Raw genomic sequence first — 72,089 nt, forward strand, 5'->3', positions numbered from 1 at the left:
TAAAAACCCAATAAACTACAATGTGATATCCTGAGTTGTAATAATGATAACTTTCTATAGTAGGCAGATGTACACAATTATATGTAAAGGTATTTGAAATACATCATTATTTGCCTCTTTTTTAGTTCAGACCCTGAACATCCTCAGGGTCTCCGACTTTGTAGAGACAGCTATTTTTAAATGATCCAGTGTGTGCCAGATAAAATAGGTTTGGAGGACAGTCTGATTTTTATTGTAAAATTTGGAAGATGGGGAACTGAAAGTATGCTCATGTCTTTGAAATGCTACATGGCATCTCTTAACACTTGAACAAAGTTCAACAACCACTCCGTAAGCAAACAAAAACTTGTTTTAACTAATCTAAATTAAAAAACTAAAGTATTCCTCTTCTGCAGATGTACAAAGCATTATATTTAGTTTCACAAGGATTTTTTACAATGACTCAATTATGTAATTATATGTTATAGCTGATTACATGCATTTATACTAATTATGTAATAAAGTGTAATTACACTAATTACATAAACAGATGATCAACTAAAAATCAATTTTATCCTAGAACCCAAGGATATTCTCAGATAACAAAGGTAAGAGATTATTGTGAAACTACCAATTCAAAATAGTCTCTAATATGCTTTGGCCATTAACATGATAGTGTACAACATTTTCCTGTCCTTTCCAAACCTATCCATCCTGTTCTAACTTTTGAAATTCCAAGCCTTTCAGTAATAGCCAAGAAGGTGCTGTGTACTCAGATGTGGGTTCAAAGTAAAATGAGCAGAGAATTTGCATTAAATCTTGCTGTGAAAAGTAGATACATCTGTCAGGAGAAGAACTCCAGATGTCCTCAAGCCTTATGAAATAGCCATGTTCCTTGAAAGTTACATTGAAATCTATTTTCCTCAAGGACAAAATAGCTTTGGAATAATATTGCTGCTTGATTTTCACTTGGCCAAGCTGCCCATACTCTATTCCCTGGGAGGAAGTTACAGAGGGTACGACAGTTAGGTAGACTTTTCGGCTTAAGATTTCTTTATGAAGAAGTAGGTAAGTCATCTGAACAGTACTTGATATTTAAGAAAATTGGCAGCCACGTTTTTCATAATGTTATTAATCCCTCAATGACGGCAGCCTTTCTTACTGCGAAGGACACGTGTAAAAGGTTAAAATCAGAAGTTCATGTTCCTGTGACAGAAATAACAAGTGGTAAAGTCCTTGCCAGATTAGGCCCCTTTTCCAGCATGACCACTGGAGCCTGAAGAGGAAAAACATTTTCAAGCTTCACATTCATCAATCACACTATCGAGATTGCCAGATTTGTCATAGGTCTTTTATTAAGGATAAAACTCCCCCCCACACCCCTAGATTTAATATCATCTCTGTAGGATAGATTCCCTGAAGTAGAATTATAGGGTCAAAGACAGTTTAAGGCTCTTGATCCATACTGCAAAATTGTTCTCCAAAGAAACTGTATCAGTGTGCTCGGTCATTAGCAGTGAGACCATCAGCAGGTACCAATCCAACTACCGACACTTCTCCAAACACTTCTCGCTCCCTTTTGCTCTTTAGTCTTTCAGGAACCAAATGACCACTCTGTTCAGGACTTAACCTGGCTCCACCTGGTTCATGATGCCCTTCCCTTTTAGTCCACATTATGTGGATTTTTAAAAGCCATTCTGAGCAGAGGGATTAGGCACTTTGGACTTGCCAATAATTCTTTCTTCATTAACTCATCTTGCCGCTCAGGGTTAACCATACTCAAAGGGCCCAGTAGGACTGGTGGAGTCCTCTTTAAAAAGCAAAGAAGGGCATCTGGGTGGCTCAGTCGGTTAAACATCCAACTCTTGGTTTTGGCTCAGGTCATGATTTCAGGGTCATGAGATCAAGCCCTGTGTCAGGCTCCTCACTGAGCATGGAGCCCGATTAAGAGTCTCTTTCTCCCTTTCCCTTTGCCCCTCCCACTCCCCACTCATGCTCTCTCTCTCTCACAAAAAAAAAAAAAAAAAAAAAAAAGACAAAGGAAAAAGAAGCTTTATTGGCTAAGTCAGTAGCCTCTGGACTATTCCTCAAATTGATCTCGTGGAGATAACTGATTTAGAATCCTGCTCTGCCATCTGATTTTAGGCTTATAATTTGGACTGTAGCTTAGTTGATTTTGATACATGTGGATGAAACCAGTGGCCATTTCCCCAGACTGACAATTGGTTATACCCCTGTTTGATTTTCTCTATCCTACTTCCATGCCCACATTCAGATTTTTTTCTAACGTTCCATGTTGCATAAAGTGTGAAGTAGTGTGATTTACTAGGAAAGTATCAAGATCAAACTTGGTTTTGTACAAATTCACTGTATAGTTTTAGGTGACTTATTACTTCACATTTCTTTATCTGAAAATAGATGCAATACTACTTGTCTTGTTTTTGTAAAGATAAAGGGACAGAGACCACGTGATCATGAAAATAACACAATAATGATAATATTAAGACCTATGTGCTGTGTACTCACTATAACACGCTTTACTCCTATTATTGCATTTGCATTTCCCATAAGAAGCTCAAAGAAGTTAAGTGACTTTCCCAAGTTTACAAAGCTAGTAAGTGGCAAAGAAATTGTAACTTCAGAGCCCATGTTAATAATTATATAAAAATAACGAAAACATAAAATGGAACATACCATGATTGAGTCCAGAGAGTCAATATATGGTAAGTGTGGAAAATCTCGAAGGAATCTCTGTATGTGGGGGCAGTGTGGTGTTCCTTAAAGTGGACCCTCAAACCTATAAAAACTCGGAGTGATGGAAGGGAGTTGCGCCAATGGAGCACAAGAAAGACAAATGGCTTATGGTGATAGGGAGGCTAGTGGTGAGCTCTGGGAATGAAAGCAGGGAGCCAGATGAGCTAGAAATAGCGTATGCTTACCTCCCAGGATGGTAATGAGGATAAAGTGAAAAAGAAAATCCTGTTAACAATGACTTCTGATTAATGAATACTTAACTAGGAAGCAGACACTGTGCAGAATGTTTAGCATATGGGACTCTTTTTTAACCTGAACATTCTAATTCACTAAGTGTGGGGTGGGGCCCGAGATTCTGTCCTAACATCCTCTCAGGCATGCCGGGGCTGTTGGGGCTGTGGCTGACACTTAGAATAGCAAGGACATACATTACCTCATTTATTTTCTTTAAAAGATTTTATTTATTTATTTGACAGAGAGATCACAAGCAGGCAGAGAGGCTGGCAGAGAGAGAGGGGGAAGCAGGCTCCCTGCTGAGCAGAGAGCCCGATGTGGGGCTCGATCCCAGGACGCTGATACATGACCTGAGCCGAAGGCAGAGGCTTTAACCCACTGAGCCACGCAGGTGCCCCCATACATTACCTCATTGAACCTCAAATCAAACACATTGTACACAGCATGAAATTGAGCTAAGGAAAGGTCAATGTCCCATTGTCGTGCAGTGGCACGAAGGAAGATTCAAACCCTATTTCCTGCTCATAACCAGAATGCTCTGCAGCTTCTCAGTTATACTTGGAAGGAAAGGATGACTTTACACTTGTATGATAGTTTTTCGCTAAAGTTTCTGAAGAGTCAGTTCTATAAATACATTTCTCACTAAACCCACCGAGTGATCTCCTTAGAGTGGTGATTGCTGAGAAAGTCTGGGAAGGGTTTGGTGGGTCTGTCTGTTGGCCGGTTGTGGGCATACATTGCAGAAAATTTCAACTATAATTAACAATCCACACTGAGAAGCCAGGGAAATGCTGAAGGTAGATTTTTCCTCTAAACTCAGCTATCGCCCTTTGGAACCTTCAGCTTAGAACTGTGGCCCTAGGGAAAGTCCAGGGGGGCTGATTCTCTTTCAGGAGAAGTAAAGCACATTGGGTTCAGCCATGATTGCTGCCTAGCGAAAACCTGGCCGGCTCTAGTTATCCACCTTAAATTTGCCTTCAACCTAAAGGAATTATGGCATCTTCCAAACTGGGGGGAAAGGGGTGCCTGGGTGGCTCAGTGGGTTAAAGCCTCTGCCTTCGGCTTGGGTCATGATCCCAGGGTCCTGGGATGGAGCCCTGCATCGGGCTCTCTGCTCGGCAGGGAGCTTGCTTTCCCCCTTCTCTCTGCCTGCCTCTCTGCCTACTTGTGATCTCTATGTGTCAAATAAAAAAAAATAAAATAAATAGGAGGAAAATTTTTAAGAGATTTTGAAGAAGAAAAAATCATCTATATTGGCCAAATGTTTCATAAGAGAAGCAGAAAAAAAAAGTGTTAGTACTACAAAAGAACTTTTGACAATCGACTATTACAAATCCTTTGTTTGGGACCCATGGAAATGGGTACAAATGGAATATCTAAAGTCTCACACATAGAGCTAGCTAAGTTAAGGTATAGCCTATGTTATAACTCAGGATTCCTGATATCGAATCCAGTCTTCTTTGTAGAACACCATCCAAACCTGGATAACACGTGCTACTTTTAAATCAGCTGACTGTATTATCTTTCAGATATTTTGACCTATTTCCTCAGTTTTTGAATTGTGTGAGCATGTCTCACTTTGTTCACTAGACATATTTTCATTTATACTTTAGATAATTCAGTATTTTCCCATTTTTAATGTCTTTCCTAGTCCCAGAAAGGATTTGAGATGATTTGTAACAATATAATAAAAAAATACAGATAATAAGCATGATGTATTATAATAGAGTCAAAATGAGCCCAGGTTTATTTGCTTTCTCATTACACAAAAAATATGGTCCAAGGAACATCAGCGTCAGTCTCTCATGAGAGCTTGTTAGAAATGCAGAATCTTGGGCCCTACCCTAGAACTCCTGTATCAGAATTTGGGTTTTGACAGTTTCCCCCAGGTGACGTGCAGGCTTATAAAAGTTTGAGATGCACTACTTTATAGCATGTCATAGTTTGTTGCTTAACGTGTCTCTAAATTTCCCCATGGCACATATGTGCCACTATTTCTATATTTCCAATTATGTAAGCTATTCTGAAATGTAATATAAATGCATAGGTAAGGGATCATTTTGTATAGAGCATATCTTAACTGCTTTTGCAATCCTGAGCTAAGAAGAATAAAACTGCTGCTACAACTAGAGCTAAGTGCAAATGAGGTTTATTGACCCATTTTTATTTCTGTTTCATTATTAAGCCAAAGAAGATGCAGCCCCCCCTGCCACGATTGCAAGATTGAAAAGCAATTTAGTTAAGGGGACTCTACTTGTAAATATCTAATTACAAAAGCAATTTTCCCTCCTGTCTATAAGAAACTAGAATAATATGCCAGTTTATTCCTTTAAGTGGTATCTGTCAAATGAATGATCTTCCAAAATGTATGTAGCTTCTTAATGTTAGTTCTCAATTTTCCAAGAGCCAATTAGTTGTTAAGTGGGTTTTCTTCTCTCTTTGTTAGCTCTTTTATCAGAAGATAACCATGTGAAAAAAAGCTAAGAATTTTGTCACGTTTGTTAGGGGAGGCTGAAACCCTTCTCCAAATGAAGATTGTGGGTTTTTTTCCTCTTTTATCCATGCTTCATTTTTGCAGGAATAGTGGAGTTCATTCTAATATCAAAGTTAGTGTTGGACTGGGACCACCATGCAAAGGAGGCCAAAGTTTTGGGTTCTCTTCTCATTAGGTCAACTAAGTTTATCCCTTTTCCTGACAGCTATGTTTTATTTATCACAAAAGGCCTGGATATGGAATTGTGGATCAATCGGTGTAGGTCTGTCACCGTTACTATATTAACAAATTTTACTGGTGTTCTATCAGTAGTACTGTTTTGGTATACAGAGGATAATATTTAGTAGATGTGTGTGTGAAAGAGAAAGATCTTTCACAGGGCTGTCCATTAGTAACTATACTAACATTCTATATTTAATACTTTAGTTACATTAATATCTTCTCTTTTTAATCAGGTGTGAGGACAAAATATAAGACTTTTCTTTTTCTTTTTTTTTATTTATTTATTTGACAGACAGAGATCACAAGTAGGCAGAGAGAGAGGAGGAAGCATGTTCCCACTGAGCAGAGAGCCCGACACGGGGCTCGATCCCAGGACCCAGGACCCATGATGGGATCATGACCTGAGCCGGAGGCAGAGGCTTTAACCCACTGAGCCACCCAGGCATCCCCAAAATATAAAGCTTATTACCAGGGTTTAGAAGAGTCAGGTCACACGAGAGCACTGAATAATAACTGCCACAAACATAAGCCATTGTAGAACTTCTGGATGGTGGAGGAAAGATCTCTGTAAATGGTACCCCTCCATAAAAACAACAAAAGCACTGGCGAAATTGTCAAAATTAACTTTTTTAGAACTCTGGAAATTAATCAGACTTGCAACAATCTGACAATGATTTATTTTAAGAAAAAATGCTGACTGTTGGTAAGAAAAGCAGGATTTGTGTTCTTGTAGCTTAACTTACTCCCCATCTTCCTCTTTGCATCTCTGCAATAGCCTCAAAAATTGGAAAACTCACAAACATTGGCCACTGTGAAAATCAGCAAGTTTGCAGCTACAGGATCAGGCAGACTGGGTATATAGAGCAACTCAAAAAGTCCCATTCTCAGATCATTCTCATTTCTAGAGTTTTGCCACTGTTTGACCAGTCTGGTAGCTCCCTGGAAAAGTACCACTCCCAGGGTGTTGGCATTATTAGGACCTGACTCAGTGCTCACTTTGCATAATAACCCTGTTCCCTCCGGTTTGTCAAAAACAATCAGTGGCAATTGTTCAACATCACAATTGCTTAAGTCAGCAAGAACTGTTGGGGTCAAGAAAAAGCTGACCAAAAATCTTATAAAAACAGTGCAGGGTACAGTCGCCAAACTGTGGAAAGAACCAAGATGCCCTTCAACGGATGAATGGATAAGGAAGATGTGGTCCATATACACTATAGAGTATTATGCCTCCATCAGAAAGGATGAATACCCAACTTTTGTAGCAGCATGGACAGGACTGGAAGAGATTATGCTGAGTGAAATAAGTCAAGCAGAGAGAGTCAATTATCATATGGTTTCACTGATTTGTGGAGCATAATAAATAGCATGGAGGACAAGGGGAGTTAGGAGAAGGGAGTTGAGGGAAATTGGAAGGGGAGGTGAACCATGAGAGACTACGGACTCTGAAAAACAATCTGAGGGTTTTGAAGGGGCAGGGGGTGGGAGGTTGGGGGAACCAGGTGGTGGGTATTGGAGAGGGCACGGATTGCATGGAGCACTGGGTGTGGTGCAAAAACAATGAATACTGTTACTCTGAAAATAAATTTAAAAAATTAAAACAAATACAACAACAAAAAAAAAACAGTGCAGGGTAAAAAGATGTTTATGGAGGAATTGGAAAAGCTCTGAAATATTTCCAGGCAATGAGGAAGGCCAATGCACATGCAGAGTTGTGTGCGTGCTCAAAAAACACCTGAGAGGAAGCCAGTCTCTCATCCCTGGCTGACCTTGAGGCCTTGCAAAAGCAGGATGTGCAGACTTGTAAACTAGCTGGCTGAGTATTAAAGGTGTGTTCCAATTCATACTGAGTCCCTTGGCAAAGACTAGGAGACTTACCTGATTTAAACGTTTAATGAACTCTTAGCTCAACCATTAGCTGATCAGAAATAAACAGAACTTACAACACATACCACAAACTCACATACAGCAAAGAATACACACATTACAAGGTTAGCCCCCAAAAGTCATTTGAACAAAGAGTAGCAAAAACAACAAAGAAAAAATAATAACAAATCACAAAAAGTGAGTGAGCTCTGGTTTCAAGAGTTACCACATTATCAGAAAGGTACAGTGTTCAACAAAAACAAAAAAGTTATGGTACACACATAGAAACAGGAAAGTAGGTACCATACACAGGAAAAACAAACAAAAAAACAGTTAACAGAAACTGTCCCAGATGCTGGCCTTTCTATACAAAGACTTTAAATTATTTGTTATGAATATATCCAAAGAACTAAAATGAGTCATGTCTAAATAATTAAAGGAAGTAAAGCAATGATTTCTTTTTTCTTCTCTTTTTTATTATTTTTTTAATCATTTTTTAAATTTATTTTCAGCATAACAGTATTCATTGTTTTTGTACCACACCCAGTGCTCCATGCAATCCGTGCCCTCTCTAATACCCACCACCTGGTTCCCCCAACCTCCAACCCCCTCACCTCTTCAAACCCTTCAGATTGTTTTTCAGAGTCCATTCTTAAAGAACGTATAATATTAACAAAAAGAGAAAATATTAAATAAAGAAAGCAGATTTAAATTCTAGAGTTGAAAAGTGCAATAACTTAAGAAATTCACTAGAGGAACTATACTCTCATCAGTACTTTTGTTTTTGGGGGGTGCCTGGGTGGCTCAGTGGGTTAAGCCTCTGCCTTCAGCTCAGTTCATGATCTCAGGGTCCTGGGATCGAGCCTCGCATCGGGCTCTCTGCTCAGTGGGAACATGCTTCCTGCTCTCTCTCTGCCTGCTGCTCTGCCTACTCGTGATCTCTCTCTCTGTCAAATGAATAAATAAAATATTTTTTTAAACTTTTGTTTTTTTGATAATAGACATCCTAACATGTATGAGGTGATAATCTCATTGTGATATTGAGTTGTATGAATTTGTTATATATTTTGGATATTAGCTCCTTATCAGATCTATGAGTTACCCTGTACCAAATCCAGATAAAAACATCATAAGAAAAATATAGCCCAATATTTCCTGTCAATATGGATGTACATATCTTTAACAAAATACAAACAAACTGAATTCAACAGCATATTAAGTGGGTTATACAGCATGAAATAATGAGATTTTATATTCAGGCATCTAAGGGTGGTTCCATACAAAAAAAATAAATTAATGTAATACATTGCATTAACATAGTGAAGGAAACAATCACGTGATCTCAATTGATGCAGAAGTAGTGTTTGAAAAATCCAACAGTCTTTCATGATAGAAATACTCAACAAATTAGGAATACAAGGGAACCTTTTCAGTGTGATACAGGATATTTATGAAAAAAACCCACAGCTAAGACCATATTCAATGCTGAAAACTGAAAGCTTTAACTTTAATTTCAGGAACAAAAAAAATATCCCTTTTCAAAACCATTTCTATTCAACATACTAGAGGATATTCAACATAGTACTAAAATGCTTGCTAGAGCAATTAGACACTCAAAAGAAATGAAAGGCATCAAAATTAGAAAGGAAGAATTAGAATTATCTTTATTTGCAGATGAATGATCTTATGACAGATACTAAAAATCCTCCCACCACACAAACACACACACCAAAAAACCTGCTTATGGTTACTATAAAATATTGCTGAAAGAAATTCAAGAATCTAAACAAATAAAAATTTGTTCCTTCTATTTTAATTTATTCAAAGATTTACTATAGTTATGATGGCAACACTGCCCAAGATGATCTATGAATTCAATACAATCCATATCAAAATCCCAATAATAATTTTTGCAGAAATGGAGAGGCTGATCATAAAATTCATAAGGAATTGCAAGGAACCCAGAATAGACAAAACAATCTTGAAAAAGAAAAGCAAATTTGAAGGACTCCCATTTCCTGGTTTCAAAAGTTAGTCAAAAAGCTACAGTAATCAAAAAATCGTGGTACTGGCATAACAATAAACACATAGATACAATGGAATGGAATCAAGAGTCCAGAAATAAACCCATACATCTATTGTCAATTGATTTTCAGCAAAGGTACCAAAACCACTGAATGGAAAAAAAATCATCTTTTCAACACATACTCTTGGGGTGCCTCAATATCCACACGCAAAGAGTGAAGTTGACCTCTACTTCACACTATATACAAAAAATAACTCAATATGGATCAATGATCTAAATACAAAAGCAAAAACTATAAAACTCTTCAAATAGGGGATATATCTCCATATCCTTCTATTTCACAATGGATTCTTAGCTATGACAACAAAATACATGCAATAACAACAAAAAATAAATTGGACTTCTGAGCTAAAAATTTGTACATCAAAGAGTAGTATCATAAAAGTAAAAAGACAACCTACAGAATGGGAGAAAAATATTTGCAAATCATATTCCTGGTAAGGGCCTATTATCCAGAATATAAGGACTTCTTACAACAACAAAAGACAAACCAAACCAATTTAAAAATGACTGGAATACTTAAACAGACATTTCTCCAAGGAACATCTATAAATGGCCAAAAATCACATGAAAATACACTCAACATCATTAGTCCTTAGAGAAATGCAAATCCAAACCCCTATGAGATACCACTTTATATTTTGTAGGTTGGCTATAATAAACAGCAACCAAAAAATTGAGTATAACAAGTGTTGGTGAAGATGTGGAGAAATTGGAACACTTACACATTGCTTGTGGAAATGTAAAATGGGCAGCTATTATATAAAACCAATCAGCAATTCCTCAAAAGTTGATAATAGAATTACCATGTGACTCAGCAATTCCACTGTTAGGCAAATACCCCAAATAATTGAAATCAGGTATTCAAACAAACACTTGTATGTGAATGTTCATAGCAGTACTATTCACCATAGCCAAAAAGTGGAGCTAACCCAGATTTCCCTTACTGACCAATGAACAGAATGCATATAGGCATACAATGGAATATTATTCAGCCACAAAAAATGCTATGCTATAATAAAAATAGACAACATGCTAAGATTACATGCTACAATACGAATAGACCTCAAAAAATATTAGGCTAAAAAAGAAGCCAGATACAAAAGGTCACATATTGTATGATTACACTTCCATAAAATGCCCAGGATCGGTAGCTCCGTAGAGACAGAAAGTAGATGGAAATTTTCCAGGGGTTCTGACAGCTTACAGGTGCAGGATTTTCTATAGAAGTGGTGAACTGTTTTGGAGGTAGATGGAGGTTACGGTCGCACAACATTTTGAATGTACAAAGCGCCACTGGACTGTATGCTTTAGAATGATTAATTTTATGTGATGTAAGTGTTACCACACTCACACAAAATGATGAAACCAACCACCCTTGCGGTATGCCCCATAGGTGAAAGGCAAACTCGTTCTGCTTCCTGCTTGTTGTTTGGCTTGGGCTTGTTATCCTGGTCAGCTGCCTGAAGTGGTTGCCATATTGTTTTGCTTACTCTTAGCAATGCACCCTTTCAGGATTTACCCATGACATAGGTATAAAGGCTTTGAAACTATCAGTGCCTGGTGGGGCAAGCAGCCTTATCTTCTCACTCTTCAACAGTTTTATTTCAGCAGGTCAGTGGATGAAGGAGTCAGGAGAGGCAGAGGTGGCCTTAGCAGAGGCCTGGGAGACAATGCTCAAATGCAGAGGCACCAAGGACATCATGGGTGCTTTCTTCATAAGTGTTCACTTAAAATCTGGTGTATAAATTTTTATAAGTTATATTACTGTAAATTAAACCATTGTAAACTATTTAAAACATATCTCCTCTGAACCCTCTAGGAAAACAAAACCTACCCTTTTCATTGTTTTTATAAGTTATAGTTATAGAAAATAAACTAGACGGATACTTTGGGGGTGTGGTTGTAATAGGAAAAAGGTGCATTGCAGAAATTGGTATAAAACTGGAAGGAATTCCAAAAGCTAAGTTTGGGAATATTTTCATTTTTTTTTTAAGATTTTATTTTTTTATGGAATTTTCTTTTTTTTAAAGATTTTATTTATTTGTTTGAGAGAGAGAGAGCATGAGGAGAGGGAGAGGCAGAGGGAGAAGCAGGCTCCCCGCTGCACAGAGAGCCTGATGTGGGGTTTGATCCCAGGGTCCTGGGATCATGACCTTCCCTGAAGGCAGACGCTTAACCGACTGAGCCACCTCAAAGATTTTGTTTTTATTTTTTATTTTTTTTAAGATTTTATTTATTTATTCGACAGACAGAGATCACAGGTAGGCAGAGAGGCAGGCAGAGAGAGAGGGGGAAGAAGGCTCCCCGCCGAGCAGAGAGCCCGATGTGGGCAGAGGCTTAAACCACCGAGCACCCAGGTGCCCCAAAGATTTTATTTTTAGGTGATCCCTATAACCAACATGTGGGTCGAACCCACAATCCCGAGATTAAGCGTTGCCAGCTCCACTGACTGAGCCAGCCAGGTTTGGGAATTTTAGATTTAGACTCTACAACTCAGACTTCTCAATTTCTTTATATTTTTAACAAAACCAAGTTAAAAATGTTCTCCCTATTTTATACTTGGGAGAAGATTCTCTATAGTCCCTAAGACTAACATTTTGTGATTTTATAAGTTTAGCCTAGCAAGTATCTGAGTTCACCTTGCAAGTCAAACCTAAAATTTGAAATTTAACTTTAAGAGAAAACAGGTGGTAATGAAAAGGACATTTAATTCTTCCCTGGAGGCTGACTTCAGATGATTCATTTCACCACTCTGGATTTAGTTTCCCCATGTATAAGGTAAAAGAGTTGGAATAATGATCCCCAAGGACTCTTATTTTTTTCAAAAATATTTTTTAAGATTTTATTTATTTATTCATCAGAGAGAGAAAAAGCACAAGCAGGGGGAGCTCAGGAAGAGGGAGAAGCAGGCTCCCCGCTGAGCAAGGAGCCTGATGTGGGGCTCCATCTCACAACCTTGAGATCATGACCTGAGCCAAAGGCGGACGCTTAACTGACAGAGCCACCCGGGCATCCCTTTTTTCAAATTTCTATTTAAATTCTAGTTAGTTAACATACAGTGCCATCTTAGGTTCGGGAGTAGAATTCAGTGACTCCTCACTCCCATACAACACCCAGCGCTCATCACAAGTGCCCTCCTTAACCCACATCGCCCATCTAGCCCATCCCCCACCCATCTCCCTCCATCAACCCTCAGTTCGTTCTCGGTCCTTGATCTTTCATGTTTTATTCCATCACGTAGCATTTCGAAAGATGCTGTTTCCGTAATTGCAACCACCTTCCTCATGCTTCTGAAGTAGCCAGTGGAAACAATCCTTGTCTAAAAAATGCTTCTCCCCTCACCCCCTTAAGTTTATCCCAATTAAAGTTAAGATAACAAGACACTAAATATGCGTTTAGTAACAGAACTGTCATATAAAATTCAATCCAGGAAATGGCAGCATCTGGATACTCATTTTGCTCTGGCTGCCAAATCCAACCACTGCTACTCAAACAGCTTTAAAGGAAATTATGGCTTAATTGAGGAATTAGTGATTTAAAAAAAAAAAACTTATTTTAAAATACTACATTTTTTTTCTGATTCTTTTTGGATACTTTTTGAAATTTAAACATTCTGTTTTGAAAATATTTTCAGAATGATTGCCTGTGTCTTCAATACTATTTTAATCTGCTTAAAACTTCATGGGAGAAATCATTTTCTTGGGTACAAACATTCAGAAGATAAATTTGGAAGTATGACAGTCAATTCAGAATATGTATAATGTTATTTAAAGTTTAGCCTTCTAAACATCGCATTTTAAAACCCAATCTGTTCCCTGAATTTGTTATATATAATTTTTAGCGGGGCGATCCTCATTTATACTCCAGTTGCAATTTTTAATATTAAAAAATTCTAATTTAATTGAGTTTTAATTTCAATTTTAAAAAGATTAAGTGCTATAAAATCTTTTCAAAAGGGGCGCCTGGGTGTCTCAGTGGTTTAAAGCCTCTGCCTTCCGCTCAGGTCATGATCCCAGGGTCTTGGGATTGAGCCCCATATCGGGCTCTCTGCTCCGTGGGGAGCCTGCTTCCTCCTCTCTCTCTGCCTGCCTCTCTGCCTACTTATGATCTCTGTCTGTCAAATAAATAAATAAAATCTTAAAAAAAAATCTTTAAAAAAAAAGATTAAGTGTTAACCAAATTCTGTTTGTGTATGTGTCTGTGTGTGTATGGCACAAAAGCACATGTGCTGGAGATAATCTTGTAAGTGTTAATAGGCAAAGTCTGATTTTTAATGATACATATTCAGACACAATTTGATGTCTATTTCTTTTTTCAGGTCTCTTGATGACCATTTACAATATGATGATGATGATGATAGTAATGATGGTACAATGACAGGCTTGACCATAAAAATATAATTTTATTTGACACAATATTTTTTCCTTTCAAATACAGCATCAACTTAAAACAACATGTGCAATGCTGCTACTCACATGAACTTGGCATTTGAGTTGGTTTCACTCACACTAATACAAAAATATTGCTTGACATTGCCGGTCTTACGGCCTCTGAAGGAATTATTACAGTGCCTTAAATCAGTAGCATCCACAGCCACTAAAATCCTTGGATGGTCTACTTTGTCATTGATCTGAGCCAGAAAATTTCTTCAAGTAGTTCTCACATCACAGACTTTCCACTGTGGTAAAGATTGGAATCTTTTTCACACATTGGAATTTGGAACTATTAAGAGGAACCAGTCAGACAAAGAATTTGTACCATTTTCCCAACATAAATCCTTCTTGCAGAGCTGTTTGGTGTCTGCATGTATGAAGAAAATGTCCCAAATTTCTGAGGCCAGTTCCTTCCAGTTGAAGAGTTAGTGGTGAGGTGACTAACCACATTGGACTTCTACCCTTGCGCTGCACATAGAAAATTCACAAAGTGCCCTGTGGCACCTCAGGTCAGGAGGTGAGAATGGATGTTGGTGGCTTAACCCAGTGTCAATGGATCTTTGATTGATTTCCCCAACACTTAAACAATATGTTTGGTTTTGAGAGGATGGCAAAGACTTGCTTTTAGCCCTCAGGGAGTTTAGAATCTAATTAAGGAAAAAGGGTAAGTATTGCTTGGTATGATTATTTGCTTTTTCATATGGAGAGATTGGAGCCAAAGGAGGGGATGGGAAGAATCTACTGTGGCAGGAGAAGGGGAAAATTGTGACATACATCTTGACTGTGAGATGCAGGTGTGCTCTATTAGGAAATAGGGAATCATTAGAAATCTTTGAGTTGGGGGGCACCTGGGCGGTGACTCCATAGGTTAAGCATCTGCCTTTGGCTCGGGTCATGATCTCTGGGTCCTGGGATCAAGCCCCACATCAGGCTCCCTGCTCAGCTGGGAGCCTGCTTCTCCCTCGCCCTTCCCCCCGACTTGTGTTTTCTCTCTCTCTCTCTCTCTCTCTCACAAATGAAAATAAAATCTTAAAAAAATACAAAAGAATAAAGTTAAGATAAAACATAGCGGAAAACCCAGACGACCTTGGGTGTGGTGATGAGTCTTTAGATACAACAGCAAAGGACAATCCATGAAAGAAAAAACTGATACTCTACATCTTTAAAAAAACTTCTGCCCTGTAAAAGACAATGTCGAGGGGCATCCCGGGGGCTCATTTGTTAAACATATGCCTTCAGCTCAGGTCCTGATCAGGTCCTTGCACAGGGTGGGGAGAGGGAGTCTGCTTCTCTCTCTCCCTCTGTCTCTCCTTCTGTGGGTGCAAGTGCTCTCTCTCTCTCTCAAAAAAATAAATAAAATTTTTTAAAATTAAAAAAAAATAGAACTCTTTGTGCAGATTTGGGTTTTAGCACATTTGTCTGCTGGCAATGTGTAAGAATGGCAGTGAAGAATAAGATAATGAGGGGGGCGGCGGTTAGGCAGTCAGGGTAATAATCTAGTCCTCAAATGATGGACATCAAAACTATGGTCTTTAGAAGTAAAGCTGAAAAGAAAGACATGTGAAAGAAATATTTTAAAAATAAAGAGGGGCACCTGGGTGGCTCAGGGGGTTAAAGCCTCTGCCTTCAGCTCAGGTCTTGATCCCAGGGTCCTGGAGCCGAGCCCAGCATTGGGCTCTTTGCTCCGTGGGGAGCCTGCTTCCTCCTCTCTCTCTGCTTGCCTCTCTGCCTACTTGTGATCTCTGTCTGTCAAATGGATAGATAAAATCTTTAAAAATAAATAAATAAAGTAAGGAAGGGGTGCCTGGGTGGCTCAGTGGGTTAATCCTCTGCCTTCAGCTCAGATCATGATCTCAGGGTCCTGGGATGGAGCCCCGAGATGGGTTCTCTGCTCAGCGAGGAGCCTGCTTCCCCCTCTGTCTCTCTGCCTGCCTGCCGGCCTACTTGGGATCTCTCTCTCTCTCTCTCTCTCTCTCTTTGTCAAATAAATAAATAAAATTTTTTTAAAAATAAATAAAGTAAGGAAGATTTTTTTTCTGGCTCTTGAATATGAGAGCTAAGGACTTAAAGAAAAATAAGATGTTTAAGATTTTCAGCTTCAGTGTTTCAGCTTCAAGTTTTTTTCTACCAGCTAAAAATTGCTAAGCCCAATTAAAAGCACGAGGACGTCATGCTTTAGGGGACATTTAATTAGAGAGCAGACCTCTTCCAAACCCTTCAGTCCCCGTGGTTACTTTCACATTTTCCCAAGAGTAGCTCGGGGTTCTATTCCACCAGCAAACTGCTCTGTCTGGGAGACGTTTTTTGTGTTTTTTTTTTGTTTTTTTTTTCTGAACTATAGCTGCTTTTGAATCCTTGGGGGTACCCTGAGTGAGTGCATTTATGAGAAAGGTTTTGGATTCCTTTGGTAAAATAGAGCAGATAAGAAGGGAATCTCAAGACCAAACTGGGATCCCGATTTCACTTGAATGAGGTAGCGTTTAGGTTGTTCTCGGCAGTGGTTCTCATAATACAGGTGGGCCTTTAATCATCCAGTATCCACAGGCCTTACCCCGGAGGCTCTGGATCATAGTGATCTAGAGTATCAGTAATATTGTTATCAGTATGCAGATATCAGAACTTATATCTCTTTGGACAAGCACCCGCTGGATATTCTAATGCAAGTGGTCTAAGGACTTCACTGAGAAACAGTCTTAGACTGAATATATATTCCTTAGCTTAATCTTGTCCCTAGGGTTGGATATTGAAAATTTTCTACAGGCACAGGGTTTGAGTTTGTAGTCCACTGGGGATATGTGTGTGGGGGGGGGTGAGTGCGTGCGTGCGTGCATGTGCACAGGTGCGTGCGTGAGCGCATGTGCACTACTCCATGTAATAAGTAAACACCAGAAGATTTGCTATCAATTCAGGGGACTTGAAATGAAAAGTCCAATGTTAGAGAAGAAATCTTCTCATTTTCATTTTGTCTTAAAAACCATTTTCCATATCTTTGATATCTTGGCCAAAGCCTCAAACAATTCTACTTGCAGGATCCGTAAGCACTGAGCTTTGTTATACAGAGTGGAATTCAAAAAATATGAAACCCAGAAAGAAAACTTTTACCTTCAAACATCCCAGATGATAGAATTAGCAACTGTCTATTATTTAAAAAAAAAAAAAAAAAGGAGGTGGGGGAGTCATTTGTTAACCTTGAAAGATACCTTAGGCTATCCTTTAAAAATAAATGCCATATGGTCCTTGTTTCCAATCTGGAGCAAATGGCTGATTTCTTCACCACTGCGAAAAGGTATATGACATGCCTTTCAGTGATGACAGCACCCTGGCTGGAACCCCCTTGTTATGGTGACACTTGCCAGGGAACCCCACATCAGGCAAACATCTGGGAGTTCTCAGATGTAAGGCAGACTGTGATTGTTTCCAGACCTGCTTGGTTTGCTCTCTCACTGAGCATGGTTCCAAGATGATTAGCATATGTCTAGAATGGATAACTGAGTCTCTGTCTTTCAGAATATTGAACTCTGTCAGGGTATTGCCAACTCATTTTGGCCTAGTTTGAAGGTAGGCATACCTAGGTCGCCACAATTTTAATATATAAAGCACTCTTAAAAAAAAAAAAAACTCACCTACTGATTTCTTCTATCTCCTTTGTTCTGATCCAGATGTATGAGGCTAACCTTATCTGCCATCGGGGGAAGGGGAGGAGTCAGGCACTGATTAGGCTGTTATGGTTGACATGATACCAAAACTGCTTCAGGCGGAGTTTTCTACTGTACAGATGGTTTTGAGACATGAATACTGCCTTAGTTGAGCTAGAGATCACTGATGCCTTTGGAGGGCACTGTAGGGGAGTGTCCATCAAACTACCTCGCCTTGGGGCTCTTGGGTGGCTCAGTCAGTTGGGCATTTGCCTCGGGCTCAAATCAGGATCTGGGGTCCTGGTATAGAGTCCTGCCAGGAGCTCCCTGCTCAGCAGGGAGTCTGCTTCTCCCTCTCCCTCTGCTTTTTCCCCCTGCTTGTGCGCATGATCTCTTTCAAGTAAATAAATAAAATCTTTACAAAAGTAAATAAAGCACCTCACCTCTGCTCAAAACTTCCTCATTGGGCTCACTGCGCACACAACCCTCTTAAGTGATGGCTTTCTGAGATAGCACATGCAGCTGGCAAAAATACGACAAATCCGCTGTGCTCGTGTTTTATGGAGGACGCTGGTGAGAGAGACTCCGTTTTGACAAGTGAATACAGCCTCTGAAGTCTGCAATGCTGAAGAAGTTGCGTGCTCTCTAGAAACTACGAGATGAAGAGCGTGTGCAGTAAGACAGACAGCTGCCCTTTCGTACCGCCTCTGTTGCATTCTTTCCTTAAGCCTCAAAATTATCCCGTGGTGTGCTCCATCACAACCGGGGAAATGAGTGACAAGAGATGTCTTTCTCCAGACACAGAAATGGCCAGATGTTATTTTCTAAGAGGAAAAAAAAATGACCAAAGCTGAGCGGTTCTGTGAGATTTTTCCTGTTTTGTCAAACCTCCCGCAACTTTCCCCGCTTCTGCTTGTTACTCCTCCGCCGCGACCTTGTTAGGTGCCATATTTTCAAAATACGAAGGAATCATTTCTCAGAGACTCTGGGAGTCTACATGGAACCATGAGACAAATATCAGGTAATGGTTAAACGTATCTTGGTATATTGAGGGCAGAAGTAGCCAACAGTTTCTGATGAAAATGAAACACATCAGTTAGATAAATTTGTAGAGAAAGGTAACATGCAGTAGTGCGACAGAATTAAGTACACGGGCCTGAGAAGAGCGATTTCTCAAATGGGAATATTATTACTTTGGTCAAAACATGGTGTTTTCCTTTATTGTAAATGCTAACAGTTAATAGGCAACTGACTAATTGAATACTTGCACACAGATTACACATATGATGAATGTGCATGTGTAACGTGGTATGACATATTGAAAGAGTATATGGTTGATGTAATTGTCTATGCACATTTACAAAGAGGACTTTGATACCAGGAGTCCTTTCTGTGTTACCTATAGATCTTAAAATTAAGAGCAAGGAGACACTGCCTTGACTTATTCAGACAACAACAAAGAAGGCTCTTACATAGAAATTGGGAGACCTTTCCAAGTAGTAAATCAATAACCTTAAGTGTTTGATGGAAATAACAATTTTAAATAAAATTAGGCCTTAAGGACAGAACCAGTGAGTCTTCTAGCAAAAATTATGATTGGAATGTGCAATCATGGGGGCAAATTTGCATTTGTGATGTTTCTTTTGCTGTTGGTGTTTATTTGTTTAAAAAAAGGTGGGGGAGACAGAAAGAAACCCATCTCTGGCTTGCAGAGGGAGTGTATTTTTTAACGAGAGATCTTCGGCTTGGGGTGAGAGCAGCGTTAGAACCTGAAGAGCTGGGGCGGGGGACTTGGGAATCCGTATATGTTTGCTGAGGATCACAGTCTCTAACTATCTGAAGCAATGTCAGTGAAGGGTTCAGGGTTTCTCTTTATAAAAGGAAGCCATGGAGGGGCGTCTGGGAGGCTCAGTCAGTTGAGTATCTGCCTTTTAGCTCGGTTGTGATCTTGGGTTCCTGGGATCGAACCCCACATCAAGCTCCCTGTTCAGCTAGGAGTCTGCTTTTCCCTCTCCCTCTGCCCCTCCGCCTGCTTCTGCTCCCTGGTAAGCTCTCTCAAATAAATTTTTTAAAAATCTTAAAAAAAAAAAAAAAGAAAAGAAAAGAAAACAGTGGTACCCTGCTATGGAGTGCGCTATGGACCAAATGTGTCCATTCCATGCCCACCCCCTCAACTCCCTACCAACTCATATCTTGAAACCCAACCCCTCAATGTGATGACATCTGGAGATGGGCCTCTGGGAGATGATGTCATGAGGTCGGGGTCCTTTTGATGAAATATGTGCCCTTATAACAAGAGAGTGGAGTGCCCATCCATTCTGCATGAGGATACCGCAAGAAGGCTGCTCTCTACAAACCAGGAGGAGAGCTCTGGCTAGGAACAGAATCAGCCAGCCCCTTGACCTTGGACTTTCCAGACTCCTGAACTATGAGAAATAAGTTTCTGTTTTTTACGTCACCCAGTCTATGGTATTTTATTATAGCAACCCAAGGTGACTAAGACAGTGAGGTTAGATGAAACAGAACAAACACTGTAGGCTGGGTAAGGAAATGGATTTTGCCTCAAGGCCTATTTCTATTAGCCCATCTCTAAATTTTATGATTCTTAAAATAGGTAGTATGATTAAAACAGTGCTTGATTTACAAAACTGACTTACAGGGAGAAACATTACATGGATACATGTTTTATTTCATTTTCCATGCTTGGAGGGAATCCCAGTTTTGACCATATGGACATGACCTGTTTCACCTTCTGGCCTTTGAGAATCTCAAACAATGAGGTCAGGAAGAAACAAAACACTATTAAAAGTCAAATCTCACAAACTCAGATCTAAGCAGTGACTACAAACACCATGGGACTACAGATTGCCTTAGGAATTCGTTTAGTTTTCCTAACCAGCTTGAAAAAAGCTACCATCTGCCCTGTGACTTTTTACATTTCCTTTACCTCGAAGCTTCAGCCAACATATAAAAGGATGCTGTGATCTAGCGGTATAATTATGCTGTTGCATATAACTTATTATTGTTTTAAACTTAAAAATCGCAAAGAATAAAGATTTTAAAGTCTCTAGTAGCAGTTGCACCAAGGAAATAAAAGTCTACACGAACTCACTTGTGAGGCGCTCTGAGACGTTTGATGTGGGGGGGAGGGGAATTTATTTGGGGGGGGCTGCTGATCATAATCTAAGAGGAAGAAGGAGAATAAGCCGGTAGGTGTAGATATCTGTTCCTGTAACTAAGTGAGGTTGGGTTAAGCAGACACCACTAGAACATAATATTTCTCAGTTTTTGCAAGCACCTACTCATCCAGGTTAAGACACAGAACTGATTCCTTTTAAGGATTCCAGGGCACTGATTGTAGTTGATCAGAACATAGTCGAGGCTGGGCAGGAAGACAAGGACTGTTTTCATTAGTTATATTTTTTTAGCAATAGTAAACATCAATCAGGTACTTACGACGTGAGAATAAACATGTATGTCGGGGAAGGGGAACGCAAATGTGAACACAGGGAATGGGAACGACGACAGTGTAGTCTAAATGCATATGATTCTAGAAGAGTCACTGAGCACATGGACCATTGTCCTTGGCTTCTTCCAGTGGCTTGCATACTCCATGTCAGCCCAGCTTAGGCTCCTCTGGTTCCCACAGTTAGCCTGTCCGTGACCATCTCTGGCTACAGAGACTAGCTCTCATAATTCTGGCTATACTACCCAGAGGCAGCCTTGGCTCTTTGACCCTGGGTGGTTTCCCTCACCCTGTGGGTGGGTAGTGTCTTACCATACAGCCTGGGTTGTGTGTTGATGGCCTCATGGAGGGTCTCCATCTCCTTCTTCCACTTCCCTGCAAGGGTATAGTTTCTCATCTGGTGGAGCATGGACCATGGATGTCGCAGTATTTTGCAGAAACTCCGGCTTTCATGGTCCTTGCATGACAGAGCCTTATGTGGCTGCCCTATGCTCCAAAGCCTGGGCCATTTTTGGTGCTTCCTCCCTCCTCTCCTCCACAGTGCTTTCTTGCCATGTGTCACCAGCACCCTTCTTCCTGACTCTGGGTAATCTGAGAGTTGGAAGCATAAGACTTGACCCAAAGTTGCCAAAGCCTCTTGTGCCTCCGTCCCAGGCTCTGCCTCCTCCCAACGGCAAAGAGCCGTTGCTGTCTCTAACCTCCCCCTGCTCCCCTGGGAGGCTATCAGCGCTGTAATCTTTCTTATTATCTACCATATGCTTAATATATCAGAGGCATCTCAGCCCCATTCATGAACGACCTGGCCACTGAAGACTATGACAGCTAAACTCAAGAGTGTATAGTTTGAATGAGATAAGAGAAAGAAACTGAAATGAAATGAATATAATTGCCGGGTCTCAGATATGCATTTCGTTAGCGCAGGAGGTATTCATCTCCCAAAGCTCTCGCTATGGTTATACAAAAGATTATTAAAAATTATTTAAAACAGTGGGGGGCCTGGGTGACTCAGTGAGTAGAGCATGCAGATCTTGATTCTCGGGCTCATGAGTTCAGACCCCATATGGGGAGTAGAGATTACTTAAAAAAAAAAATGTTTCTTAGTGCCTACTGGCGATGGTTAAAAGTTGAATCAGGGGTTTTGTTTTTTTTTTTTCTTTTTTGAAGTCATTTAGAAAATGAATGAGCAAGTTGAGGAAGTCGTGGTACTTTTCAACTTCACCTTTTAGTTCTAAAGGGTCTAAACTGTATTAAGTATCTGCTAGGAAAAGAGAGGAAATTAACACCCTAACACTCTCAGCCCGCCTTGACATTTTCATTGTTTTTACTTTTTCAAGGTTTACAATATTGTGTTCTAACACCATAATCCCTACATTTGTTTGGTCTCAGATCTGTATTCAAATGGCTTCAGTCCTTCCCACTGGCACTTTTTTGTTTGTTTGTTTTCTTAAAGATCTTTATTTATTTATTTGACAGAGAGAGAGAGAGAGATCACAGGTAGGCAGGGAGGCAGGCCAAGGGAAAGGGGGAAGCAGGCTCCCTGCTGAGCAGAGAGCCCGATGTGGGGCTGGATCCCAGGACCCTGAGATCATGACCTGAGCTGAAGGCAGAGCCTTAACGCAGTGAGCCACCCAGGCACTTTTTTAAAGAGCCTTCTGAGTTGTTTTTTAAAGCTCACCGCCTGATGTCTGGTGTGCCCCCAAGGGGCAGAACTGCTGCTGCTTTAGGGTCGGTGGATGAGGACTGATTGAGGACTTCAAGAAGGGAACCAAACCAAACCAGGAGACCGCTAAATGCCAGACTTCTGAAAACTGCTGGGGGGCTGTGTGATTTCTTTAGGACTCTGCATTTTATATGGAAAGAGGAAGCCTGGCCATCTGGAGTTCTGGGTGAGAGAGACAAGTCGGGAGAGAAGTATTTCATCTAGGGGTTCCTGGGTGGCTCAGTTGGTGAGGCGTCTGCCTTCCGCTCAGGTCATCATCCCGGGGTTCTGGGATCAAGTTAGGGGCCCTATCTCACCCCCTCCCCATACCTACAGAATCAGAAACGTTGGGGGGGGTGAAGTCTAGCAATCTGTGTTTTAATAAGCCCTCGGAATTCTTTTTTTTTTTTAAGATTTTATTTATCCACTTGACAGAGACAGAAAGATCACAAGTAGGCAGAGAGGGAGGGGAGAAGCAGGCTCCCTGCTGAGCACAGAACCTGGGGGGGCTCGATCCCAGGACCCCAGGATTATGACCAGAGCCGAAGGCAGAGGCTTTAACCCACTGAGCCACCCAGGCGCCCCCTTCTGGGGAATTCTGAGGCACCCTCAAGCCTGAGAACCACCAGGCTCCAGAACCTAAGCATGGCGGCCGAACCAGCAGGACCAGACCTCACTGGGGAGCTCAAATGCAAATTTACGGGCCCCACCCCAGACCCCCTGCAGCCAAATCTGCATTTTAACAAGATGCCGGATGTTACAGATGCATATTCGTCTGTGTGAAGCCACCCTTCTGGATTAAACACTGCTCTGTCTACGCCCGTGGTTCTCAACGTCCCCTGTAGTTACAGAATTACCTAGGCAGCCCTAAAAACTCCCCGTGTCCAGGCGTCACCCTGGACGAATTAAAGTAGACGCTCTGGGGGTAGGGGGTGGACATTAGTAGTTGTGAAAGCTCGCCATGTGATTCCAAGCAAGGTGAAGGTTGAAAACACCTCTCCAGGCCCAGGTTTATTTAATCCTGCTTTATTAAATTACCACTCCTCCCTCTTTTTCCAGCAACTTATGGTAGTGCTTATTTGCTGATGATGCTGATTCATTCACCAGTAAGTATTCTGTTAACTGGTCTGTGTGTATACACTGTTTTTTTTTTTTTATTGTTTGTCATTTTAATGGGGTCCTTGGAGGTAGGGGAGATGAAGGGTATAGTCAGCTTGCCTATCAAGTCAGAACACCTGATCTTGCACAAAAAAAAAGTTATTAACTATTTTCTTACAAAAACTTGAGGGGAAAAAGAACACAAAAATATCACTCTTAATCTCTCAACCCAGAGATAACCTCTGTTGGCCTTGCTTTGGTATTTCCCCTTCCAGGCCTTTTCTCTCTGTACCAGTCTAAAGCAAAGTTAGGATCATGTGTATATAGAGTTTAGGATTCTAATTTTGCTTATCAGTTTTCCTAAACCTAAATTCCAGTGAAAACACACATCAAAAAAAAAAAAAATCTGTGCGTACTCTTCAATAGTGTAGCTGTAATATATTGTATTTGGTTATTGCACAATTAGTAGTCAGCTAGGCTGTTCCTAATTTGTTGATACAAAAATATAAGGCTGTTAGTCTAATTTTGTTTTGCAATTTTTGTGTGCTTCTATGATTATTTCTTAGAATGGATACTAAAGTATAGAATTACTAGCTCAAAAATATGAATAATTCATAGGCCATTAGTACATATATATTTGTATTTCCATAACTCTTAATGATAGTTAATTTTATGTGTCAATTTGGCTAGGCCCTGGTACCCAGATATTTGGTTACACACCAATCTAGATGTCTCTGTGATAGTATTTTTTAGCTGAGATTCACATTAAAATCAGTAGACTTTTCTTTTTTTTTTTTTTTAAGATTTTATTTATTTATCTGACAGAGATCACAGGTAGGCAGAGAGGCAGGCAGAGAGAGAGGAGGAAGCAGGCTCCCTGCTGAGCAGAGAGCCCGATGCGGGGCTCCATTCCAGGACCCTGGGATCATGACCAAAATCAGTAGACTTTTCGTAAAGCAGATTACCCTCCTTAAGGTGGATAGGCCTCATCCATCAGTTGAAGGCCTTAAGAGGAAAAAAAAAAAGTCTAAGGTCCCCCAGGGAGAGGAAATTCTGCCTGCACACAGCCTTCAGACTTGAGCAGCAGTATCAACGCTTAGCTGGGTCTCTAGCCTTCTGGCTTGCTGTGCAGATCCTGAACCTGCCAGGTCTACAGTCGTATGAACCAATTCCCTAAAATATAGATCTCTCTCTTCACCTCCCAGCTCACCCACACACCCTACTGATTGTTTCTCTGGAGAACCTTTACTAATACATTGTCCTTCCCTAGTATCTAGCACAATGTTTTCTCCAGAGAAGTTGTATCAATGTTTACTGAACTCTAGTATCAGTTCTTTAAGGTATTCAAGAGTATAAGGAAATGTTTTTCTCCAAGACTCCTGGGTGGCTCAGTTGTTTAAGTGCCCGCCTTCAGCTCAGGTCATGATCCCAGGGTCCTGGGATGGAGTCCCTCCTTGGTCTCTTTGTTCAGCAGGGAGCCTGCTTCTCCCTCCTGCTGCTCGTGCTCACTATCTTACAAATAGATGAATAAAATCTTTAAAAAAAAATTTAAAAAGAAAGTGTTTTTCTCTGGGGCACCCGAGTGGCTCAGCGGATTAAGCCTCTGCCTTCGGCTCAGGTCATGATCTTAGGGTCCTGGGATCGAGCCCCGCATCGGGCTCTCTGTTCAGCAGGGAGCCTGCTTCCCCCTCTCTCTGCCTTCCTCTCTGCCTACTTGTGATCTCTCTCTCTGTCAAATAAATAAAAAAGTGTTTTTCTCATTGCCTTAAGGTTATTTATTTATGTTTACATAGGAAACTTTTTGTTACATAAAGTTCAATGTGAAAAAGGAAGCTTTCATGGTTATTTTACTTGATTTATCCATGTCCAATGCATGTGGCAAAAGAGCAAATAAAATGAAGGGTCTCTTTTGCGGAGCTTTGCTTGAGTTTCCCCAAACAAAAATATACCAAACAAAAACAATAATAAAAATTGTGTATGTCCTTTATTCAATCACTATTTGTTGAGCAACTACTGTGTCCCCAACATTGTCCAAAACTGTCCAGAAACCGCAAAAGCTACTTTATTTAGTGGGTCCCTCTTAAAAATATAATGAAGTTACTGGTTACTGGAGATAAGTAGTTTCTTTGTTCTTTGTGTGTGTGTTTCCATTTCTGCAGGTGGGTTAAAAAAAAAAGGACACGTGGATGGCGTAAAGACTGTCTTAGTGTGTCATAATAGCATAAGGTATGATAGCTATGGTTTATAACTTACTTTTATTAAAAAAATCTGTTTTTGACTTAATAGCAAGCTTTTACGTGATGACATCATCAATGGCATCTAGTATAGAAAATAAAATATTTTCCTGTGAAACTAAAGTTTAGACTACTTTCAGATAAATCAGGATATAACTATAAAGTACAATATTGTCCAGCTTGCCATTAAATATTCTTTATTATATTAAACTCCATTAAAACAAATGATAGGACATTTCCTATTATAGTGAATGAGCTATGGTAATAGGAATGCCAGCTTCTTATTGACAAAGGAATATTGAACTGCTTTCTTGCCAGAAAATATGAGTGGAGATATTTGACAATATAGTACAGCAATCCAACAAAGACGGGCTAAATTCAGACTGGAAGCATGATTCACTCTCAGCTTGGGCAGGAAAAGAATTAAAATTGCTCTGAAGAAAGTGTAAGTAAGTCTTTCATCTAGCTGATTGCATTTATCCAAGATGGCAATGGCAAAAATTTGAGCATGTACCTTACAATAACCATTGTTACTCCCTGGAGTCTTTTAAGGTCAGTGTTCCCAAGGCCTAACATTAGATTTACCCAGAATGCTTGTTACAGACTCCTGATCCCACCCAGATACCTAAATCGGAATCTCTTGGGGAATGGTGTAGGTATATGTATTTTTAACAAGTCTCCCCTGGAGATTGTTATGCTCAAATTTGGAAAATGCTATCTCAGGCTATCAATATTCATACCCAGGGTGCTAGACTAGGGGACCAGGGGTGGCCATACAGATAAGTCTATAATGAACTGGTTTGGTTGTAGCTGGCATGTGGGGTTGGAGGAGTGGGGATGATTATATAAGATTATCTTCCCTCTCTTATGTCTATAATCTTGCCATTCAAGATTAATGTTTTACTCTCTTCATAGTCCGTTTCCATATGTTACGCATCCTAGAAATATTTACATTATGAGATGTTAAGAATGTTACCACCTTACAGGAAGAACTGGGCATAATGGAAGCTCTGGGCTTATATGGGGGATGACAGCAATATAGACACATATATAAAGGGGATTTGTAGAACACCATAGATTTACTGTGCCTATTCCCAGACATCCCCAAGAAGCCAGCTGCATAGCAGATAGAGTTCCAAAGAACATTCTATATTTTATCAAGGAATCAATTTTCTTACTGAAATATTGGGCCTCTGTTTATTTTCCCCTTAATAGAAGTGTCAAATGGGATAATATATGAAAAAATAGATCAAATGTTATTTGATTAGACCATAATCTAGTGAAATAATTTAGTAACCTATGATTTGGGGCATATAATTACATACCCATGCACTATGTGTATAAGTGTATATATACTAGATATATATACACTCACACACACATTCCAAATACACACATATACACATATGTATGTGTATGTTCATACACATTTAGGAAAAAAAAGGTATACCCCAAATCAATTTGTTTCCAAGAATTGTCAGTTGCCTTCCAGTGCTCTAAAAACCTTTGTCATATAGAACAGCTCCCATACAAAGGAAAGATTCTCTCTTGCAATTGGGATCTTTGTTCATGTCTTTAGTTTGATGTATGACAATGATGTATGAGTAATTAAGGTAATTATTATAAGTGTTCACTGAGCGTTTAAGAACTATCTGTCCAGGGAGCACTCAGCATGCATTCCAGTGCTGGCCTCCTTCTGAATTGGTAATTCCATCTAGTGACAAAGAATAGGAGCTTTGCTATTAGGTTAGATTAGGGTTTGGGTACAGCATGTATTACTTACAGGTTAATATAAGTAACTATTGTTCAGTCTCAGTTTTTACATCTGTAAAACAGTACTAATAACATTCATTATAGTGGAAATAACTCTTGGAATTAGTATAAGGGTGGAATAAGGTTTTACATGTAAAAAGAATATTTAACGTTTATTATAAATATTGAGACAAGCATCCTAGGATGCTACCATCTCTTAGCAAAAAGGATGAATGGCCTGACATATAATCCATTACTGTCATTTCCACAGAGACAAGGCGAATTCTGGTTCTAACAAAGTGGAGAAGAATGAATTCGGCTGGTTCTAGAGATGATTCTATGTCTGCCTTCAAAGAGCGGGGGGGGGCTCTTGGAGTAGACTTATTTGGTAACAGTGGTCCCGTATTACAAAATGAGGATGAGAACCCCTCATTTTGGCTCTGATGGTTGCCCAGGAGTTAGAGAAGTAGAGAGTGAGATTAAGAGTGAAAGTGTGCAAGTACACCAACATGGCATGACCAAAGAGGGCAGACTTCAATAAAATGATAGGTTAGCATCTGAAAAGATGAGGGTAAAGCCAGGCTCAAAACTCTGAGATCAGAGAGGCTGGATTAAGTTAGAAAATCAAAATTATGTATTTTGAATGGCATTGGAATGGAGTATGGATCTCATCGAACGAGGTGGAAATATTAAGTTATGTGGTAGAGATTTTTTATCATGGTCCATTTTCATGGAAGTCATTTTTAGCCCATTCTAAATTCTGTGTGTTAAAAGGATGCATGAATTCATTAAATTATTTTTAACCCAGCTCATTATTACAGTCAGCTTGACATCTCAGACAGTTGCTAATTTTTAACCAATTTAACAAAATGTCTTTTGTTAAGACTTAAGGAGCAATGCTTCCAACTTTTTATAGTTGAAGCAAAAGAAAGTCTTTTACAGAAGAAATAAATGTTTTGAAGGTATACTGAATATAGAATCATGGTGAATCAGAGCCAGAAAGACCCTACAAATGATTTGGTTCAGTCTTCCCTTGGACAGATGAGGTAACAAAATCATGCCTTGATACCCACATTAGGGCAATAAACTGTAAATAAGCAATGAACCTGTCTGATATATTAGAGACTGTCTAATATATTCATGGCATTGTGCTACAGGGTGAAACATAAAGGAACCATATAAGACATGTTCTCTGCTCTTTCTCTGTTGAGCGGAGACTAGTTCATGATCTAGTCAAAGGATCAGACGTGCTTGTGTTTGTTATAAGTGACACAGAATGTTACCTGAATTATGAAGCTGGAGGGGTGCCTGGGTGGTTCAGTGGGTTGGGCCTCTGCCTTCAGCTCAGGTTGTGATCTTGGGGTCCTGGGATGGAGCCCCACGTTGGGCTCTCTGCTCGGCGGGGAGCCTGCTTCCCCCTCTTTCTCTGCCTACCTCTCTGCCTACTTGTGATCTCTGTCAAATAAATAAATAAAATCTTTAAAAAAAAAAAGAAGCTGGAAAGATCTCTTTGGAGAGTCTTTTAAAGTTTACCCATCATTTTTAAATAATAGAGATTTACATTTAGTGATGAGAAAAGATGCTCTGGTACAATTCTGAGTGAAAAATATTAGCTTATAAAACTCTATGGTGTAATCTATTGATTTTTTTTTGTGACTAGTTCTATGAACTTTAATGCATGTGTAGATTGATTTAACCTTGACCATAATACAGAAAAATTCCATAATCCCCCAAAAAATTCTTTCATGCTTTCTCCCCATGATCTAAATCCTAAACCCTAACAACCATTGATTCGTACTCCATCACTACAGTTTCTCTGTGACTTTTTATGACTTTTTATGACTATCTTCTTTCACTCAGCCTAATGTCTTTGAGATTCATTCAAGTTATGTGGATCAGAAGTTCATTCCTTTTTACTGATGAGTAATACCCCATCGTATAGACGTGGCATACTTTATTTATCCATTCACCCACTGAAGGACATTTGAGTTGTCTTGGAAAGTCATAAGAGAAATGTCTTGAGCATGGTGTTTTTATTTTATTTTATTTTATAGATTTTATTTATGTATTTGACAGAGACCCAGCGAGAGAGGGAACACAAGCAGGGGAACAGCTGAGGGAGAGGGAGAAGCAGGCTTCCCACCGAGCAGGGAGCCCAATGTGGGGCTGGATCCCAGAACCCTGGGATCATGACCTGAGCTGAAGGCTGACCCTTAACCTACTGAGCCACCCAGGTGCCCTGAGCAGGGTAGTATTTTAACTCACTCTCCGATTTTTGCTCCTACTGTGCTTGTATATCAGTTCATTTATTCATAATGCTTATGCAAATAACAAAAAATGCATGGGTAAAATGATTCATAGGGACTAAGAGGTTTTTCTTAAATAGCCTTGATGCACATACTGTTATGCTTATAAATGTTGATATTCGTTCATTCCTTGAACCAATATTTAGTAAATACCAACCATGTGCTAGCCACTATGGATAAAATAATGACACAAAGTGCCTTAAAATCGTTAAAGTGCCTTAAAAGCGTTAAAATCTAGTCAAGGAAGAAAGACAACAAACAAACATACAAACAGTCCTTGAATAACTCAGATTGTCGTGAACACTACAAAGAAGCAGAGTAAGGAACTAGAGAAGAGGGATGGGTGATATGAAGTCCTGTTCTTTTTTTTTTTTTTTCAGTGTTCCAGAATTCATTGTTTATGTACCACACCCAGTGCTCCATAATACCCTCCACCAACCTCCCATCCCCCTCCCCTCCCAAACCCTCAGGTTGTTTCTCAGAGTCCACAGTCTCTCCCTCCGATTTCCCCAACTCACTTCTCTCCATCTCCCCAAGTCCTCCGTGTTATTCCTTATGCTCCACAAATAAGTGAAACCATATGATAATTGACTCTCTCTGCTTGACTTATTTCACTCAGCATAATCTCTGCCAGCCCCGTCCATGTTGATACAAAAGTTGGGTATTCATCCTTTCTGATGGAGGCATAATACTCCATAGTATATATGGACCGTATCTTCTTTATCCATTCATCTGTTGAAGGGCATCTTGGTTCTTTCCACAGTTTGGCGACTGTGGCCATTGCTGCTATGAACACTGGGGTACAGATGGCCCTTCTTTTCACTACATCTGTATCTTTGGGGTAAATACCCAATAGTGCAATTGCAGGGTGATAGGGAAGCTCTATTTCTTTAATACAGATTGGTAAGGGAAGGTTTCTCTGTTGAGCGGAGACTTGAAGAAAGTGGTGGGGGAGGGGGAGCTGAGCCACGCAAATATCTGGGGGAAGAGCATTCAAAGCAGGACAAACAGGTAAATTTTTAAAATATTGTTTATTGAAATAGCGCAGAAGACATTTATTAGTAAATCCTGCCTTTCTTCCCAGTTACAGGTCAGAGTAAAGGGCTTTCACTTGATGATGGAAAGGAGTTCGTGAACTTATCACCTGATCACTACCAATGCAGACCTTCTATGGAAGGTAAGAGGAAAAAGAAAGAGGTGGGAAGGAGAGAAAGAAGGAAAGGGTAGGACGGAGCTGAGTGAGGAAAATGAAGGAGTGGAGACAGAGGAAAGGAAAAGAAAGGAAGACAGATGAAACACAGGAGAATAATGGATTCCAATCCCAGCATCAGCCTGTCCAGACAAAAGCCAGGGACTTATCTCCTGCATCGTAAGCAGCATCTGCTACATATTTGTCTCTGAAATGGCTTGCACCAAAAATACCCTGTTGTAGGGCTCTAGGTTCTCATTTTTTAAAAAAAGATTTTATTTATTCATTTGAGATAGAGAGATACAGAGAGAGCATGAGCAGGGGGAGAGGCAGAGGGAGAGGGAAAGGGAGAAGCAGACTCCCTGCTGAGTCGGGAGCCCAACATGGAGCTCGATCTCAGGACCCAGAGACCATGAACTGAGCAGAAGGCAGACGTCCAACCATATGAGCCACCCTGGCACCCCTATGTTAGTTTATTTTTTAAAGATTTTATTTTTAAGTAATCTCCATACCCAACATGGAGCTTTGAACCCACAACCCAGAGATCAAGTGTCACCTACTGTCCCGACTGAGCCAGCCAGGTGCCCCAGTTCTCTCTCTCTCTTTTTTTTTAAAGATTTTATTTATTTATTTGACAGAGAGAGATCACAAGTAGGCAGAGAGGCAGGCAGAGAGAGAGGGGGGGAAGCAGGCTCCCCGCTGAGCAGAGAGCCTGATGCAGGGCTCAATCCCAGGACCCTGAGATAATGACCTGAGCCGAAGGCAGAGGCTTTAACTCACTGAGCCACCCAGGTGCCCCCCGCCCAGTTCTCATTTTTAAGGCAATCTATTTAATAATAAGGTCTTTCTGGATACCTGGTGTATGATGAGGCCTGAGATAGAGAAGAGAGAGAACGACAAGGCACAGCCTTATAGGCAGAAATGAATGTTTATATGTTCATAATATCTTTGTTTTACAGTGTGTATGTCCTTGGATTTCTCTTATATGCCCCCCCACACACAGATTATGGTAAGTTGCTATCACGCTTGTATCCAGCCCAACACATGACATGTTTGAGGGATATAATAAACCCCCAAGAGTACTGGTGACTCACTACAGAAATGATTATCATAGTGTCCGAGCATGACTGTAATTCTGATCTGATCCCAGGGGCATAGAAAAAGTCTAACTAAGCTTTTTCACCTCACAGCATATATAGAAAAAGAGAATAAAATTATGGCACACCGAAGTGATGAGAATGTCCCAGATCCCAGTCAGCCAACCCCCGGGGTTGAGGAGAACAATCTCCAGGCACATTAGCAGCCCATTCGCAGGGTATCGGTGGTTGGAAACTCTGGTTTAAGGATGAAACACAAGATTTTCATTTGTGTACTTTCCTCTGCTCTGACTCCCACGCCCCCACCCCCAGCCCCCATCAAGGTACCTTTTGTAGGCTAAAGCAATTTGAAGATGCTGAAATATTGTGAACCCCCACACACATACATACAAGGTCCTTCCATTAATATTGTGAATTTTTTTTAATCACTTGAGATCCATGTTAACTTAAAGATCACCATCCAAGGTCTATACATAATAGCTAATAGCAAATGCAGGAATGAGGCTCCTGGTGTATTTATGATGGCTCATGATTATTTATCTGCTTAAGACTTGGGGGGCACCTGGGGAGATCAGTAGGTTAAGCGTCTGCCTTCAGCTCAGGCCACGTTGCCAGGTTCCTGGGATGGAACTCTGCTTCTCCCTCTCCCTCCGCCTGCTGCTCCCCCTGCTTGTACTCTCTGTCTCTGTAAAATAAATAAAGTCTTTAAAAAAAAAAAAGGACTTGGGCCTTTTTGAGAACCAAAGCCTGTGGCTGGGGAGGGCGTGGGGGGATGGGGGAATGAGGGGCTGGGGATTAAGGAGGGCACTTGTCATCATGAGCACAGGGTGATGTACGGAAGTGTTGAATCACTGTATTGTGCACCTGAAGCTAACACTGTATGTTAGCTAACTGGCATTGAAATACAAACTTTGACAATACTAATACTAATTAATACTAATACTAATACTGCACGTGAACAAAGCAGGAGAGATGTTCCCGAGGAAATGCGGAATATGCAATTCACAACTTGTCAAATTTAAGCTTATTATTAAACATTATCTCCGCTCAGATACAAAAATCACTCCCATTGAAACAAAAGATTACAGTTCATGACAAGTGTAGATAGGATGCTAATTAACAAAAGTGCTTACAATTGTGCCATTTGGAGCTGACTCTAGCCTTAGTTTGCTGTGAAAGGTTTCAGTGTGCAATTGTAGTCCTGTCTTTTTTTCAACCCATTTTGGAAAATAAGACCATTTCTGTTATTTATATGGCAAAACATCATACTGAGGCCAATATTTATGCTGTATGGGATGGCTTCCCCCCCGCCAAAAAAAAAGCCCTGTCTTTTTTTTTTTTAAAGATTATTTATTTATTTGACAGACAGAAATCTCAAGTAGGCAGAGAGGCAGACAGAGAGAGAGGAGGAAGCAGGCTCCCTGCCAAGCAGAGAGCCCGATGCGGGACTCGATCCCAGGACCCTGAGATCATGACCTGAGCCAAAGGCAGAGGCTCAACCCCCTGAGCCACCCAGGCACCCCAAAAAAGCCCTGTCTTTTAAAGACTAAACTTCTTTTCTTCTTGCTGGCAGTCATACGATTTATTACATGTATAAAGATGGTGATTAATTAATAGGAAGGAGTTTGGGAGCAGTGATCTTCAGCTATAATGGAGGAACTTGCCAGCAAAACGGAATTCTGAACATAATGAAGACTTGAAAATGAAATCTACCTTATCTGGAGCAAAGCTCTTCCAGCCGCTGAAGATATAAATAGGGAAAAATCAATTAGCACAGACCAGAATGGAAAATCATGTGGTTTATTAGATAATGAAATTGTTTTTGGTGAAGGAAATGCAAACGAATCTGTGACCAAGGATGATAACACTAATATCCTTCTCTGGAGGGACAGTGTAATAATGAATGCTGGCAAACTGACACCCATCTTTCCTCATTAATTGAACTTCCTCCTAGGCTGGGGGCAAATATGTAATTTTCACGCCCAGATGATAATAGGAGGATTAGATTAAAACCTATTCTGGAATGGAGGAGGGAAACGCACAATCTAACTATTTAGCTCAAGGCAGTAGTTTTACAGTAGTAGGAAGCTAACAAAGAAGGAAGGAGGGGAAAGCCTTTCTTCAGCATTCTTTCAGATCACAAATGCCCTGAGATCTTCATGAGCCCAATATGTCTTCCCGCATTGTCGTTTCGAGGGCGCTCTGTGGTGTGTAGAATGGCTTTGCACCTATCACAATGACAGTCATTGACAAAATGATGAGTATAGCCCAATACTGAATAGAGACAGTCCTGTATGCTAGATCCTCAGTGGGAGGTTAGCTATCAAGTACATAGGCTCTCAAGCATGCCCAGGGAGTGGAGGAGATGGACCCCCTTTTCAAGGGTGATGAAACACCAGACTCTTAAAGATGGAAGGGTGCTGACAAATCACCTACTTTAAGTTTCTCATTTCACAAAGGGGGAAACTGAGGCCAAGTGAAAGAAGAGACTCTTCTAGGGTCATTTACTCAGTTAGTTAAAGCTTATCATCTTCCTTGACTCTCAACCTTTCTCTTAAACCATGCTACTTCTTGCTAAAGGTGAAATTCGGGTGGGGATAAATGAGAGACACCTCTTCTTTCATTCTGTTACCCATTCAACTAGGTTTCCCAGGTTTGGCCAATTAAAAAAAAAACAAAACCAATGTTTAAATATAAGTATATCCCAGATATCACATGGGACATACTTATGCTAAAATCTATTTGTTGTTTATCAGAAATTCAAACTTTACTGGGTACCCTAGATTTTATGTGGCTGTCCTACAGTCAACACATAGCTTTTATTCCTTCCCTGTGATTTCATCCTTTTCCATGCCAATGAAAGGGAGGATGGACAAAATAATTTGCGGCACAGGTTCAAGTCAATGGGGCTTCAGAATCAGGGGGTATAACTGTTCTGCTTGCTGTAGCCCCACTAAACCACAAATGCTTCATGCAGTCAAGGGACTCTTCTGCATGAGGTCACTTCTTTGGAGCTTCTCTGTCTTGCTTCTAACAGGGAGGTTGTGAAGCTGGGCAAGAATCAAAGATGGATGGAAAGAGTTATTCATGCACTGAAGACCGCTGTATAAACACCAGCTGTGTTGGTGCTCGTGCAGATGGTTCAGGGACAACCCTTTGCAAAACGCCAGCCTGAGATATGTGAAGACAGTCTTTGTTTTGTTTTAAGATTGTATTTATTTATTTGAGAGAGAGAGAACAAGCTGGGGGGAGGGGCAGAGGGAGAGGGAGAAACAGACTCCTGCTGAGTGGGGAGCCTAATGTGAGGCTCAACGTGGGGTTCGACGTGGGGCTCGATCCCAGGACCCCAGGATCATGACCTGAGACAAAGGCAGCCGCTTAACCAGGTGCCCAGGTTAAGTGAGTGACCCAGGTGCCCCTGTGAAGATAGTCTTCATCTCCCCTCCGGTTCCAACCTCTCTCTGCTCTCCTGCTTCTCAGCCATTGCTAAGTCCCCTTTAGGATTTTTAACTTCCCCCCAACATTTATTGTACCTATGGAGCAGTCAATTTGCTAGTCACTGTTTATGCCTTCTATACATAAATTCCAAATTGTGAAGCAGCTTCCAGTCTTCCTCCCAACATAAGATAGCTAGGTGGTTGGAATCATAGGCCTGTTGCAAGTTACTTTTGATTTTGACCCAAGTGCACAAACTCCAGTGGGAAATATCAGTGTAAAACTTAGAGCTCTTTCTCCACCCTCATTCTGGATGTCATATACAAGTGCCCTCCTGTACCTTGAGAACGAGGCCTCCCATTTCTGTCACAATGGGATATATCCCATCAAGAAAGACACCACACTGAATCTGATCTGTTCCTTTAGACAAAAGCTAGACTTCAAGACACAGAGATAGAGGGAAAAACATCCTAGAAAGAAACACCCTTGCTAACAGGCTAACATTTCTGAAAACCTGAGTTATCATGAGAATCACCTGAAGAGTTTGGTAAACATTTATTTGGGAAGAGTATTCAAAATCAGTATCAGATTTAAGTCAATATAGAATGGACTCCAGAGTCTGCCTGTTAAGCCAAGTCCACATTTACAGAGGACAATTAGGATTAAGAACTACTTGAGCTAAAATATGGGCACCTGAAAAAAAAAAAGAAGAAGAAGTAAAGGACCCTGTTATATTTGAATAATTTGAGGTGGTCGTCTAGGAATTGGGCAGTGACTTGTTGCACACTGCACATCTCCTTGATTTCTACTGCCTTGCCACAAGGAAGTCAGACATGGTTTAAGGATGTGCAAAAATATGTTTTTGTCCTCGTCACCCAACAGCAAATGTGCTAAGGACAGCAGAGGGCGGAAGTGAAGTGCTGACCTACATTCATTCAAACAGTAACAGACAGCACTTCGCCAGTCATTACTTGGACCATCAGAATCAGCGAAGTGCCTAAAAATGACTGGGCATTATTCCGCAATCTGGACATGCTTTGAAAGCCTCCTGTGATGGATTGGGCTTTCTTCAGTGTGATTGTTGGTTCTGACACCCTAGGCCTGATGACCCAGAGAAAGACATTGACTTTCTATCTGTGGAGAGGATCCTGGAGCCCTGGTGGCACTTGTATATGTGTGTGTATATATATATATATATATATATATATATATATATATATACATACTTTGGCCAGAATTTAAATCCCATCTTTTAAAATTGGGAACCAGACCTAATGTTCTGGGGTTAAAAAGGTCAGCGTGAATAATGCAATTAGTGAGCCAAAAGACTGTCTGTTGTGGGAGCTGGGGACAAATCCTCATGGCCTTATTGATACACTCACGGTAAGACTTTTTCCCTTTGTTGTTCGCATTTGAAGGTATAAATTCAATCCCTCTGGGATAATGACAACAATTACTCTGTCATTTTGGGGGTGCCTATGTGTGCCTGATACGGGGTAAGCCTTTTACAGACCATCATTCTTTAGTTCTTCCAATGAGTCACACAGGTTGATGTTACTCACTTCATTTCATGAAAGAGAAAACTGTGGTTCAACAAAGGTTCCTTCATTCCTTCATACATTCATTCATTTGATGACGATCCACTGACCCCTGACCCAACAAAATGGCTGGCCTTGAGGGGCTTACGTGCTAGTGGACGAATGTGGATCAAAACCAAAGAAATTGGGGCTAATCATACATTATATGTTAATTTAAAAAATCAAAAAATTTTTAAAAAATAAAAAATTTAAAAAATTAAAATTAAAAAAAACAAAGAAATGGATATTTGCAGGTCACTCTGAGCACCATAAGATACCTCCACCCAAAGATCCCCTTTGTCACAAGCTACCCATGTCACAAGAAAGGGACAAAAACAATTATTGGACTAAAGGACCACTAACTACAGAGGAAGACAGGTTTTATAGAGAAACCTCTGAGAACTTGCTCAAGTGACTAGGCTAGTTGCAGACAGGTTCCGTATTTTATGACATATTTGTTGTGGTTTTTTTAAAGTGAGCTCTATGTGCAACCCACAACCGCCAAGATCAAGAGTTCGTGTTCTACTGACGGAGCCAGCCGGGTGCCCCATTGTATGACATATTTGTAACTTGAAGGTACCAAGGAACTGAAAGTGTCTTGCTGTCTGCCTATGGACTGTGTACTTCTGCCCTCTCTCATTCTTGCATGCAGAGTTTCAGCAGTAAACAGCGGTCTTAATTTGAGTAAGTCTCTAGCCTTTATTTCTACAACACAAGCCATATATATATATATATATATATATATATATATATATATATATATTCCGTGCTTCCCAAGAAAAGGTAACAGAGAGGTCGACGATCTGAGGCAAGAGAACATTAGTGAGTTTGCCTTTTCGCCCAGCGTGGCTAGAGCAAGGGAAGCAAGAGACAAGGTCACAGAGGTCACAGGGTCCAGGTCATGCAAGTCACATAGCCAGGGAGTGGGAGAAGCAGGATTTAACAGAGACCTCTTTGGCTCCGAAGTCCTCATTTCTGATACATTTCAGAAAACAGAAACTACCCGATAGAATGCCCTCGTGCTCCCACGGCCAGATCTCCCCTCCAACCTGTATCCGTATTTTTTGGAAGGAAGAACGAATGGTCTTTCTCCATATAAAGGACAGACTTCTCCATGTGGGTTCCAGATTCCACCCTTGTTACTTTTCCAAAAGCGTTCCTCCCGCACTTCTCGCCTCTCTCCCCTGAATCGTCAATTTCTTCTGCTTTACATTTTCCATTAGCATACAAATATGCTGTAGTATCTCAGATCCTTTAAAAATATGAAAGAAAAAAGAAAAAGCCCAACAAAACTTCCCCCATTCGCTCCTGTTTGTCTTTAAACCAAAGGATAAGTTACTGTCTCAACTTCTTCCCTTAGGAATTACTTTCTGAAGCTACTCCTTCATCTCCGCTGAAGTTACCTTTGTCAAGTTCACCAGTGACGTCCCTGATGCCAAATCTTTGGGCTGTTTTTCCATTTTCATCTGACTTTACTTCTCAGCAAACTTGACAGACTTGGCCACTTTATTGCAACACTTTCTCCACGTTTTCTAAGTCCTCACATTCCTACTTCACTGGCTTAGGCTCCTTTGCTCTGCTCTCTTTCCCATCTCTCTGTTCAAGTTGTGTCAACCCTGTTTTCCTAGGCGATCTCATCAAGTCACCGGTGTTAACTGCCATTTATACACCATCTCTATCTTGTATCTGAGCTCCATATTTATTCATGTCTTCTGTTTTCTATTTAATATGTCTCTCTTAATGTCTCATAGATACTGCAAATCTGATATATTTTGAGTTCTTTTTTAAGCCTGTTTTCCTGGTACGCTTTCACTCAAACTAAGGCATCCTCCTCCCAGAGATTCAAGTCAGAAAGCTCGGCGTCCTCCTGATTTCTCCTTCCCTCCCCTCCATTAATGAGCCCTGTTAGTTCTACTTCCCAGACATATCGCAAATGCATATCCTCTTCTTCACCTCCGTAAGCTACACACTTACTCCCGGCCAGTATCATGGTGCATCTGGGTTACTACGATGGTGTCCCAATAAGTCTCCTTGCTTCTAGGCTTGTCTGCCAACAATAACAGAACCCCCCCCCCAAACAAAACAGCCAATTATGTTTAAAAAGCTCTGGCTGGTTTTTGCTGGTGGTATTTTGAGAGGATGGAGGAAGCTGTTCACCTGGTGCCTCTAGTTGGGGGAGGAGAGTGTGGCCCCCTGGGCTTCCTGAGCAGGCCCCTGATGTACTGGGATATTCCCTGTCCGTGGGAGATGAAGAGAGGTTTCCAGGTCCATAGCTTGTTGTGGTGGCATCTGGATCTGTCTTGCTGGTGCCAAGCTGGTATCTTTGGGTAGGGGAGGGAAGTCTTGGGTCATTTCCGGTCTGGGTTCTTGTTGAGGTGAGATCCCCTCTGCCAGCTTCCCAGTGGCCACTCATCATTCCTCTGGGTGGGGGGGAAATGCAATACACTTTGCATTTCCAGATTTCTGTCTCCAGTCTGTGCCTCTTATCTGAGTTCCACACTTGTATATTCCACCATTTACTTAATACGTCCTTTCTCATACCTAGTAGATAGCTCACACCTAATATATCTTGATCTCTTCTCAACATTTACTTATCTGATCCTTGTCTTAGGGTAGTTTCTTTGGGAAAGCATTCCTTAGGACCCATTTGAGCTTAGTGGGTAGGAGAGTCACTAAAAAGTGTTATTAGTGGTAACATTGTGGAAGGGAAAGGCAGGACGCAGGGCTGGGCACAGGGAAGAGTCAAGGGGGTGACACTCACCCAAGAGGTTCCTACAAGGAGGAAAGCCTGGGTGGCTCAGTCCCTTGAGCGTCCATCTCTGGTTGGGCTCAGGTCGCGATCTCAGGGTTGTGAGATCGAGCCCCCCTGTTAGGCTCCCCACTCAGGGCCGAGTCCCCTTGTCCCTCTCCCCTGGTCTACCCCTACTCACGCTCTCTCCCCCTAAATAAAATCTTGAAGAAAAAAAAATCCTGTGAGGAGCAATAGAGCAAGGAATAATCCTTCAGAACTGTTGCAACTTTGGCAAATTTGCTGGCCCTTCCGTTCTCGGTGACCTGTATCTTGGATGTGGGCCTCCTGGTAAGGGGCGTGGCCCGGGGGTGAGGCAACTATTAGGCCCGCTGCCGCTGAAGGCTGTCCTCACTTAGCACTCGCAGGCCCTGGGACATCAAACCCTTCACTGAAGTGGTGTCTGAGCCGCACCTTAGTTGCCACGCAGTCCCTGTGTATATAACCAGAGTCTTGACCTGGTGGGCCTGATCCGTCTCCATGCGGGGGGGATCGCATCGACCAGCACAGGGTGAGTGTTTCTAGCCCTGACGCTGCTAGCCAAACGTTCTTCCTTCACCCTTGTGATCTGCTGAAGGTGTCCCTGGCCCCAGCGATGCTCCCTGGGTGTCCAACCGCTAAGGGTACACCCTGGGCTCAGCAGAATGCAAGCTGGGAGTTTCCTCCAGCCCCATCAGGTACACCGGCTCCTGCTGCTCTGTTCAGGCCAAAATCTCCCTAGCCTGCTTGGCGGGTGAGTTCTCTGCCTGGACCATGGGGAGCTCCCTGCTCAGGATTCTTTTCCCCCCATCCCCCCCTCCCCAAACCCCGCCAAGCCGGGCCTGCCCTGACAAAGAATTTCTTCCTGACTGTAAACGGTCTTGCCCCTTAACGGTTACCCCTAGTCCTCTACATGTCCAGTTAAAAGCCATTTAAATATTGTATTGATTGTGGATTTCCTTTGTGTGTGTGAGACCATAGCAACGCATAACGTTTTGCCTGTTTTCACACGTGCTTATTGGCCATTGGTACATAATCTTGGTGGATTTTCCAATTCCTTTGTTGAGTTGCTGGGAATGTTTGTGTTCTTATCGTCTTGTGTGGGATTTTTGACTTCACATGGGATATTATTGACTTGTATGAGACTTTGTGTATAATATATACATATATATGAGAGAGATTTATTCCTATACGAGCTTGTTTTTTTGAGTAAGATTACCAGCAGAGAAGCTAATTAGCCGGCTACTGTCTCTAGGCAAAATCTCCTTTTAGGGGACTTAAAGGGCACAGCTGTTAATCATTTGACGGCAAACAACTCCGCTCTTTGGATGTGAAGCTTCTGACTAGTACCTAGAAACTAAGCGCCCCCCCGCCCCGCATAATGTCAAAACCATGTAATTCTTTGAGTTGCCCTGTGCCATTTGTCTGCATACATAGTTCTTCCCTCAGGTTAGACATTCACCAGACTGTTTGATATTCCAAGCTTAAGCACACGGCTGAGAATTGAATTCAGAAAATGAGACTACAATTCTAAACCCGCACCCAAATGCATTGCCTGAAATCTTGATCTCTAATGAAAATGCACTGTCAACCGCTCTTCAAACAGCAATCACTCTGGAAGAGGAAAGTGCAGGCAGAAGTTATAAATTGGGTGCTGCTTTAACACCGACCAGAGGATAAGCCCCGTTTCCATGCGGAGAGATTTAAAGGTACAAGAGGCAAAGAATGATGGGGACCAGTTCAATGGAACTGGAGTTCATGCGGGTTCTTGAACCTGTCCTGTATGTGATATCCAAGCAAAGCCCCTGGTTTTGCCTCTCTGTTACTGGGACCCGGGGAATGGACAGCTGTGCTGCTGGGGAATTCACGTCCGGGAAGATGAGCTGAGCTGTGTTGCAGTTAGAGCTGAGTCATGGTAACCGAAGGAGACCAGGCTTGGAAGTTCTGTAATCCTTACCCCTCCCTTCATCAAAAGTGGAAACCACATGGAGAGGAAAAGGATATTTCCAAAAGTCAATTGAATTAGTTTCTGATTTCGATTACAGGGGATTCGTCCGAGATTCTTTCCTCTACACTACTAATTTCCATTGTATTGTTTTTGACAGCACGGTTTGGTTTGTGTTAGAAATGAGTTCTGAATCTCGTCCCCAGGGCTGGCCTTCTAAAGTGGAGAAGGACATTGATGGTTTCTGATTGCCTTCCAAACCAGTTTCTTACTGTTTCTATCAACTCTTCTAGTGGTGGTCTCATTTCCTATGCTCTGGGGTCCATTCTGTTAAAAAAAAGTCTCTCCACTTAAGATTCTGTTGCTAACGTCTAGCACTGGACTATATATCCTTGAAGAGAGTTCCACTGTCACTTCCGAGAAACAAGCCTGCTAAGGAAAGGTGTTTTACAAAATTGTGTACAGGAGCTAAGGAGGAGGCTGGATTTACAGAACCATTGGTAATTCCGTAGCGTGGTTTTGGTTTCTGTAGGTTCCACACCCACCATATGCACTCCGAAGAAAAGTAAAATAATCGGTGGAAGTCTTCTTGTGACGGTTTGATGGCAGGTGAATTCTGTTTCTGAAATGTGTGATAGAATTGTTAATATTGTGGCCATGTCCACCTGTGAACAATTCAAAATTCCAAAGCCAGCATGGGCTAGTTCATTCGGGCATGGAGGTGGGTTTCTGTACTAGAAATGCTGTGAAAATCAAACTATTACAGTAGTAACTTCCCAGTTGATTATAGGAATGGTTTTTATAGCAGGTCCGGGGTTCTCAATATTGGGTAAAGAGTCAGAACTGTAATGTTTAAAAACAAAAAACAAAAAACCAAAAAAAAAAAAACCAAAAAAACAAAACTCAGGTGCGTCTCCTGTGCAGATAGAATTGCAAAACACTGACTCTTGAAAGTATACTGCTGGTGTTTGACAAAATTTTAAATTACACGGTTTCCTTTCTATTTTTTATTTTATTTTTTGTAAATGAGGTATAATTTCCATACACTAAAGGAAACTCATTCGCAAATGTATGGCTCAATTCATTTTGACAAACTTGATACCTGTGCCAGCACCCTGCCTCAAAGTGTGATCTGATTTCTCACCGTAAGTTTGTTTTGCTTTTTTTTTAAATACTCCTATAAATGTGGCCATACAGCCTGTACTCTTTTGAAAATAGGTCACTCGGCAATGTTGCTGAGAACCCTCCATGTCGTTGTATGTAAAGATCGTTCTTTTTCCACAGTCTTGTACTATACGAATGTAGCATGATTTGTTTATCCAAATACATTTACTTCTGTTCGTGCATATTTGGGTTCTTTTCAGTCTTGATTTTTTTTTTAAATTAAAGTTGCTATGAACAGTCTTGCACAAGTATTCTGGTGGATATGGGTTTTCATTTCTGTTGAGTAAATACCTAAAACCTGGGGAAGGTATATGCTTAACTTGATAAGAAACTGCCAAATCGTTTTTCAAAACAATTGCATCATTTTCTGTTCCCTGCGGTGAGGTATGGGGGTTCTCTTTGCTCAGCAGCCTTGCCAACATTTGGTCTTGGAGACTTTATTTACACTCGAGCCATTCTAGTAGCTGTGAAGTGCTATCAGACTGTGCTTTTAATTTCCAATTTCCTTATGACTACTGCTGCTGGCGTTGGTGCGTTCTTTTCTTCCAGTTTTATATGTTATTCCAGATATTATGGACTTATAAATAAGGGTTTAAAGCATAAACTGGGATGATCTGATAGACCTGCATATTGTAAAGTGATTGCCACAATAAGGATAGTTAAGGCTTCCATCCTCTATGGTAATTACCACTCTGTGTGGGTATGTGCGCATGCACGTGATAACATGTAAGATTTACTCTGACGACTTTCAGGTATTGTTAATAATAGTCACTATGCTTTACGTTACAACCCCAGAACTCATTCACCTTAGAGCCTCAAATCTGTAGCCTTTGAGCAACATCTATTCATTTCCTCCCCTGCACCGCCCCCCCGCCCAGCCCCGGCCACCATTATTCTATACTTTGTTTCTATGAGTTGGGTTTTTATAGATTCTGCATGTAAGTGAGAACATACAATGATTATCTTTCTCTGCCTGACTTATTTCACTTATAAGGCTCTTTTGGTCCTCGCGTGTTGTACCAAAAGACAGCATTTCCTTCTTTTTTGTGGCTGAATAACATTCCGTTGTGTTTATACACACTAGATCTTCTTGATCAATTCATCTGCTCATGGACACTTGGGTTGTTTCCGTGCCTTGGCTATCGTGGATGATGTTGCAGTGAACAAGGAAGTGCAGGTAAGGCTTCTGAATAGTGTTTCCACTTCCTTCGGGTATGTACCCACAAGTGTGATTGTTGGACCATATGGCAGTCCTATTTTTATTTTCCTGAAGAAGCTCCATACTCTTTCTGTAGGGATTGTAGCAATTTACATTTCTACCAACCAGGGCAAGGGGTCCCTCGCTCCACATGCTCAACAACACTTGTCTCTTTTTGCTGATGGTCACTCACAGGTGTGAAGTGCTCTCCCTGGGGTTTTGAATTGCATTTCTCCGGTGATCAGTGACGTACTGGGAGATGAGCAAAAACAGATTTTCCACAGCTAAAGCCACAAAGAAGGCCACATTGAAAACAGTGGGAGGGGCGGTCATGTGGTTGGGAACCTAAACCCCCAGCAGGGCATTAACCCATACGAAGGAGGAAAATCACACACTTAGAGGAGCCACTTGGAAGATGGGCCATTTCTTACAAAACTAAACCTACGCTTAGCCATTTGATCCAACACTGTCTTTCAGTATTTACCCAAAGGAGTTGAGAGCTTGTCTCCACACTAAAACTGGGGCATGAATATTTATAGCAGCTTTATTTCTCACTGTCAAAACCCAGAAGCAACCAAGATGGCATTCAGTAGATGAATGGAAAAATAAAGTGTGGTGTATACATGCTATATGATTTGAGGTATGTGACCTTCTGGAAAAGTCAAAACTATACGGACTGTGAAGTGATTAGTGGTTTCCAGGGGTGGGGGTAGGGGTGGCTTGAATAGTTGGGAGCACAAAAGATTCAGTGAAAATACCCAGTATAATACTACAAGGGTAGATACATGTCATTATACATTTGTCCAAATCCATAGAATATGCAACACCAAGGGTAAACCAAGGGCTTTGAATAACTATGATGTGTCAATGTAGGTTTATCAGTATAACAAATATACTGAGAAAGTTGATATTGGGAAAGACTATGCATGCGAGTATATGCGATATCTCTGCACTTTACTCTTAGTTTTGCTGTGAACCTAAAACTCCGCTATCTAAAATGTTTTTTTTTTTAATATCTACACGCAAACATTTTAGGCCTTTGAAAAATGTATGTTTGATTTAAATGCTGTTTACCAAAGTATCACACAATTTTACATTCCTGTCTCCAATATAGGAGAGTTCCAGTTGTTACACATGTTCTCCAGTAATTGGATTGTCAGGTTTAAAAAATTTTATGCATTAGATTAATTGGTATCTTACTGAGTCTTTAGTATGCATTTCTTTTATGACTAATGATATTGAACATCTCTTTCATTTTTTTTTTTGCCATTCGGATATAGTCCTCTGAAAAGTGTTCAAGTATTTTGCCCAGTTTTTAATTGGCTTGTTTCTCATTTTATTTACGTGGAAGAATTTTTATAAAGTCTGTATGCAAGTCTTGTGTCAGATGTAAGTAATGTGAATATTGTCGTATAGTCTGAGGCTTTAATTTTCCTAAGGATGTTATTCAAAGAACAGGTTTTAGTTTTCATGAAGCCAGTTTATCAATTTTCTTTATGATTCATGCTTTTTGGTTCTATCTAAAAAAAAAAATAAATAAACTGCCTACTCTACGATGCAAAGGATTTTCTCTTAGGTTATCTTCTAGAAGTTTTATTATTGTAGCCTCCATATTTAAGACCATAATCTATTTTGAGTCATTTGTTTGGTTTTTGTTGTATGGTAAGAATTGAGGTATTTTTTTTTTCCATATGGATATTCAGTTATTTCGGCTGTGATTTGAAAATGCAATCCTTTCCCCACTGAGGACCTTTAGTGCCTTTGAAGAAATTTAGTTGACTATGTACATGTGGATCTATTTCAGATGTCCGTATTCAGTCCCATTGATATGGGTCTATCTTTAGCTAAAGCCACACTGTCTTCTTTTATTAAAAGCCTTAACATCAGGAATGTAAGTTCTCCATCTTTTTTCTTTCAGAAGTTATTTTCTAGTTTTTTTTTAAAGCTATTCCAAAACCAGTTTGGTTATTCAAGTTGGTTTTACATTTTCATATCAATTAAACAAGCATGTTAATTTTTATTTAAAAGCCTGCTGGGATTCTGATTGGGATTGCACTGAATCTCCGTTTTGGAAGAACTGACTTCTTAAATCTGGTGATTTTCTGATCCAATATGCAGTATACTCCTTCACTTATTTAGGAATTCCTAAATGTTTCCAGTAATATTCATAACTTGCTATGTATAGGTCTTCAGGGTACAGATGTCTTATTAAAGCTATCTCTAGTTAGTCTTCAGAAATAGTGCACTACTATGAAATACCCCAAAAGCTTGTCATTTATTTCTAAATATTTTATGTTCTTTGATAACTGTATAGATAGGGTTTTTTTCATTTCCCAAATGTTTGCTGCTAGAATCAAGATACAATTGATTTTTTAAAAAATTGGTCTTATATCTTAGAACCTTACTAATCTTACTTAATTCTGATATTGATATTATATATTACTTAAAATTTTAAGATTTTCTGATTAAACAATCATCTGTGAGGAAGACAGTTTTAAAATTTCCAGTTTTATTTCTTTCTTGCCTTATCACACTGGTTAGCATATCCAGTATAATGCCAAATAGAAATGGTAAAAGTGGATATCCTTGCCTTACTCTCAATCTAAGGGAAAAAGTATTTAATGTTTCACCAATGAATGTGATGCCATCTGCTAATTTTTTTTTGGTCTTTGTCAGCTTGAGAAATTTTCCTTGTTTTTCGTTTTGTTTTTAAGGAATTTCCCTAGTTTTAACATTTTGCTGATTTTTTTGTTTTGTTTTGTGTGGGTTTTTTTTAAGATTTTATTTATTCATTTGACAGAGAGAGCAAGAGAGGGAACACAAGCAGGGAAAGTAGAAGTGGAAGAGGAAGCAGACACGCAGAAGCAGGAGAGGGAGAAGCAGGCTTCCCACTGAGCAGGAAGCCCAATGCTGGGCTTGATCCCAGAGTTCTGGGATCATGACCTAAGCAGAAGGCAGACGCTTAAAGACTGAACCACCCAGGCGTCCCTGATTGATTTTTTTTTTTTTTAAACATGACCAAATGCCAAATTCTGTGAAATACTTTTTCTGAATTTATTGTGGTCCTATTTTTTCATTTTTTACTTTATGTGGTATATAAATTGATAATCAAGTATTGAACAAATGATTCATTCCTGGGATAAACTGTACTAGATGCATTAAATATTTTTGTTGTCTGGATTCTATTTGCTAATGTTTTGTTAAGAACTTTTATCTTAATGAGAGGTACTGTTCTTTAGTTGTTTTTGTCAGATTTTTAGTATTAGGGTAATACTGACCTCATAAAATGAGCTGTGACATGTTCTCTCTCTTCCTCTATTTTTCTGAACAGCTTTATGCAAGATTGACCTTATTCCTTAGATGTCTGATACCATCCACCAGTGAAACTGGGTCCAAATATTTCTGAAGTTTTTTGTTAGTTATATTCACTTCATAGAATTTTACTGGAATTTTCTATTTCTTGTGTCAGTTTTCTCAAGTAATTTTTTTGTAATTTCAGTGTGATTAACAGTGTTATATTGGTTTCAGATGTACAATATAGTGATTCAACAGTTTCATATATTACTCTGTGCAACCAAGAAAAATGTACCCTTAATCCCCCTCACCTATTTCCCCTATCCCCCTCCCCCACCTCCCCTCTGGTAACCATCCTTTTGTTCTCTATAGTGAAATCCGTTCTGGTTTCTCTTTTTTTGTTTGATTTGTTTCTTAAATTCCATATCTGAGTAAAATCATATGGCATTTGCCTTTCTCTGACTGGCTTATTTCACTTCGCATTATACCCCTCCCTGTGTTTATCGTTAAGTCATATTTTGCAAGAAATTTGACCATCTAAGATGTTGAAGTTATCAGCCTAAAGTTTTTCCCAATAATCACCTTTAAATGTCTGTAGGATCTGTAATGATATTCTCTTTTAATCCTAATATTAATAAAATGTGTTTGTTGGGACACCTGGGTGGCTCAGTTGGTTAAGCGTCTGCTTTCAGCTCAGATCATGATCCCAGTCTCCGGGATTGAATCCCTGGACAGGTTTCCTGCTCAGCAGGAAGTCTGTCTCTCCCTCTGCCCCTTTCGCTGGTGCACACGCACACGCTCTCTCTCTCTCTCTCTCTCTCTCACACACACACACACACACACACACACACACACACAACACACTCTCTATCTCCAATAAATAAAACCTTTACCAAAAAAATGTGTTTCTTCTATCCCGATCATCTTGCTAAGGGTTTATCAGTTTTTTTTTTAAAGAATTTTTTGATTCTTCTTCTTTCTACTTAATTGAACTTTGTGCTTTTCTTAAAATTCTTCCCTCCCATTAATTTTGTTGATACTTAACTTTTGATATCCTGAAGGCAAAAACACATGTAATTGATTTTTAAGCCTTTTTTACTAGCATAAGCATTTACTATTACACATTTTCCTCTAATATATTATTTTCATTATCTTTCAACTGAAGTATTTTAATTCTTTGATCTTTAGGTTATTAGATGTGATATTTAACTTCAAAACATTTATAAGTTTTCTAGATATTAACATCTAACTGAATTCCATTGTTATCAGATAATATACTTTGTAAGATTTCAAACATTTTAATGAGCTATATTTCCTCACTTAGAATATAGTCTCTTGATGAAAATTCTATGAAGTTAAAGTTGTTTTCTGATGTTGCTGAGTGTAGTATCCTATAATTATCATTTAGGTCCCATTCTTTGATAATGGTGTTCATATATTTTCATATATTTTGGTTGTTTTTCAACTTCATCCAGTTATTGAGAAAGGTGTGCAAAATCCCATTGTAGATTTCTCAATTTCTCTTTTCAGTTCTGTCCGTTTTTACTTTGTGTATTTTGTGGGGGTTTTGGATTTTTTTTTTAGGATTTATTTTATTTTTATTTTTTTTAAAGATTTTATTTATTTATTTGACAGACAGAGATCACAAGCAGGCAGAGAGAGGAGGAAGCAGGCTCCCCGCTGAGCAGAGAGCCCGATGCGGGGCTCGATCCCAGGACCCTGGGATCATGACCTGAGCCGAAGGCAGAGGCTTTAACCTACTGAGCCACCCAGGCGCCCCTAGGATTTATTTTAGAAAGAGAACATGCCCACAAATGGGGGAAGGGGCAGAGGGAGAGAATCTTCAAGCAGACTCCTTACAGAGTGCAGAGCCCAACACAGGCTCCATCTCAAGAGTCATGAGATCCTGAGATGAAACCAAGAGTTGGGCACTTAACCAACTAAGCCACCTAGACATCCCTACTTCGTGTATTTTGTAAATCTGTTATCTGTAGCATACACGTTCAGGATTACTATGAATTTATCTTGAAGTGTTCTTTTTATCACTGGCAACATTCTAATTTCTCTTTGGTGCTAATCTTTTATAATCTTCTTTGTCTGAATGTGTAGACATTTTTTTGTATTGTTTTGCTTCAATCTATTTGTGTCTTTATATTTAAAGTGAACACCTGCATACAGTGTATACTTCAATCTCCTTTTCATCTACTTTGAGAATGATTCTTCTGTGTATATTTAATGTATTTAATGATATGGCTCCTCTTGATTCTGTCATTTGCTCGTTCTATTTTAGTTTCATGTGCTTTTATTCACCCATTCCTTTTTTCCTGCTTTCTTTGGGTTAATCAAATATTTCATAGTACTTAATGTTCTTTATTGTCTTTCGTAATGGTCTGCCTGGACCATACCTCTCTATGTTAAGGCTGGAATTCTATGCTAATAGAGAGCCTAGAGTGAGCCTGGAGCTCATCTTCTCTGTCGCTGTTCTTTAAGTATTGTGTTCTGTGTTGCCTTCTGTCCAGTGCCTGAAAACAACAGCTTCATATATTTTGTTCAGTTTTATAACTGTTCACGCTGGGAGGGCAAATCTGGTAGCACTTATGTCAACATAGCTGGAAATGGAATTTTGATGTTTGCTTTGTAGATTCTTTCTTGGGTTTTTGTTTTGTGGGTTTTTTTGGTTTGTTTGCTTGGTGTTTTTTAGATTTTATCTACTTGAGAGAGAACAAGCAGAGGGGAGAGGCAGAGGGAGAAGCAGGGAGCCTGATGGAGGGCTTGATCCCAGGACCCTGAGATCATGACCTGAGCTGAAGGCAGACCCTTAGCCAACTGAGCCACCCAGATACCTCTTGGTTCTTTTCTTACCTCCTGGCCCTAGCCCTCCTTTCCCTACCCCATGCCTTCTCAGATTTCCTGATTCTAGCATCTTACTCTCAGAAACTGTGAAGTAATAACTTTCTTAAGGTCATATCTGATAAAAACTGAGGGTGCGATATTTTCCCGAGTCATTTTCATGATTTTGGAGATTTTAGGAGATTCCATAGCCTCTAGGATGCATAGACTTTGTCTTTTGTAGTGGAGCACACACAAGTAAGCAATATTTATTGGATATCATTGGATACCTATTATATAATAGCACAGTATTTTTTTTTTCTTAAATTGGCATTCCACAGACTTACCAGTCAGTGAATTTTATCTACCAGAATTGATTTAGGGATTATCTTAGGCTTTTCTACCACACCTGGAATTTCACTTTATAAATAACTGATTTAATAAGTACATTATAAAACCTTTTTTTAAAATAAACTCTTACTGAGGACTTGTGCTAGACCAGTAAGAACACTACAATGTGAATCAAAAAAAAACTGAAATTATTGTCCTGGCTCTATCATTAAGTGTGTGACCTTTGGGAAGTCACTTTATGTGGGACCTAAGCTATATGGTCCTTAAGGCCTGTTCCAGCTCTAAGATTCCATTTCCAAGTAAGATTCCCTTATTTCTTCTTCCTCTTCTCATTTTGGGAGATGAAGAATGTGTTGTTCTTGTATGAATTCTTGGTATTGCTTATACATAAAAAAAGAATATGTCCCAGGGAACAAACTTGTAAGCCCAACACAAACTTGCTACTTATACTTTGCTTTAATCCTTTTGTTTCCCTTACCCCTGGTGTCTTGCAGCATCTTTCCAGATGATTCTGCTACAATTGACCACTCTAAAAAAAAAAAAGTTTTATGTTGGGCTGGAATACTTGTTTTTTCTATTGCCTTTCTAAGTCAGAATTCAGCCTAATTTTTTTTTTGAAAAACATTTTGGAGCCTTAAGAGTACCTAGCAAAGTCAGAACTTGAATTTTTGTATATCAATGATTCCAAGTAGCTTGGTTACCAAGAAAACAACTGCATCGATTTCCAGTCTTAAGCAATCCTCAGAGATAGCAATTCTCTCAACCAAGATTGAATTGTCAGTGCAGTATGAAGAAAAAATTTATTACCCTCTCCCTAGAGCCAGAAGGACTCTGCTTCAATCCTAAAATGGCAGACTTTGTCCCTAACTAAGCAAAAGGGAAAAATAAAAGTCCAGCATACAGGCAAGTGGGGCATGTGTGCATGTTTCCCAAATAGAAGAAAGAAACTTTTGAAACCCTGTTGATGTTGTGCCTTATATCGATGAGTGTGTCTTAAAAAAAAGATTTTAATAGAGGTACACAGAGTTAAGAGGCACCTGGGTGGCTCAGTGGGTTAAAGCCTCTGTCTTCGGCTCAGGTCATGATCCCAGAGTCCTGGGATCATGATCTAAGGTCCTGGGATCGAGCCCCGCTTCGGGCTCTCTGCTCAGCAGGGAGCCTGCTTCCTCCTCTCTCTCTGCGTCTCTGCCTACTTGTGATCTCTGTCTGTTAAATAAATAAAATCTTTTTTAAAAAGTACACAGAGTTAAGAAGTTTTCCCAATGTCCTAGGTAAAATTACTATAAATACCTGACATTTAGATAATATTAACCTCTCAGTAAACCCAATTCTACTTTAAGTACTTTAAAAAATTATGGTAAGCTGGACAAATTAAAGCTCTATTCAGAACATGCCAAAAGATCCAGTCTATTCTATCAAAAATTCAGCTCCTAATCTGGTTGGTTTGATTGCATGACTATAAATGTCCCTATTGGAATGAGTATGGGACTGATTATTTTGGCAAAGCCTCCTTTGCAGCAGTGTAGAGAGAATGAGAGTGAGATTTTTAGGTCAACTTGATAACACAGAAGCTTGAAACTGGCAGGGATTTTAGGGTTTATACACCTTTACTTATGAAAAAATTTAGGCCCTTAAAACATATAATATTATAAATAATTATGGTGAAGGAGGAGTTCTTTGGGTACAATTTAATCAGATTGTTAATAATTTTGAGCATTTAATCTGTGATATTTAATATTTGAGATTTAATCTGCTATACTCCATAATCAATACTTTGTATATGTTCTATCATTTAATCTTAAAATCTGCCATTTGAGTTAGGTACTATTATTGCCCCTGTTTAAGGGCCACAGAAACCGATGTATAGACAGGTTAACTGACTTGCTCAGTGTTAAAGAGTTAGTAAATGGTAGAGTTGGGATTCAAATCTGGACAGTCCAATTACATTGAACTACTCTCTTCCACTGCCTCCCAATTAGCAAAGGCGACATTCTTAAATTTGTAGACAATAATAAAAATGTAAACGCATGTGTGTCTGTTCCCCAGAAAGGTATGCCTTCACCATAAATAGTATCAACCATTGTCAGCAATGAACTATTACTTCAGCTCTCTTGTTTCTAGGGTACAAAAATGTTACTTTAATTATCAGGACTTATCTTAGCATAAACTATCAGCAATATCTGGTAATGTATTTGATACAGAATCTAGCTTTATTCATGAAGCGTTTTACATTGTATCCTGTAGTGTGGCAGTATAGCCCACTGGCTATGAATGGGTTTTCGAGTCAGCTAGACATAGGCTCAGAGCCTAGCTCTGTTCTTTATTTTAGAACCTTGAATGAGTTACTTGGGTTTGTGTCTGGCTAGTCATTTCCTCCTCTCATCTGCGTTTTCCCATCCTGGATGTGGAGATGGTAATAGTAATATCCCCTGGGGGTAATGATGATCTTACCTACCTCATAGGTTGTTATGAGGATTAAATTAAAATGATAAAGCCCTTAAACACAGTGCCTGGCATATTGTAAGTGCTCAAAATTGTTTATTAGTAACATATCATTTATATTATTTTTATTAATTAATTTGCTATGCCAATTCATTATTGATCCAGGGCTTTCTTTACGAGGGCCTTAGCTAAACATGTCTTCACTTTCATCCATTTCTTCAGTGAATAGCATTTAGTTGAGGCAAGTGGATGGTTGGCTGGTTGTACCGCAGTGCTTGAGATTCTACAAGAATTTGCATCTCTTGCCAAACTTTACTCTGTTTCAGACTCTAGCTCTACACTGGATTTTGCCCTATGAATCCTAGGAAATGGATGATTACTGGGGTTAAGAGCACTGAATGCTAACATTGTAATAAATATTTAGCATATGTAATATTATTTAAAACCCTTTCCTGGTAGCTCAGTAAGCCTAGACACGATCGGATACACATTTTTGGAATTCATACAAGCCTACTTGATTCTATTCTTATTCTGCTATAACACATCTTTTCCCTGCAGAGTAATTTTCCCAAAATGAAACTCTGATCATATCTAACTCTGTTCTTTAAACACTTCAGGGTTTTCTCATTGTCTTCAGACCATAGTTCTCAAATTCAAGAAGATCCCCAGAGGTCTGTGAGATCTCTTGCTTTACAAATTCAAAACAATGTTCATAATCCTATTGAGATTATTTGCCATTTTCACTTTCATTTGCTCATTAAGTCTACAGTAGAGTTTTCCATAGGTTAAGGGACATGTAACATGCAATAAATAGACACAAGTAAGATATGAGAATCAGCTTGGTTTCTACGTAAGCCAGACATTGAAGAGATTTGCAAAAAAAAAAAAAACAAAAAACAAAAACAAAAAAAAAAAACTTTTCTGTTAACATGTAATGGGTTTTTAATTATTTTAAATCTTTTAAAATCTCCCAGTTTTTCTAATATGGCAAGTATTAATACATTTAACACTGATACTAAAGCTCTATGGGGCCCTACAGAATTTTTAAGAATAGAACAGTGTCTTGGGACATCTGGGTGGCTCAGTCAGGTAAGCGTCCAACTCTTGGTTTCAGCTCAGGTCATGATCTCTGGGTCATGGGCTCCTCTGTCTATCTATATATGTGTAACAGGTTCTTGAGACCCAAAAGTTTACAAATGATTACCTAAACTAATCTCCAAACTCTGTTATATGCTTAACCAGCCATCATGTGTTGGATCCTGCTTGCTTTTCCAATTTTCTCCCTCTACCTCTTACCTATGTTCTAACCACCTTGAATTTTCTTTTTTTTTAATTTTTTTAAATTTATTTTCAGCATAACAGTATTCATTGTTTTTGTACCACACCCAGTGCTCCATGCAATCCGTGCCCTCTCCAATACCCACCACCTGGTTCCCCCAACCTCCCACTTGAATTTTCTAATTCTTGCTCTTCACCCATAGAACACATTGTTCCTTCTGCCAGGCAGTTCCTTCTTCTCTTCCCTTTACTTCACTAAATCTTACCCATACTTTAAATTCAAAATTACATATTACTTACATTGCAGTTGGCCCTCTCTTAGTAGTTATGCTATATTATAATTGCATGTCTATTTGGTTTTTTCCCCCACCAGATCATAAACTGCATAAGAGCAGGCACTAGGTGTTATTCATACTGCTTGTTCCTAAGACAGTAATGTACTAAGTAAAGTTTGAAATGAATTGAATTAGAATGAACTGAAAGTTTTAGTGCCACCCATTTAACAGATGTAGAAGAAAGAATCTGGAGAAAATGACTTCCTCTTTTCATCTAACAGGTCCAAAAAGAGTTCTGTAAGAGTTGAGTTATTGGGTTCTACATTTACTAATCTCCAAGGTAGGCACTCTCGATCAACACAAGATAAATTGCTGTGACAAATAGCAGTCAGCTAATAGAATTCTGAAACCTGCAGTTTCATGTAGATAAATCCTTCAGTCCCAAGACTCCTGTTTGACCAAGTAGATCACCTAGACTGCATAGAACAGATGTTCCATTATACCTGGTAGTATCCAACCATACAGTCTAAATAAGAAAGCCAATAAAAATGGTTTAATAAGACAGTAAGCTGAAAAACTTATTTTGTGAATAATTCCTATTTGGCAAAGCCAAGAAACAATTCATTTTTCCTCCATCTTATTTTAATATCCTCAAGTGTAACCATTAAGATCTTGTTACTTATAATACTGAGTGTGGTTAAAGAGGATTGGACTGAATTGATAAAATGATAATTACCTCTCTGTGTTGTGCCATTTGCATTTGATTAGGAATATATTTAATTTTCTTGCAAGAGTAGGAAATTGTAAAGGAATGAAACTCTAATTGGAAATAGATGTCTAGAAGTTTAAGTGGGAATTTCCCACAAAAGTCACATGAGAATCAATTTTAGAAAATTGAGGTTACAAATGAAGAATTTATAAAATAGAGGTTATAATGAAGAATTATGAATCATTAAACTTTATGTTTAAGGTTGAAGAAATCATCATAAAAGCACCCCCAGTTGTTCATCCCTAATATCTACGATTGCTCTAAGTCTTGAAATGATTGTGTGATACATTCTTGTTACTCAGAGTGTGGACATGCTGGTGCATAATCAATAGCCACCTGGGATCTTATTAGAAATGCCTCACTCAGACCTACTATATTAGTTCTGTATTGCCGTGTAACAAACTGCCATAGATTTAGCAGCATAAAATAACACATTATCATTTCAAAGTTTTCATGGGTCAGGAATCTGGGTACGGCTTACCTGAATGCTCTGCTCAGGATCACACAAGACTTGAATCAAGATTATCAGCTAAGACTGGGGTCTGATCTGAGGCACTGAGTCCTCTTCCAGGCTCACGTGGTTGCTGACAGAATTTATTTCCTTGTAGCTGTAGAACTGCTAAAAACTCACTATCTCAAGGATAGCAAGAGAGTCTTGACCTCAAGGCCCTCTTTCAATGGGTTTCCTTGATTAGGTCACACTCACCCAGGATAATCTCCCTTTCATTCATTTCAAATCAACTGGTTTGGGACCCTATTTACATGAACAAAATCCCTTCATCTTTGTCATGTAACCTAATCATGAGAGTGACCTATCCAATGCACAGGTACTGCTCACACTCAGGGTGAGAGGATCCTATAGAGCATGTACTCAAGGAAGGCAGGAACCTTAGAATCTATTTAAAAATTCTGTCCACTGTAGCTACTGAATCAGTCTGCAATTAAAAAAAAAATACCCAGGTGATTCCTATGCATATTTTGAAGCTTTGTGATAACCTTTTGAAATATGAGAAAACCAAAGTAGCCACAAGTTAAGTAATAAGATCACAGTTGGTTACTAATAGAAGCCCTTAAACACACGCCTTCAGTTATTGATGGCCACAAAGCATGCCCTATGTAGGGCAGGACCCAGACAATTAAGAGAATAGTCTGATGATCTGGGGTTTATGGGAAGAGAGTATAAAAGAGAAGTTAATATTTATTGATTATTACTATGTACAATATAGTAGGTTTTGACATTTCAACAGATGTCATTACATTTAATTCTCATAACTCCACCATTATTATTGGATGGTAGTCGTGTTATTTTACTGATGAAGAAACTGAGAATCAAAGAGATTAAGTAAGGTCCTATATCTAGTATGTAGACCTAGGATTCAAAGCAGTTATGCCAGACCTGATCTTTCCACCACACTGTCATGTCTCCCAAGTGGGAAGGAGGACACAGCTAAAGACACAGCTTGTATCAGGGTCTTGAAGATCCCTTTCTCCTGCCTACATTAAATTGTGAGAACTTCTGAGTTCCCCCAGAACTCTCAAGAAGCCAGTAAGTGGAGCCGTAACCAGTAGAGAATGCCGCTCTCCTCCAGCATCCCCTGCTCCCTTCACTGGGATTTCCTAGAAGAAGATCATTACCTGAGTATGCCAACCATGTTCTGAGAAACTAGACCTGGGAGACCCTGCCTGATGATGAAGAGAAAAAACTGTTTGGTGAGTACATTTCAGTTTCGCTTTCATGAATTTAAGATCGCATAGTTGCCAACTAAATAATGATTCTAGACTTCATATTAGAAAACACGGTGCTGCTCTGGGCGCCTGGGTGGCTCAGTGGGTTAAGCCTCTGCCTTCAGCTCAGGTCATGATCTCAGGGTCCTGGAATCGAGTCCCGCATCGGGCTCTCTGCTTGGCAGGGAGGCTGCTTCCTCCTCTCTCTCTCTGCCTACTTGTGATCTCGCTCGTCAAATAATTAAATATTTAAAAAAAAAAAAGAAAACATGGTGCTGCTCTTTTATCTTTCCTTATTTTTCCACCCCCGACAAAAGTTGACTACTTCCGGTATTTTTTCCAGCTAACATTCAGGATGGGACTGATCTCGTCAAAACCAGAAAACATTTAGGATTTTAGCCAATAGAAAGTTGCTTTGTAGAGACAGAAAGTAGATTAACGGTTGCCTAAGGTAGGGGTTTATAGGGCCTTAGAGGGTGATGGTTAAGGGGTGTGATGTTCGTTTCTTTTAAGGGTGACGTAAATGTTCTAAAATTGATTTTGATGATGGATGCACAAGTTTACGAATATATTAAAAACCTGTAGGCTTTAAATGAGTCTATGTGGGGAACGTGGGGAAGACGGTGAAGTAAAAGGAGCCTGAGCTCACTCCTCTCATGGACGCACTGAGGCAACAAATACGTGTATTGCAACTAACTAAAGAATGGCAGAACAGAACTGCCACAGCTCGTCCTGGAGAGGCCACAGAGAAATAGGGGCAGGGACACACCCAGGTACCAAATACCTTGTGTAACTAACCACAAATGGAAGGGACATCACTACCATGAAGAGCAAGGGATCAGACCCCACATGAGTGGCCCTGGCCCCCACTGGGAAGAAGACAATCCATAATGTCCGGCTTTATAAATCAACAAGGCTTAACTCTAGGAGCTTAAGTAATTAGTAGGGCTTAACTCCAGAAGAGCTGGAGGACTACAGGAAACCAAGATTCTGCCCTGAAAGAGCTAACCTACTATATCACTCAGTCTACACCCAGCACAGAAGCAGCAGTTTGAAAAGCATCTGGGGCATCCATGAAGGAGATTTAGGGACTAATTTTAGAATGTGTGCTGGAGGGGCAGGAATCTGCAGGGCATTCCTCTGGGAATGAACGTGCTGGCAGGTCCCCATTTTTCTCACCATTCCCCAGATGACATAGCTGGACATTGGCAGGAGCCGGTTTTAACACACTCCATCTACCTTGCTAGCAGAGTATGCCCCACTCTGGCCTTGTCCTGCTTTCCTGCTCCACCCAACCCAGCTATCTCAACAGGCTCCCTTCCAAAGTGGCTTCTGCCCCAACACACCCAGCAGGGACAGGACAAGCACCACTACAAAGTGGTTCCTGCTCTGGGTAGAGGACGGGGGCGAGGGGTGGGAAATAATCCCACACACCCACAGTTCCTGTAGCTGAGCCTCCTAGCTGGCCGTGCAGGGAATAAGCCATGTTCTTCAGAGTGACAGCAGGTGTTGCAGTGGCTAACTGTAGGCAGGTGGGTTGAGAGCTAGCCCAACCCATCAGCTAGCCCATGGTGCTATAGCCGGGCTCCTCAACAGCCTGGGGTGCAAATTCTGTCCCGTATGCCTGTAGGAGGTGAGGCAGGTTATTGCAGCCAGCTGAGATGAGGGTCAGCCCTACCTACCAGCATGCCCAAAGGAATCACAGCACACAGGGGACACCCCTGGAGAGCCTAATCCTGGTGACCAGAGGGGATTGTACTGAAGGGCATTGCAGGATTTCTTTGACACAAGACCACCACTTTTAAGACCAGTAGACCTAGCAGATCTACCTAATACAAAGAAACAGAGTATTACACAAAATGAGGATACAGAGGAATATCTAAAAAATGACATAACAAGACAAAATTAGAAGTAAATTAAATGGAACTAAGTAATATGCCTGATAAAGTGTTACAAGTAATGGTCCCAAAGATACTTCCTGGACTTGAGAGAAGAGTAGATGAACTCTGTGAGAATGTCAACAAAGAAATAGGAAATGTGAAAAGAACCAGAGCTGAAGAATATACTAACTGAAATGAAAAAAATACACTAGAATCAGCAGATGAGTGGATGCAGAAGAATGGTCAGCAATCTGAAAGACCAGGTAATAGAAAACAACCAACCTGAACAGCCAAAAGGGGAAGAATTAAAAAATAGGTTAAGGGATGTCTGCAACATGATTAAGTGTGATAACACTAGCATTATACGGATCCAAGATGAAGAGAGGAGGCAGACATTTTATTTGAAGAAATAGTAACTGAAACTTCCCTAACCAGGGAAGGAAAAAGACATCCAAGTCCAGGAATCAAGGAGAGCCCCCAAGCAAGGTCTACACCAAGGCACATAATAACGACAATGGAAAAGGCTACAGGTAAAAAGAGAATTTTAAAAGCAACAAAAGAAAAAGCAAACAAATAAGGGTCCACCTCCTCCCCTTAAGGATATCACCTAATTTTTCAGCAGAAATATTTCAGGCTGAAACAGAGTGGCAGGTATATTCAAAGTGCTAAAAGTAAAAAAATTTACAACTATGACTACTCTATCCAGCAAGTTATCAGACACAACTGAAGTGGAGAGAAAGAGTTTACCAGACAAACAGAAGTTAAAGTTGAGTTCATCACCACTAAACCAGCCTTACAAGAAATGTTAAAGGGACGTCTTTGAGTGGCAAGAAAAAGACCATAACTAGAATTAAAAACCATATGAAAGAAAAACATTTCACTGGCAAAAGCAAGCATTTGTCAAGGTAGTAGATTAATCAATTATAAAGCCAGTATGAAGGCTAAAACAGAACAGTACTAAACTCAATTGTAGTGCGGTAATAAGTGGGAAATACAAAATAAAAAGACGCAGAATATGTGAAGGTGTAAATTATATGATTTCACACATAAAAATTGAAGGGGGAAGTAATAATTTAATGCTTTTAGTATGTGTTCCAACTTAAGCAACCATCAAATTAATACAGACTATTACACACATGTTACATAGAATTCCATGGTAATAAGAAATCAAAAACCTGTAATAGATTTTAAAAAACCCACAAAGGGATCTAAGCATAACACTAAAGAAAGCCGTCAAACCACAGGGGAAGAGAGCAAGAGAACAACAAAGAACTACAAAAACAACCAGAAGGCAATTAACAACATGGTAGCAAAATCTTTTGAGACCCAGCAAAAGTAGTTCTAAGTGGGAAGTTACTTTGAATGTAAGTGGACTAAATGTTCCAATGACATAGGGTGGCTGGATAAAAAAAAGCAAGACTCATCTATATACTGCTTACAAGGAACTCAGACTCAAAGACACATGCAGACTGAAAGTGAAGGGATGGAAAAAAATTCCATGCAAATGGAAGAGAAAAAAAAAAAGCTAGGATAGAACTACTTCTATCAGACAAAATAGACGTTAAAAATGAAGACGATAGCAAGAGAGAAAGAAGGGCATTACATAATAAAGGGATTATTTCAACAAGAGGATATAGCAATTGTAACTATCTATGCACCCAACATAGGAGCACCTGAATATGTAAAGAAAATATTAACAGACGTAAAGAGAGAAATTGACAGTAATACAATAATAATAGGGGCTTTTCATCCTATTTATATCAATGGATAGTTCAAAGAATCAATAAGGAAATAGTGGCTATGAATGGCCTATCAGACCAGATGAACTTGATAGATATATGCAGAACTTTCCATCCAAAACCAGCATAATACACATTCAAGTATGCATGGGACATTCTGCAGGATAGATTACATATTAGGCCACAAAACTAGCCTCAGTGAATTTAAGAGTATTAAAATCCTATTAAGCATCTCTTCTCACCACAGTGATGTGAAACTAGAAATCAATTACAAGAAAAAAAAACTGAGAAAATCACAAACAAGTGGAGGCTAAACAACATGCTATTGAATAACCAATAGGTCATCAAAGAAATCAAAGAGGAAATAAAAATATATTGGGGGGGGGCACCTGGGTGGCTCAGTCAGTTAAGGGACTGACTCTTGATTTCAGCTCAGGTCATGATCTCAGGGCTGTGGAACTGAGACCCACATTGGGCTCTGTGCTCAATGGGGAGTCTGCTTGAGATTTTTTCTCTCTCTGTCTCTCTGCCTCTCCCCCTCACTTGCTCATTCTCTCTTTCTCTAAAATAATCTTTAAAAAAAAATACATGGGAGACAATGAAGTTATAAATACAATGATCCAAAATCTTTGAGACCCAGCAAAAGCAGTTACAGGAGGGAAGTGTATAGCAATACAAGCCTATCTCAAGAAAGAAGATAAATCTAAAACAAAATAACCTTATGCGTGAAAGAACTAGAAAAAGAACAAAGCCCAAAGTTAGTAGAAGAAAGGAAACACAGAGGAGAGCAAAAATAATTGAAATGGAGTCTAAAAATAATAAGATCAATGGAATCAAGAGCTGGTTCTTTGGAAAGATAAACAGAGTTAATAAGCCTTTAGCCAGACACAGGAAAAAAAGAAGACTCAAAGGCAGAAATGAAAGGGGAGAAATAACCAACAGCACAAAGGTACAAATGGTTATAAGAGAATACTAGGAAATACTGCACACAAATTGGGCAACCTAGAAGAAATGGCTAAATTCCTGAAAATACACAGTCTTCCAAACTGAATCAGGAAGTAGAAAATTTGAATAGACTCGGTAGTGATGAAATTGAACTGGTTAAAAAACACAAACACCTCCCAACAAAGAAAATTACAGGACTAGATAGCTTCACAAGAAAATTCCACCAAACATTTTAAAAAGAGATACCTATTATTCTCAAACTATTCCAAAAAATAGAAAAGGAAGGAAAACTTCTGAATTCATTCTATGTGGTCAGCATTATCCTCATTCTATGAGGACAAAGATCCTACAAAAATCTACAGGCCAATATCTCTGATAAACATGGATACAAAAATCCTCAACAGAAGGTAAGCTACTGAATGGGAGAAGATCTTTGCCAATAATTTATCCGATAAGGGGTTAATATCTAAAAAATATGAAGAGCTGTTACAACTCAACATTGGTTCCAAATAAAGCAATAATTGATTAAAAACTGGACAGAAGACCTATCCAAAATTTTTCCACAGAAGACATACTTGTGGCCAACAGACACATGAAAAGATGCTCAGCATCGCTAATCGTCAGAGAAATGCAAATCAAAACCACAGTGAGATACCACCTCACACCAGTCGGAATGGTTAGTATCAAAAAGACAACAAGTGTTGGCAGGGATGTAGAGAAAAGGGAACCCTGTGCACTGTTGGTGAGAATATCATTGGGTGCAACCAATGTGGGAAACAGTATAGAGGGTTTTCTAAAAAAATTTTAAAAATACTGTATGTTCTCATAGTTCCACTACTGGGTGTTTATCCAAAAAATACAAAAACGCTATTTGCAAAGATATATCCACCCCTTCTTTAACTGCAGTATTAATTACCATAGCAAAAACGTGGAAGGAACCTACGTGTCCATCATAAAGAACATACAGCGCACGTGTGCGCCCGCACGTTCCTATGTACAGAATTTTTACCCATGAAAAAGGATGAGCTCTTGCCGTTTGTGACAACATGGGGTATTATTTTCAGTAAGTCAAAGAAGGACAAATATCCTATGTTTTTACCTACATGTAGAATATTAAATTTAAAAAGAACAACAAGTAGATTTGTGAATACAGAGAAACTGGTAGTTACCAGAGCATAGCGTGTTGGGAAGATGGTCCTAAATAGGCAAAGGGTTACACAATAACTCATGGGGATGAAAAGTACAGCATAGGGGATATAGTCGATAATATTTTAATAACGTATAGTGACAAATGGTGACTACCCTCAGTGTGGTGAGCGTTGAGTAATGTATAGAATTGTCAAGTCACCGTTTTGTACATGAAACTACTAATAACATTGCATGTCAGTAATCTTTAAAAATGTGTGAATTTGTTGGTACGTGAATTAAGATTCTTTTTTTGATTAAAGTTGCTTTTGTATCAAGTTTTAGTGGATTAGAACAGGTCTCAAATGGAGATCAAAACACTATACCAAATAACAACCAGATTTTCAGCCTACATTTTAAGTTAATTTTCTAGCAAATGGTCAAGAACCTTATGTGTAGATTTTGTCTTATCTCCCTCTATGAGGAAGAAAAAAAGATAATTTGTTCCCCAAGAAAAATACCACCTTGACCCAACCCCTGAATGGGTTGAATTACTTTTGGCAGAGCTACAAAAGCCACCACCATAGAGTTTCACATAAACTATCATCAGATAGTCTCTTGACCCTCGTGAGTCCTTCAGTAGAGTTTTATAAAGTAGAAGAGCCAGATCTGTTTGATCCACAGAATCAGAATGGAGTGTATTTGGTCACAATGAGTTGACAGACGAGTGGGTTTAGTTGGCTCCTCCTTCCATGCTCTCCTCTCTATTTCTTCTAAGCTCTAACTTCTGTTTCTTCAGCACGTCTGGAAAACCGAGCTCTCTTCTCTAAAACCTCGCTGATACATCCATTATTTTTATGAAGCAGCTAAGCATAGTGGAAAGAACACACCAGCTTGGGAATAAGAGCTGGGATTGACTTCTGGTCTCTCAGTGACAGTGACACTTGGGGAGAGCTTGTTTAAGGGGAGAGCTTCTTTAACTTCTCTAAACTTCACTTGTTTCTTTCCTAAAGCTGGGGACAAAGCACTCATAGAGTGGGCATGAGGTTTACCTGATGGTCAGTAATAAATGGCAGCCATTGCTATAGTTATGGCTTGCTGAAGTTTTGTTTTTATACTGTTACATTAGTTTTCACTTACTGAATAATAATCCAGAATATTTAGAGTTTCACCTTTTTAAAAAATTTTTTCAGTGTTCCAAAATTCATTGTTTAGGCACCACACCCAGTACTCCATGCAATACGTGCCCTCCATAATACCCACCACCAGGCTCACCTAACCTCCCACCCCCAACCCCTGCAAAACCTTCAGTTTGTTTCTCAGAGTCCACAGTCTCTCATGCTTCGTCTTCCCCTCCGGTTTCCCCCAACTCCCTTCTCCACTCCTTCTCCCAGTGTCCTCCGTGTTACTCCTTATGCTCCACAAGTAAATGAAACCATATGATACTTGACTCTCTCTGCTTGACTTATTTCACTCAGCATAATCTCCTCCAGTCCCGTCCATGTTGCTACAAAAGTTGGGTATTCACCCTTTCTGGTGGAGGCTTATACTCCATTGTATATATGGACCATATCTTCATTATCTATTCGTCCGTTGAAGGGCATCTTGGTTCTTTGCACAGTTTGGCGACCGTGGCCATTGCTGCTATAAACATTGGGGTACAGAGGGCCTTCTGTTCACTACATCTGTGTCTTTGGGATAAATACCCAGTAGTGCAGTTGCAGGGTCATAGGGTAGCTCTATTTTTAATTTCTTAAGGAATCTCCACACTGTTTTCCAAAGTGGCTGCACCGACTTGCAGTTTCACATTTGTTGTTGTTGTTTTTTAATTTATTGAGAGAGAGTTCATGAGCAGGAGGGGCAGAAGGAGAGGAAGCAAGAATCTCAAGCAGACTCTGCACTGAGTGAGGAACCCAACTCAGGGCTCAGTCTCACGACCCTGAGATCACCACCTGAGCCGAAACCAAGGGAAGGATGCTTAACCAACAATGCCACCCACGCACCCCTAGAGTGTCTTAGTTTTAAACTCAGTTCTAAGTTCTGTGGCTGTACGTCAAGATGCTCTCGCATTTTACATCCTTGTCGCCAAAAAATATATAAATTAGGTCATCAGTAGAAGATTATAAGGCATTTTCTAGAAATGCTGAATGCTTCCATCGGCTAGGAAGTTGTAATTACAAATGTGGTTATCTCTGGTTCTCTATCCTTTATCAGGGGAGGGCGGGGTGGGTGCAGTCCATGTGAAAATAGCAAAACAAGAAAATATTTGGAATACTGAAGAATGTTCTGAATATTTAAACAAATGGCAGGTTTCAAGTGTCCTGTATTTTGGAGTCTATATGGTGGTGGCAGTTCATGTATAGTTCTCTCATTCCATTCAATTTGTCCCCAGGCTTCAGTGATGTGGAGTTCTAATTCCGAAGTCATGGGGGGCTCCACATAGCGAACATTTCGATTATACCTATGTTCTTCAATCCTTCATAGTTTCTTGATTATTTAGAACCAAACAAAGCCCTGTCCTTTTGTGTCTGGCCAAATAGTAGAAATTGACAGTAAGTGTGGGTGTCTTGTTCAGTTCACCTACTGGGTGAGGGACTGGGGGCATTGGAGCTTTGAGTGGGGGAGCGGAGAGAAAAAATAAGCCCTCATTGAGGTATGTGCTTCAGGCCTGTTCTTGAAAAAAGCAAAACCAGCCTTTTACACAAGGGAGAATAGCCTCTTCTTAGCATTATCTCCTACACTTTATTATGCTAAAAACAAAACAAAACTATCTTCAGCCTCAATTTATTTATTTTTTTAAAGCTCTTATTTATTTATTTGACAGAGGGAGAGAGAGAGATCACAAGTAGGCAGAGAGGCAGGAACGGGGGCGGGGGGGGGGGTGGGGGGAGCAGGCTCCCTGCTGAGCAGAGCCCAATGCGGGGCTCGATCCTAGGACCCTGAGATCATGACCTGAGTCGAAGGCAGATTCAGCTCAATTTATGTTACCAAAGGTCCTTGACAGAGCCTCTAGTTTTCATAATCTCTAGGAAGATAATCGTGAGGAGAAAATCCATACTGCCCTGAGGGGAAAAAAAAATGTAAATTTAGGAGGTGTGTTTCCTATATACATTTAGTTTTATTTCTTGCTTTTAAATGTAACATTTTGAACATATTCAATGTAGATATATGTAATTGTTAATGTCTGTGTAGTGTTCTATACATATTACAATTTATATATCCATTTTCTTCAGTTGTTTGGCATTTGGGGCTTTGCACTTACTTTATATATAGCCCTAGATTGCTTCACCGAGTCCCTCTTCACAAGTGCAATAAAATAAAGACAAGTGGAAAAAATTTAGTGTGGGACTCCCAGGGCCACATTTTACCTTCTAATACTCTTTATTTTATTGCAAATCCTAAGTCTGGCCATTTTTGTTTTCATCGCAATGATTCCTGGATTTTTATTATGAGAGGGTAAAATGGATCTAAAACCTTGATTGCTGACAGATCATTAGTGGTGCACTTTCATCATCCAACATGAGACCGAGGAACATGAAACAAAATACATTGAGCAGTTTTTACTAGAAGTCAGCACATCTGTCCGTGCAGACCTAGCACTTTAAATGGATCTGGGTAGAGGGACTTAGCAAAGCAGTTTATGACCACATATTAGGTTGAAAGCCCAAATGAAAAGTTGTCACCTTGGTGACTTTTTGATGTAGATTTAATATAAAACACTATGATCCAAGATCATGGGGGAGAAGGCAGAGGAAAACCGTAGCATAATCAAATTCTAGCTGTGATACCTTATCTTAAAGTTGACATCTTTGTAAGATGAATTTGTTCTCCAAATATCTTTATAAAATTGCAACAAGTAATATATCACTTTACCAAAATGCAGATATAATAGACAAAGTCAGAAGAATCAGCAGGGCCTGCCTTGTGAAAATTGTCATGAACATTCATGTTAGTAGTTGAACTATATAAGAGAGTTAAGAATCCCATCACTCATCACACGGATGTTTAGTCTTTTGGGACCAAACAATGGATCCGTTTCCATCCAAATACACTCCACGAATAAAGTCTGATAAACTTGTACTTCCCACGATTAACCCAAGCTAAAGCTTTCATTAGAGGTTTTTATAGTCCCGGTATTGAGTATGTAATTCAAATTAACCCAGATACTTAGCTCTTAGTCCATAAAAATCCCAGTCCAAGACTCTTCTCAGGGTGGACACAGAGGAGAATAACTCAAGCATCTTGTTTGTTACTCAAGCGCCTTCAAACCTACTTGGCAGTAGTGTGGGGAGAAAGAGGTGATGGGGGTAGATAAGACAAGGGCACACTGAGAAAGATTATGATTAGCGCCACAGAAAAATCCATAGCACTGTTAAGTAATTTCAGAAGAGGAAAGAAGGAAGGGAAGATTTGGGAAGAGGGCAGAAAATGCACCAAACAGCAGTTCAGCATCAGCCAAGTTCAAGGCACTGTGAAAAAGTCATAGCTGCAGTAGAAGAAGGAGAGAGAACACAGAACGTGGCTTACAGAGTTAATAAACTAGTGGGAGAAGTAGACCCAAGTGTGGCATATGCTTGTGTGTGAGCACATCCATGCCATGATGGAAGTCAGAATGTGGTAAACAGAAACTCACATCTGCTCAAGTTCATCCTGTGGGCCAGGCATTGTACTTGACACTTGAAATATTTTCACAGCTACCCTGGATTATTGTTAGCTCTATTATACACAGAAGGAAATTGAGTTTTGAGAAGATTAAGGATCTAGCTCAAGACAATAGTAAGTAGCAAAGGGAGTAATTTCGACCCACTGTCAACAGCTTTTTAATGACGATCACTGATTGTCTCCTACATCCAGAGTACTATAAGACCCTTGATATGCGTTACGTTTATGTTTTATAACAATTCTGCAAGGTATGTGTTCTCACCATCATTTTGTAGATCAAACTGAGTCTGAGAGAAATTTAACTTTCCAAGGACTCGGTTATTATTGGAGCAATTAGGGTTCAAATCTGTGTCTGATTCTAAGTAGTATGTTTTGTTTTTTAATTTTATTTTTTATAAACATATAATATATTTTTTCCCCAGGGCTACAGGTCTGTGAATCGCCAGGTTTACACACTTCACAGCACTCACCATAACACATACCCTCCCCGATGTCCATAACCCCACCCCCCCCTCCCAACCCCCCTTCCCCCAGCAACCCTAAGGAGTATGTTTTTATAATTTAACTGCTCATTGGAGGGACAGGAGAGGTTTATTATGGAGACCTTGTGAGGGCGTCTTTTAGAAAGGGTATATTTGAGATGGGCTTTTGAAATGGCTAGAATGTCAACAGCTAGAATTGGAAGAGAAAGATATTTAAGGAGACAGGACAAACAGCTACATGGAAATGTAAGGCAGGGTGTGGCTAAATTGTAGAGAACGTCCAACCGAAAGAAAGTAGGGCAAATTCTAAAGAAAAGTGGGTGTTTTCTTCTGCTTTTAAGGAGGAAATATGAAATGAGAATTGACGTGATCAAATTTGTGCTTTTTGCTTGTGTCTCTCATCACTAGACTGAGAACTCCAAGAGAGCAGGGATTTTTTTTTTCAATTTTTTAAATTATATTCAGTTAGCCATTGTATAGTACCTAATTGGTCTTTGATGCAGTGTTCAAGGATTCATTAGTTAAGTATATTAGTTAAGTTTGTTAGTTAAGTGCTCATTGCAGGACATGCCCTCCTCAATACCCATCACCCTGTTACTCCACCCTCCCACCATCCCACCCTCCTCCCCTTTGAAACCCCCAGATTGTTTCTCAGGGCCCACAGTCTCTCATGATTCATCTCTCTCTCTCTCTGATTTCTCCCCCTTTGGATTTCCCTTCCTTCCCCTGTGGTCCATGCTATTGCTTATATTCCACATATGAGTGAAACAATCATGATAATTGTCTTTCTCTACTTGACTTAGTTCATTTAACATAATCCCCTCCAGTTCCATCCATGTCGATGCAAATGGTGGGATTTTTTTTTTTTCTGCTTACTTCACTACTATGCCCCTAGTGACCAAAGTAGTGCCTCAAACGTAATTAGGGCTTCGTCCTCAACCACAAGGTTTATAACCTGTATGATTTCGGCAGGTGACATTCACATATACTTACAAATGGAGTGGTACAATTTTACGCACAGCCGTCACAATAGGCAGTTGAGAAATAGTTTGAATAAATGAGTGATTCACTGATTTGCTTTAGGACACTGTGTCTGAATGGAGTTTCTGGGACATAGGACAGGAAGAGAGCAGAAGGGAACAGGAAATGTTGGGACAAAGCGTTAAGGAGTCTAAGCCAGAGATAATGATCTGAACTATCTAATTGGAAGTGGACCTGACAGCATAGAGGAAAGACATGCTTCCGTGGTAGAATTAATATTGTTTTTACTGATTGGATATAGAAGCAGGAGGGTTATAGGCAGGGGAACATTGAAGATAATGCAAGGATTTTTAACCTGAGTGCCTAGGAGCATGATCATGGCACTTAGAAAAGGAAAATAATAATAATAATAGGAAGAAGGAGGAGGGGTAGGGGGGAGGGGGATGGGGAGGAGGAGGAGGAGGGGGAGGAAAGAAGCCCCTGCTGCCAAGAGGGCAAGGAAAAGGAGGACAGGCGCCACTGGATTTACTAACTGGTGATCATTTCTGTTGAGAGTAAACCCAACAAGGTGGGGAGATGAGAAGCTAGATTACACGTTATTAAAGAGTGAGTGGGAGGTGAGAAAATGGAGCCAGCAGCTGCAGATTATGAATGAACAGTCAAAGGAACTAGAAAGATGGGACCCGAACTTGAGAAAGAGGCAGGGATAAGGAATAGTTTTCTAGGATAGAGGAATGGTCACGTGTTTGTCTACTAAAGGGAAGGACTCAACGGAGAGCTCAAGGATAGAGATGACCCATGAGACAAGGTGCCCCAAGGACAAGAATGGAACAACAGCACAGCAAAATGGTCAGTCTTGCAATGTGTGAAGTCCACTTCTTTCAAGATAGGGCAGACTAGGGGAAGGATAGGTAGAGATAGAAAATCTAAAATGGAAGCAAGGCAATTTTCAGGAGTTCATGCTAGATGGCCTCAATCTCCTCTGTGAGGTGGGGGGCGATTCCATCCGCTAAGCTAAGCTACAGACTCTTCCTTAGATTAAAAGGCTTAAGGTATTAAAATACAAATAACCCTTAGGGTTATTCGCATTTTGACAGCATGCGGTGAACTTTTTCTGTACTTATTCACAACCTTACTAAATTCTATTTCAATGTATTTTGAAAAGTTTTGTTCTAGAAAGCTTAGTTTGGCAACTCTAAGCCCTTTATCAGAAAGCAGTCATATCAGAAAGCAGTTTTATATCTAATCCTGTGTGTGATGGTTGCTATGGAAACAATCGAATGCAAACTTTATTTTATATAACACCCAGCTAAGCTATTGATCAGTTGGGAGGGAGATAGCTTCAAACCATTTCACTTGAGGAGAGGAAAAAAAGAAATATTACAGAGGTTGTTTGGTGGAGACCTTTCGGTGGGGAAAAACACAATTATGGTTTCACATATACAAATGTAGGGCACAGATGGCTGGGGCTTTCTCTTTCTGCTTTTAACAAACAAAGGCATTGGAATCTGGTGCCCAGGGAGTCAAGCAGGGAAGGTGACAGGAGTCCTTAACCAACAGAGCAATGAAATATAAAATCCAGCTCGCACAAGTGAAGGAAGGACTAGGACCAGGTCATTAAGTCCAAGTGAAATTAGAACAGAACCAAAGTCAAATAGAGCAACTAAGTAGAAAAGAGGCAGAGAAAAAGGCAAAGCTGGAAAAAAAAATCTTGTTTAACGGGAACACATCACACACTTCATTGAGTTTTTTTTATACTCTCATGTTATAAGAAGATATCAAGGTAAAATAAAGTTATTACTATTGGCTTTTATACCAGACCACCATTAGGGTCTAGACAGAGGCAGTAAAATCCCCTGTACTTTTCTGTCTCTGGTCCCAGACAATGTTAGGGTGTTTAGAGACCATATCGGATATAGTTAGGGAATTGTACTTTCAGCTGTCCATAGCCTGGATGTAGAATTTCACCGAGACCAGAAAGAAATGAATGCAAATTCAACGCATTGGTAAAGCCCAAGAAAATAAAGATGTCTGTTGTATGGTGGGGGGGTGGTCAGCCATGTCAGCATAGAAACAAAACGGTCACAGAGGGACACGGAAGGAAGTCACCAATATGAACCCCACGTGGGGGAACTCGGCTGGCTCAGTCAGTAGACCATGCGACTTCTTGATCTCAGGGTTGTAAGTTTGAGCTCCACATTGGGTGCAGAGATTACTTAGAAAAATAAAATCAAATCTGAATCCCATGAATAACTCCTCTTGTTCAAAGTCCATGCTTACCATGCAAACTTATTTGGTTAATACTCTATCCCCTCTTTCTCTGCCTACTTGTGATCTCTCTCTCTGTGTCAAATAAATAAATAAAATCTTTTAAAAAAATTCTATCCTTCAGTTGTTTTCACATTATAAAGATCCTATAAAAAAGTTTAAAAATTAAAGGGGCACCTGGGTGGCTCAGTGGGTTAAAGCCTCTGCCTTCAGCTCAGGTCATGATCCCAGGGTCCTGGGATCGAGCCCTGCATCTGGCTCTCTGCTCAGTGGGGAGCCTGCTTCCCTTCCTCTCTCTCTCTACCTGCCTCTCTGCTGGCTTGTGATCTCTGTCAAATAAATAAATCAATAAAATCTTTAAAAATAAAGTTTAAAAATTAAAATTCAGCACCACCTACGAATGAATATTGGTAA

Source organism: Lontra canadensis, unplaced genomic scaffold (genome assembly GCF_010015895.1).
Source record: "Lontra canadensis isolate GAN:19392208 unplaced genomic scaffold, GSC_riverotter_1.0 scaffold155, whole genome shotgun sequence".
Classification (NCBI taxonomy): domain Eukaryota; kingdom Metazoa; phylum Chordata; class Mammalia; order Carnivora; family Mustelidae; genus Lontra; species Lontra canadensis.